General features: G+C 47.3%; 2 long non-coding RNA genes across 3 annotated transcripts; one reads left to right on the top strand and one right to left on the bottom strand.

Moving 5' to 3' along the window:
* Window positions 1–11,945: 11,945 nt before the first annotated feature.
* LOC144148108 (uncharacterized) lies at window positions 11,946–16,237 on the bottom strand. Of its 2 annotated transcripts, XR_013317976.1 has the most exons (5): window positions 16,101–16,237; window positions 14,653–14,794; window positions 14,304–14,463; window positions 14,094–14,216; window positions 11,947–13,604 (listed from the first exon to the last, which is right to left on the bottom strand). It is a non-coding gene; the product is annotated as an uncharacterized LOC144148108 (long non-coding RNA). The 2 variants fall into 2 exon arrangements; XR_013317975.1 differs by lacking the exon at window positions 16,101–16,237 and having other exon boundaries at window positions 11,946–13,604; window positions 14,653–15,482.
* An 8,060-nt stretch (window positions 16,238–24,297) lies between these two features.
* LOC144148113 (uncharacterized) lies at window positions 24,298–51,520 on the top strand. The gene is made up of 4 exons (XR_013317977.1): window positions 24,298–24,444; window positions 30,649–30,707; window positions 34,184–34,285; window positions 44,863–51,520. It is a non-coding gene; the product is annotated as an uncharacterized LOC144148113 (long non-coding RNA).
* The last annotated feature ends 9,428 nt before the right edge of the window (window positions 51,521–60,948 follow it).

Here is a 60,948-nt window from a genome sequence, read left to right as displayed (position 1 = left end):
AAACCCTACAATCCATCAATTTGCAAATGTTTTGCCTATATAGACCGCTCGCTGGAGAATTGTTATAACTTGTGGATGAGCGGCTCAATTGAGGACAGATCGACAAAAGACAGACCAGAATTTCTGTGTTTAAGAAGCCCAAGATATGCCAACGTCTTTAAAAAGCATACATGGTCACCGTGTGCTCAATATTGCTTTCTTTAAGATAAAAGCCACTGTGCACAATCCCGTTCTCTTGTGCACTCGTTTAACGCTAACAGACCACTCATTTACGCTTTAGCGCTTTGCCCCTGGTACTCAGCGAACATGTGCGTTTGTTGACAAGTTGGCCTAAGTAACGCTTCTGCAGGCCAGTAAAGGTATGCGCACACGTTTGAGAGTATTGATTTAACTGTTCTTGAAACAGCGCGCACACTTGCATGAATCACATGTAGTGATTGTACTGGCGCTCTCGCAAGGCGGAAAATGCTCGCGCGGGCAGTGTGGGTGCAGGACCTACTAAGAGTCGAAAGAGTAAAAGTGACCTCCAGGATATGTGCCTAGAAAACGCGCGCTGCCAGCTTTCCGCACGAGGCAAGTGCCTGGCGCAGCCGTTATGGAGGAAATAGCGCTCTTGTGGATACATCAGTCATTCCCTAACAAGCTGAAGAATGATAAATGGCCGCGCATTTGCTTGCGTCACTCCGAATGACCTCCAAAGATGATGATGATGATTTTAGGGTTTAACGCGCCGACGCAACGCAGGCGAGGAGGCGCGCCGTAGTGGAGGGCTCCGGATTAATTTGACCACCAGAGGATCTTTATCGTGCGCCGAAATCTCGTACACACGGGCGTTTTTGCTTTTCGCCTCCATCAGAAAAGCGGCCGCCGTGGCCGGGAATCGAACCCGCGACCTCGTGCTCAGCAGCGCAACGCCTTAGCCACTGGGCCACCGCGGCGGGTGACCTCCAAAGATGAGTCTTTTAATGGCGAATTCCATTGAGAGTACAGGAGCAGTGACATCGTGCAGTGAGGAGTAGGGGAAGAACACTTGGAAGCAGGCGAGAGCAGGGCCACTGCACCTGCCATGGGAATACGGCATGCACCCGGAGAGCAGGTCAGGTGGGAGAGGGGAAAACGACGAGGAAAAACGCGGTCCTGACCCGACTGCCTAGGCTTGTGTCACCGAAATGGGCATGCACGACAGCTTTTATCAGGCTAAATATAGGCGATCCGGCTACATTGTAGTAATATCAATATGGGGCCCGTCTGCAAGACCGGCGAGTGAGAAACAGGCGGCATCACTAGGACGGCCTCTCAAATTCAACAAGCAGCACCCCGCCCAATGTATTGAGAACCCAGTTAAGAGGTTGCATTTTGCAAATATGCGCCATCTGTCGGGGTAAGGTAGAGGTTTAAATGCCGACTTCATGTTCTTGTGGTCCCTGGTTCAAATCTTAGCGGGCCGTTCTTTTTTTCTTCTTCTGTATAACGTTTTTGAGCACTGAAAACTAATATTTCAGTGAAAGAAACGCCCGCGCCGCACGCAGAATCGTCAAACGACGTACAGTCATGGACAATTCAAATACAAACCGCGGAACGCATGGCCGAAGAAACCATTGCCGTCACCTGGAAGCGGCCTGGAAAAACTCACACACATGCGCAGTTGAGATGTCGGGAGCGAGGCTGCGTGTCCCACTGCGATATGTTGCCCCCTGCTCGCTCGCCTGCTTGCCTTGTCGCCATGCCGCAAGAGCGCTGAAAATAGTTGTTGGCGATGCGGCACGAGATGGTATCTGCGGCCACTGCGTGCTCGACTCACAAGAGCGCCTTCTCACTGTGTATGCCGGCATGATATTGCAGACATATCTTTGCATGTGGAATGCAGTACTTTGAGCAAATAACGATGAGCACCTGCGTCGCGCCCAAACCATGCTCAGTGGTGCCTGCTGCACAGATTTCTAGAAGCACTGAGGTGCCTGCCAAAAAAAAGTCAGGCCACCAAAATATTTGTGGAAGGCCAACTGGCCTATAGAATGGTTGTACCTGCCTATCGTCTCAATCTTTGTGAAGATTAAAATTCTGCCAGTAATTTGCGCAGCCCATACAATGCTTGCAGTTAAGGCATATCATTAGAGACAAATTCCGGTGGTATATCTATCATTTCCTACAAGCACCGAATCCGCGAATTGCCTAAGGCTTCGTCCAACACAGGCGCATTCTTGGCGGCCTGCAAGCAATTACGCACCGCATTGCTCTCAACTCGGCCAACACATTCACCTGCAGTGGCGGTAGTACTTGTAGTGCTTGCAACGCTCTTGGGGCATGGCAACAAGGCAAGCATGCGAGCGAGGAAAGGGCGAATAAGCGCAGTGGAACATGCACCCTCGCCCCCAACATCTCAACTGTGCATGTCCGCGCGTTTTCGACAGCCGCTGCCAGGTGACAGCACCAGTATCTTCGGCTGCGCGCTCCGCGGTTCGTATTTGTATTGTCTATGGCTGTACAACCCAAGTGGGAAGTTCCTTCAGTGGGCCTGTTTACTGAACGTCGCTGTTGATTCTGGGCATGGAAGTCACTGCGAGCAACCCAGCGGCGACGCGGTGACGCGACGGCGCACGCCGTGTCTTCGCCCCATGTAGTTCAGCCCGACGAACCCACCGCGCCCTGCCGCGGGAGATTTTCCGCCGCGCGAATCCTAAGCATCCCAGCACTCTCTGCGGAAAAGCACGTGTGAACAAAGCCGGCCAAAGCACATGTGGCGGTAGGAAGTACTCGCTGCCCATTCCGCAAAGTTGCAAATGCACGATGGGTACCGCCGCGCTCACCGGGCCGCCCCCGAAGTTCCGCAAGCGCCCCGCCCGCCGAGCCGCGGCACATCACGGGAGGAAAAAAAGCGCAAAAAAAGTGAAGATATGACGTTAAACGTCACGTGACTTCCCTGGTAGTGCTTGGGTAGTGTGCTTACTCCGCTTTTCAAACGTGAGCAGATCGGTCTGCTTCCCCCTGCTCTCGGAACCGCAAAAGTGATCTCGCTCTACTAATGGATGACAGTGCTCCTGCTCCTGCTCGACCAGTGAAACACGCCAGCTCAGAAGAGAGCAGTTTCAGAGTGCTTTTAGTGCTCCTGCTCTCCGAATCGAATTCGCCATAAGTCTACCGCTTAATAAATCTTCATACGCACTCCGTTCTCGCCCATCTCGCCTCTGTCCTTTCCTCTGGCTTTCCTCGTTATAAATTCAATGCAATTGAATATCCCCGCCTTCGCACTGCTCGTAGATAATGTATTGTGACAGCGCGAGGCTTTTGCGGTATTTCTTATTCTTTTATTCTTGTCCCGCTTGGAGCAGCGCACGCTTGGCCTTTTTAGTGGGGCCTATGTTTTCTTGTTCTCTTCTGTGATGCGCACGATGTCCACGGTGGTTTGGTACCCCACATCAGTTGAAAACCTCCTTTCTGCAGGCACTTCTTCGCGGAAGTCAGGAGCGAGCGCTCCTACATCATTGGGATCAGGCAGGGAACCTTCGCTGAGGCTCTCTCTTAGGCATCTACATGCATCAACATCACAGTTACATTTACGACGCTTTCTAGAATTTGCAGTTCCCTAATGTTTGTACTCTGGGTAGTTTGGAAACACGGTGGATACGGCGGTCGGAAGTAAAATTCTTACCTTCGCGTTTATCCTGTATTCGCTTTCTGTAAAATGTCTAGAGCATACCAGGGACCAGTCATTTGGCAGCCATTTGCTTTCTTTTCCCGCTGGTACTTCGCGAGAAACTTTCTTAAGCCCCTCATCACGACGTTCCGAGTTGCTAGGCAACTCGTGATACCGCACTCCGGGGTCTTTTTTAGCATGGAGGAAGAAAAAGTTAGGAGACGGCGCCGCCGGAGAAACGTGAAGCCTATACATAAAAAGTGAAATCGAAGTCGGCCCAGGCGTCACTGCATCACGTGACCCAACCGCACCGCCTCTGTATGGGCCGCCGCGCTCTTCAATTTCGTCTGCTCGAAACTGCTCTGCGGCCCGTTGTCGCGAAGCCTGCTATATGTTGGTTTTTTAAGTGCGAATGCACTTTATAAGCGACCCCAAACCATCCACCGCCGGCGGCGGCGGCGGCGTCCGCAGTGCTCCTCTATGTTTAAAAAAGAAACAGCATCCGGCGCCAGGTTTCGATCCGAGGACTTTGCGGCCGCAGCGCGACGCTCTACCGACCAAGCCACGGACGCGACGCTGATATCAGTGTTAGTGACGCGCCTTATATCTTTAACGCATTCAAACTACGTCGTCAGCGGCGTGCGTTGGCGACTCAGCGGCGTTATAGCGGCTTGATAACTGCGTGGTGTACACGTGATACTACAAACCCGATGGAAGAGATGGAAGAGAAGGCGGCGAGGCGGTGGGCTGCGGGGGCCGAGCGCAAGCGCCGCAAGCGGGCCGACAACCGTGCATTCGCACTTTCACATTCTCCCCCTCAAGGAAATGCGGGGGCATTTTTTCGTGTAAAAATCGCTGATAATGCTATTAATGTATCAGGGTTTTTATGGGAAAGGTAGCTACGTCGTGTATTTACTGTTTGCTCATTTCTTCATCCCATTTAGCCAACCGAGCAGACCGCGCCGTGCTTTAGCGATCGAGCTCGTTATCATGCCGATATTTTTTCGTCGTTGTTTGATGATTTCGCTATCGTATTGTGTCAACTGAGGAAATAGTGGCGTGCTTTAGGCTGGCCAGCATACGTCACTTCTGATTTTTTTCTTAATTTTCTTGCTGGTTTTTCTATCAAGATCTGCATACCGAGCAAACTGCGTCGTGCGTACGCTAACGTTTCCCGTTTTCTTTTTTCAAATTTGACCCATGCAGCACACATGACAGATGTCTTAAAACTTCAGTCAAGTCAACGAAAAGAGCGCGAATACAGGATTCGCAACCGCAATTCTCAGAAAAGCACCAAGTCACACGGCATAATTTTATTGCGTGATCGTTTTATTTATTAAATAAACATAATTTTATTGCGCGTGCGTGTGCGCGCGCGTGTGTGCGTCCGTACGTGCATGCGTGCGTGTATGTGTGTTCGCGCGTGTGCGCGCGTGTGTGCGTGCGTGTGTGTGCGTGCGCGTGTGTGTTCGCACGTGCGTGCGTGCCTGCGTGTGTGTGTGTGCAAGTGTGCCTGCACACACACACACACACACACACACACATATATCTATCTATATATATATATATATATATATATATATATATATAGAGAGAGAGAGAGAGAGAGAGAGAGAAAGAGAGAGAGAGAGAGAGAAAATAAAGGTTCAAGAAAACCTCGGAAAGCAAAGGGGAGGTTGTGGTAGGTCATAGAAAAAGATGAAGAATTTTTTGAGTCAGAAAGAAAGGTCGTGGATCTTGGGTTCGGATCCCACCCGGCGGGCATTTTTTCACCACTTTCTTTCTGACTCAAAAAATTCTTCATCTGTTTCTATGACCCACCACAACCTCCCCTTTGCTTTCCGAGGTTTTCTTGACTGCCAACCCTTATTTTCCGTCTTATTTCACATTGCCCCTCATTTCCCATATTCGGATTTGCTATATATATATGTACGTATATATATATATATATATATATATATATATATATATATATATATATATATATATATATATATATATATATATATATATATTTTGATATAGAAAATATTTTTTGAGTATTTTTGCGAAAAGACCAGAGTCCAGAACCCGTCGAACAGTCCCATCGAGCATGAGGTGTTTATTGACACATACCCCAAAGAAGAGAAGAAGTTTGTGCGTGCGTTCATACTAATTTGGTAGGGAACCTGCTGTCCAATCTCTGCGTAGGTATGTGCCTGATTTCAAGCTACGAACCAGAATAAATTTTCTAACATCCTCCCGCCGGCGAAAAGAGGAGCATTAACTCGAAGCTTCCAGGCGATACAGATGTTGCACTGCACGTCGAATACGAGATCCGTCCGACTTCTTGAGAAGGCAAAGACGAACTCTGTTGTCAGAGCCCGGAAAAGTTTTTTCGATCACCGCCAGATCCCAAAGCAACCTAGGTGTTTTCTCGTTCACAATGAGGACGACATCGCCAACTTTAGCGTCGCTTGAAGATGCATTATGTACAGTGTGGGCGGATGGCAGCTGCAGTATGTATTCTCTACGCCACCTACTCCAAAAGGCATCTAGTAACTCTTTCCGTCGTCGCCAGCGTCCCCGAAATTCTTCTTCTGATGACTTCTTCTGGATGTCTAAGATTCCACCTTCCGGTACCGACAGCAGTCTTCTGCCGATCAAAAAATGTGCGGGAGTTAAGGGTTCCTCCTCTAGGGACGCTGAAAGGGTAGTCAGTGGCCGCGAGTTTACAATGGCTTCAACTTCTATAAGTAAAGTGTACAGTTCATCATAGTCAAAACAATTACCTTTTAGAACTTTTCTCAGTGATTCCTTGATCGTTCTTGTAAGTCTTTCCCAAAATCCGCCCCACCAGGCGGCTCGTTCGGCTATGAATTTCCAGTGGATTTGGTTTTCCCTAAAGTACTTCAATGTTCCCTCGTCTCGTATCGTCCTCCAAATAGTTTTCAAATCTTTCGAAGCTCTTTTGAAAGTGAGGCTGTTGTCTGAATACACTGTCTTGCATTTTCCTCTCCTGGCTGTAAAACGACGGAATGCATCTAAAAAGTCTTGCGTACTGAGGCTTCGCACAAGCTCGAGGTGTACTGCTCGCACTACGGCACAAGTGAAGATGACAATGTAACATTTCTTGGCTCCGTCTCCTTCTCGATGGTACAATGGTCCAGTAAAGTCAACTCCAATGATACTGAACGGTTCGCATTTGGTGACTCTATCCCTTGGGAGAGGGGCGAATGGCTCGCTCATTGCCTTCGCTGAATGTCTCTTGCATGTACTGCACTGACTGATCACTTTTTTAACCATTTGACGACCTCTGATGATCCAATATTGCTCACGTAACTGCACCAACGTATCTCGAACGCCGGCGTGAAAAAGCCGTCTGTGCTCGTTTTCAATTATTAATCTTGTAAATTCGTCGTCTGGAGGAAGTACGATTGGGTGTTGCTCGCTGGTCGTGAAGTCGGAATTCTGTAGCCGTCCTCCCACTCTAATCAAACGATCCTCATCACGGTAGGGCAAAAATTTGCTGATCACTGGATGGGTCAAATATTGAGGGCAAAACGCCCGTTCTTGAGCTTTGTAAATCCAAAATTTCTTGGCGTTTTCAGTTTCGCAAGTGATTAGGGGTCCAGTTATTTTTCCGCGAGGGTTACGAGAATTGTGGACAAACCGCATTATCCAAGCCGTGATGTTCAAGACCTTTGTCATGTTGTTGATCCTTGCGAGGTCAAAAAGCTCAGAAATATTCCTTTCAGTTACGGGTAAAACCTGTGTCCGTTCTTCTGTGGTTTCCGCATACGGTTCGCCGCGAAATGTTCTATTTGGCCATTTGTCACTTCCTTTGAGCAGCCAGTCAGGTCCTTCCCACCAAAGTTTGCTTTCTTGCAATTTCTTAGCCGATATTCCCCGCGTTAGTAAATCTGCAGGGTTCTGATCTGTCGGGCAGTAACGCCACTGTTCAATATCGGTTAGGGAATGGATCTCACTCACTCTGTTTGCCACGAACGTATTCCACTTTCCTGGGCTCGAGTTCAACCATCTTAGAACCGCAGATGAGTCTGTCCAGAACGAAACTTGGCCGCGGGTACCATACTCCTTCTGTACGGTTGACATCAGCCGAACTGCTGTTACAGCCCCAAGAAGTTTCAACCTTGGTAGGGTCTGCGTTTTCACGGGGACGACTCTTGTCTTGGCGATGAGCAGTCTAGTCATTATGCCACTGGTAGTTTTGACTCGCACGTAGACCGCAGATCCCTAAGCTGAGGTGCTTGCATCAGAGAACACGTGGAAGGTTGTTTTGCTGGGTTCATTTGACAGCACAAAGCGTGGTACCTGTATCACGTTAAGAAGACGAAGGTCTTCGCACCACTTCTCCCATTCAGTTTTTAAGTCATCCGGCAAATTTCCGTCCCAGTTCACCTTCCTCTTCCAAGCCCTCTGAAAGAGTACCTTGGCCTTCACTGTGTACGGAGTAATAAAGCCGTATGGATCGTATATTTTGGCTGTGATTTTCAGCATATTCCTCTTCGTGCTTGGAATTGAGGCTACCAGTTGCATAATTTCAGACGTGTCGAACCCGTAGGTATCCTCGTCCGGGTGCCATTACACGCCTAGAACTTTCTTCTTTTGAGGGATCGGGAACTCAACATCAGAGTTAACGTTGTTGTCCCCTTCAGTAGCGGCCTTCAGTTGCGGTTCATTAGTCATCCATTTTCTGAGGTGCATGCCTGCTTTGCTAATGACTTTGGCTGCATTGTCACATAACAACAAGGCATTCTCGGTAGAGTCGGCGCCTGTCACAAAATCGTCAACGTAAAATTGATTTTTCATGGCCTTTGTAAGTTCATCATGCGGACCTGTCGAAGTTTCAAAATGGTAGTGCAGCGTGGCGCTCAGTAGAAAGGGACTTGAGGTAGCACCAAAGGGAACACGGTTCATTCTCCACACAAGTTGTTTCGGCAAGGTCTGTCCAGGAGTCGGCGGGTGTTCATACCAAAAGTACCGAAGTGCGTCACGGTCGTTCTCCGACAACAAAATTTGCAAGAATGCTTTCTCTATGTCGGCTGTTACGGCGACTCTGTACATCCTGAACTTCAGAAGCAGGGAAAGTACCGATGGATTCAGATTCGGACCAGAGTGTAACACGTCATTCAGTGACAGTTTTCCAGGTGAACTAGATGACGCGTCAAAGACAATTCGAGTCTTGGTTGTTTCCCTGTCGTTGCGGATGACTGCACGGTGCGGCAGGTAGTAGACTGGACCGGCTGCTTCTTGTGTCGTTGCGGGTTCGGCGAAGTTGTTCTCAACATATTCGCGTATCGTCGCATCGTACCGAATGAGAAGATCTTCGTTTTTCTGAAGACGTCGCGTGAGCTTGGCAAGCCGATCTTTCGCTTCCTTTAGATTGCAATCAAGCTCCGGAGCGTTATCCTTCCAGGGAAGACAAACTTCGTACTTTTCATCCTTTCTCCTTATTTTTCTTCTGAATTCAGTGAGAACTGGATCCTCCACAGATTCTTCATCCTCGTAGTTAAGGATACCCATGTGCTCAACCTCCCAAAAGGCTTGCAGCTGTTGAGACAGTTTTTCGTTGTCGTCACTGAACTTCTGGGCCAATATCTTCATGACGCTAGTGGAAAACGTTCCTCGGATATTCTCCGTGCTTTTTACCGGGCCCCGTAGCGTCCACCCGAAAGACGTCTCAACGACAGTTAAGCCATTTGTAAGCCGCCGAATTTTTCCAGTTGTGACTTTCCAGTAATAGTCGGATCCTATAAGTACCTGAATAGTGTCATCTGTTGGAGCATCAGCATCATCAGCGAGGCGATGATCCCGAACGTCCTCTCCCACGCAAGAAGTACGAACTGAAAACGGAGTTCCACCGCATATTGTTGGCACCTCGAGGGCTTCGATCAGAATGGCCTCGGTGTCGTGACGGCTTGTAATCGACAGTTCCACGCGTCGTAGAGTCTGCTTAGAAGGGCCCATTGCTCCGAACGTTTGCACATTCAGAGTCTCCTTTCCGACTTCCTTGCAGCTAAGGTTCTTGGCTGTGTCTTCCGTGACGAACGTTCGTTGACTACCACCGTCCAGAAGGCAGCGGACAAGTCGCGGCTGAGTGGAGCCACGTGCCCAAACTTTAGCTGTTTGTAGAAAATAGTATCTTGGGCCTGAGTCACAGCACTGGTCACTTGAATTCCTTTCGTGACGAACTGCCTCTGAGTGTCAATTGCCGAAGGAGCAGCGTATTTGGAGTCGCAGAGGAACGTGAAGTGTCGGCCTTGGCAGTTCTGACAACGCAGAAATCTCGAGTTCCGACAGTCCTTGGCTCGGTGGAATTTTTTGCAACACTTAAAGCATCGGCCGCTTCGCTTGAGTATGTTCTTCTTTTCCTCAAGGGTTAACGTTTTATCACACGCAGTAAAGGAGTGTTCTTCAGAACTGCAGAAATAACACGGTTCTTTGTCCGATCCCGAAGTGGTGGTAAAGGTGGCTGCTGAAGGTACATAGTGGCGTCGCGCTTTGTCGTGGAGTTTTTTCTGGACTGTTGACCCGTACGATGCGATTTCTATGGCCTCCTCCCTGCTGCGAACTTCCTTCTTCAGGAAGTCTAGAAGCGCTGAAAATGTGCTATGAGTGTCAGCTTCCTCAGGCTTCTGTTGACAGTACCGAAGTACAAGCTCGTGATGTAGCCGCTTCTCGATAGCCACCCTGAGCAGAGCACTGTACTGCTCCTGCTTCACCCCTAGTGCTTCAAGACTCCTGACGTTCTTTACCACTTCGTCGTAAAGGCGTCGCAGTGCCCCAACGTCTTGCGCTGAATCAACAGCCTGCAGTTGTAGAAGGCGAGTCATGTGGTCGTTGATCGCAAGGTCCTTCCGTCCAAAGCGTTCCTCAAGTAGATCTATCGCTATCTGGTAGTTGCTTTCAGTCAGGGAAAGTCCACTGATCGTATCTTGCGCCGTACCAACAAGGTAGCCTTTGAGATATTTAAACTTGTCGATGGTCGACAGCTGCGAGTTCCGGTGTATGGTAGCCTCATACTGGTCCCAAAAGGAACGCCAGCCTTGAATGGTTCCATCAAATTTTCCTAGTTCCATTCGAGGGAGCTTAATAGAGGCGCTTGAGTGCACACGAACTACGCTCGATGGCTCTACGTTGTTCATTGAGCCGTTTGATGCTTGTGGGCGCTGAATTTCTTCGATTCTTCGGGAGAGCTTGGATTTTGCCACACATATCGAAACGTAATACCCTTCTGCAGCTTCCCACTCTTGTTCTAAATTCTGCTCATCAACGGTGTCTTCAATTTGTTTGTCTATGTCTCGAAGTGCTGCTTCTTTCATCACGAGAACATTCAAAATGTCCTGCAGCTCACCGATAGACGCAGTCTCGGAGTCCAACAAAGCGTTGCTGTCACTAATGGTCTTCCTCACGCCAGCTCGAAGGGTGGCCCTCTTGCGCTTGTGTCGATCCATTCTGTGGAGGGCTTTGGCGTGGAATCGACTCCGCGTAATCAGGAACGGCGTAGCACACCACTGCGTTGAGGCGGAGGCGGCGTGAGGCTCGAGGGCAGCTACACTCTTAATCTGGATCCACATAAGATCCACTTAGTAACTGGAACTTTTTTGCAAAAAAGTTCCACTTATATATTTGGAACCGTGTTCCACATACTTTGAAAATGTAAGTGGAACAATGCACCACATATTTTTGCAGCTAAATTATCTGGATCGGCGTTCCAAATAAAAGTATACGGATCACTGTTCCAAATAAACGGGTAGTGTAAGTTACTGGAACACTGATCCACGTAAAATGATTATGGATTTATCCGCTGCGCCGTTCCAGGTACCTTCAGACCAGCTGTTTATATAAAACGGTGTTCCGATAGACGTTGAGAAGCTGTCTATGGGACTCCACTTTTCCAATATATCTGCTTTCCTGTTGGTATAAACTGAGGTCATTTGCCAGGCTGGCGGATGCTTTGGTATCAGAAGGAAAGCGCAAGCACCATTCTAACGCAGCCTTGACATATGTCCCACAGTGATACCAACAATTGGAAAACAGAAACCGCCGAAGCAGTGTGGTCCCTGACAGTTCCCAACAGTTGCCTATCGGAGCACAGTTCTACATAAAAGTTGGTCTGAGATACCTGGAGCGGCACACAGAGACTTTGGCTTCATCCGCCGCATCCTGTTCTGGGTTTTGGCTGCATGTAAAAGAAACAAGACTCGCATTAAAATACATACCAAACCAACTATTAGCACTTATACAATGCTTTTCAAAACACTAAGCAAATTTTATTCGCTCGTATTATTGCGTACATTTGAGATACGGAGACATATTTGTTTCCACTGGGGCAGAAAATGACCAGCGTACAGGATCAAATACCGCAACGATATCAAGTGGCCAAAACGATCTAAGTGGCATTTTCCTATTTTCGCTATTATTTACCATTCTTTTTTGCTAAAAAAACATGGGTAATAAAGATGGCTTTAAGCGCAACCGCGTCACAGACAGACTTGTACATCTACCCTCGCACTAACTCAAAAAGCATTACACAACAGTGAGCATAAAATATGCTGTTTTATCACATGAAATCAGGTACCGCAAATGCGGAAGTACCCACAGCGCTTGCCATACCATGTTTACGCATCCCGGTTCCAAAATATGCAGTTTGCTATTAAATTGTAGGGAAAAGCCAAAAATACAAGCCATACACGGTTGGATTATCACAAGACCTACAAGAGTGTAGGAAAAGAACACCGGAGCCAATACTAACAATATAACATTTGCACAGAAAAACCTACCCGAAGCATGTGGCACTATTGCACAACTAAAACATACACCATATATCAATATCAAGCTAACTGTAGCCAAAACCGACTTTATACGCGCCCTGAAAAAGCCTTTCACTGAAGCCGCGTTGCTTCCCCGACAATTTGTAGCTATTTAAAATAACTTATCAAAAAAAAAAAGCTCATAGCACCCAGTGTGAATCTTACAAAATTTTACAAACCAGATAGCTCGGAGCATGTTACGCATTTTAAAATTTAACAAGCTGCCTAACTCTAAAGACGTTATTAATTCCCTCAAGAACAATTCAGACATCCCAAATAACCAAGTCAGGTAGCTTTGAAACATACAGCTGACCAATTTTACCAAGCCAACTTGGAAGCATTTTTCCAGCCGGAACATTTATCTGAGGTAAAATTCCCAGTTGCGTGCTATACAAGCCCTACTATCATGACGACAGTATGCTTGTGACCAAAGCACTGCCTCTAACAAGCAAGAAATGCAACTTAGTCCAAAGTAAACAACTTTTTCAAGCCAAATATGTATATTTCGCATTCTTCTAGGGCTTAGGTGTCAGCTAAGATACAGTACAAAAATTGATTAATAAAGCCCCAAACCGTCTGTGTAAATAATTACTCTTACGTTTGCATCCATCAATAGCAGCACTGCCATGGAAAAAAATTACGAGCTGCACTTGAATAATAAAAACGTTACAGTGCAGTGCCATTAACTACATTAACAGAGTAACAGAGTAGCTGCAAAGGCAGCCTGCGCTTTGTGCCAATAATGAAAAATTGCAAGGGAAAGCACGACTTCACTTTTGCAATTGACATGCCGCTTGCATCTACCAATCATTTGAACCACGACATATCTTTCCGAATAGGCTTCAACGTCTAACAATAATTTAAAACCCCAAGTAGAGTGACCACATCAAGTCTTTCAACAGAGCTTTCAACTTAAATGACACCAGGCCACTGTTAAATGGCCAATAACTCTCTGCAAAAGTCCCAAGAACTCTCCAAAGTCGCATAAGTTTCAGGATATTAAGATGAAATATACGGCTAGGAGGATGACCACATCTTGATGTGACAACGCAGGCGGAAAATGCATGACTTGTTTCTTGCAGACAATATTTACGCTGCCATTTTCTTCTCTCAAAATAACTGGACCTCGAGAATAACTGGACCACGTCATGTACCTTTAAAGAAGGAACAAGAAAATTTTGTTAGACGATGGCTTTAAATGAGTGAGTTGCTTAGTATACCCCTTTTATAGCACAGTAATTGATTGAAATATCAGTGATTTCTTGCTTTCTTTTCTGGGAATGCTGCTAACAATGTACAAAAAATATTAGCACAGACTGTCAATGGCCGTTCTCTAATTCTGGAAAGCGACCGCACTGGGCGTGGCCGTGGTGCCGTATTATCACAGCAGCAACTCTCAATGTGAAAGCAAAATGTTTGCAAAACTTGAATGCAAAATAATAGTTTTTTTGTCCACATGCTGAAGCATCCGAAATAGGCTGAATGTGAAGGTATTTCGCAATATTGGAGTTCACGATTTATTTTTAACAGTAAGATTTTGCTACAAAGAAAACTACCACTAATTCAGTCCCGCAAAAATAAAATGCCAGCTTCAATAAACACTACCATAAATTGAGTCCCACAAAAATAAAATGCCAACTTACCCAACTAAAATTAAGATGCAGGCGTTCCTGGCAGGGCCTCCTCGGAGTGCATTTCCAGGAAAGTTTTGCCAACGTGTTCCCAAAAGCTCTTACTGTCGTTTTCACCTACAGGTGAAGTTGTCACTGAAATGGTGTTCCGAAGCCATTACGTATATTGCAACAACCTAAAAAGGGACCATCAAAGTTTCAGAACTGGGAGTGCGTACTTACTTGTAGAATGTAATGATTTCATCCCGTACAACGGCTTTCATGTGTTTCCTTTTTGTGAACATACCCCTTCAAGAACGGTGAACACACGCCCTCAAGAACCAGGAAAATGGCAGTATGCATTCCTTGTTCCATTGTTTTAAGTCCCGGTCCGCCCTATTTCCTAGAAAATAAAAACAGTATAAAAATATCGAAGCATAAATTTACGCTTCCTTCTAAGAAGGGAGTACTACACGATCTCGTACAATGCCAGATTAGTTGTGCTAAAGTTTATTTTGCAGCACGAGCACTGGTAACGTTTTCAGGCGAAACAATTTTAAATATAAAAATATTTGAACATTTTTAGGCTCACCTGTCATTGCTCCATGCGGAGTGGTGAACGTCTGTATAATACGCAACACTCAAGAGGCACTCTTTCGTGGCTTTATGACTTCCACAATGCATTCATAATCTGCCACACTTGTCACGACGACGCCTCGGCGTGCCGAAGATGTCTTCAGCCACAGTGAATGCCACAGCCATGATTTCAGAGGTGTATGTAAGGAATGGAAATAATTCGTTTTAATTTCTGTTCTTCAGACAAAGGAAAACAATTGTCGCAAACTACCAGTGTAGAGACAAATGTCTCCACAGTCAGCCATAGTCTGCATCTGGACAGGTTGTACAGATCGAATACAGAATGTAGCAGTCTGCTTTCGCAGTATATTTTCTAAGTTCAAGGAAGCACAGAAATGGGTTAATGTTGGGTGCACATAGTGATGCAAGAACTTATCACCTGAGCGTTGTCGGAAATTATTTCGACTCTCGGGTTACCACCGACATTGACGGCATAAAAATGCAAGAGTGGCTTATTTCTAACGCGGTTCGTGAAGTAGCAACCACTAATTATGGATATTAGATAATTATCCTGAAGTCTCAAGTTACCACTGACATTAACAGCATAGAAACGGCAGCACACTTTCTTTATACCCGCTGCGTGTTGTGTTTCCACATTTCTTCCCCTCTACAAAAGAAACGTTTGTTACTGCGGTACTGCTAAGACAACTGTCCCTTCCATTTCTCTACACTTGAGGCAATGTTATTTAAAATAGATCATCTCAATTGGTCAAAGGAATTGAAAGAAACATGGAACGTAAACATGAAACATGGAAACATGGAACAGATAAACGTAAGATCACGCCTTGAAAGCACATCAACACAACTCGAAATAGCGTCTACCTTGCGAACACAACTCGAAATAGCGTCTACCTTGCGCGCAACGGGCAAGGTCGAAGACTCCCGGCACTCCCGGTCTGGTAAGCACAGTAAATGCATTCTACTCAGCAGACTAACACAACGACGCAATTACCACGCAAGTTTTAAAAATACCAATAAATATAAGGACGGACGCTCCGACAAACTTGCTTGGAAGTTGTACACGTGTGCACGCGCGATTATCGCGAGCGACTAACCCGAGAAGATTCGCTACCGCAGAGATACACAGCAACCGTCAATATACAACTAAGCAAGGCCACACAGTAAGGGAACATCCAATCATGAAACGCGCAAAGCAGCAACTTCCTTATAGCAATGGCTAACGAACGCAGTAAGAAATGTCCAGCCGACTCTGACCCACGAACACGGAAGTTTTGGTAAATTACGGCTGCAAACGTTTCTCCAACACAAAATGTTACACGCCGCGACCACAAGCATGGACGACACACGAACAACGGGCAGAGAGGCGGTATGTTTATCGGACGCAGTTAACAAGGATGTCACTGAACAACAACCATTACTTGCACATAAATAAGCAGCACTGACCTTTTTTGCGCCTCCTCGCAAAACTCCACTTCGTCGAACAGGAAATACAGCCCGGGGATATGAAAAAATTCGCAGTTGCACGCCGCAATCAACCCAATCAAACTGCTAACGGCGCTAACGGTTCTCGCGAGCGTGACCGAGAATTTCTTTAGTAAATAACAGGCGCATCGCGCGAGCAATTGAGAAACCCGCTAGGGAATGCCACTGGTGGCGCTGCATGCGGAAGACCGTAAAATTAGCGGAGGGAATCCTGGAAGATGGGAGCGCTGCTGTCGTTTAAAGTGTTGACACAGTCCCGATTTTTATCCGTCGTCGTCGTACCCGTTGCAGCCCCACTGTACCGTGAATCAACGCAAAAACGGCCGTGCTTCTACTGACGCATGCGCATGGAATGCGCTACTGGAGTGGCGGTCTTTTCCTCATGGCTTCGGCAAACTTTAGGTCTCGCGGAGGCTTTGGCGATGCGCCCGCATAAGAGCTCATACAAACTCGGCACACGTGATGGCTTTTATTTGATTCGGAAAACGGGCATATGCGTCTAAGCGGACGTTTACGCCCGCTGAGGCCGAAACAAAGCTCAGATAATAGCCGCGTTAGCGCGTTAGTACTGGCTAAAGTTCTTTCTCGTGGAGGGCCATGAGTGCGTGCGATATCCGAGCTTAACTTTGGATGGCAATTTCTGCGCTACTGTTTACAATGAACGCAAAAGGGCGTGGCTTCATTTACTGCTTTTGTTGACAACAAGCCTTTCCGTAGTCAATAAAATATACTGCGACGCTCTTAGATACTCACGTTATGTAAAGCTACTTACAGCTAATTAGCGAGTAATAATACATCGGCCCGTTTCCCAGCACTTTTCCCTCCTGAACACCAATAGTACAGGAAAACAGCAGCTGGAGAAGGCGGGTCATTCAATGAACTTCAATTACCATGACAAGACACAACAACAGCAAGTAACTCTGCGAATTTTTGCCGTTACTGCACAGCATAATTAGGAATTACAATCTCATTTCAGCATTAATACATACAAAATAATGCAGGTATCACGTGGTATATTTAGTTGTCCAAGTTTAGTTCCGTTCACCCAGTCAACCGCTCCCTGCAAAGAGGCTTTTGTTTTTGCTTGTGGAAATTAAAAGGGACTCACCTGTTAGCATTCCTATCGGTCTTACTACGTCATGACCAACGGTCTTAAAAACCATCGTGCACCAATACGAATAGTTTTACAAATACATACCGATATTCACAACGGCCTAGTTTCCTTATTTTAGATATATGTCGCTTCTCTAATGAAACAAAGAAATAAAACTCTCGCATGGTAGACCGCTAGCGCCTTCCAGTGAAGACTGGATAAACCAAAATGCGTTTCTTGTTTTTTTTTTACCTCTGCAAAGAAATCATATACAGCAATCTCCCGTTAAGACGAACCCGAAGGGACCGTAAAAATGTATTCGTATTATCCGAAATTCGTCTTAAGCGGAGGTGTATTGCATTGTGGACGTTACAAGACAAAAATGTTGTGGTTCTTAATCAGTGTTCGTTTTAACCAAGTTCGTCTTAACGAGGGTCTATTGTATTTCTAGAAGAAGCAAACCGGGTCGTTAGTGTCATTTCTGTGAATTTGTAAAACTTCTTGTATCGGTACATGATGCTTTTGAATTAGTAAGTCTCATGAATTTGCGTCATGAATTAGTGAGTCCCATATGAATTGGATCAGGTGAGTCATCCTTAATAGCATGCACGAGACGAAAAATGCTAACGAACATCCAAGCATATATAACTGCATGCGTGACATGCTGCGTGCAGTGTAAAATGTGGCACAGTCGCTATGTATATACCGCATCAGGGCATAAATAACGTGGACTAAGTACCTATTTTACAGCAGATTGTAGCCATTTATACGTTCCTGTAAAGCACTTAAAATTGTGCACGTACTACTACACAGCAATCTGATGGCTGAGCATTGAGCAAAAAACAATGTTTCTGCGATGCTTTGTGAACCAAATGCAGAACATGCAATAGTCTCAACAACCATATATATTTCTTTATGAGGTATCCACAAAAGCCCAATGAATTCTTCAGCACTACCACGGCTCTGTCCCAAACGCAGAAGGAGAACCTGAGGACATCTGGTCCTTCTCAAATTCAAGTCATTGGTGATTTCAGACGTACTGCGCGTCTGCAATTAGCAAAATACGATATTCACTAAAGCGGTCTGAGTGCCGCAGACAACCTGAAAGGGGTTCGTGGAATTTCTATTTTCGCTAAGATACCCTTTTCTCGCACCTTTCATGCTTTGTACGGTGTTGTTATAGCAGTGGACATATTTTTTTCTGTCAAATAACGTCACTAAAAATACGTCTTAGCCGTCTTATATAAGTAAACTGCTCTAAGACAGTTCCAGAGATATCGACGAAGTTTATTAAATTTTATGTGGTGCGTGCGTGTGTGCGTGTGTGACTGCATGCATGTGTGTGTGTATGTGTGGGTGCGCGTGGTTGCATTCGTGTCTGTGTCTATGTCTGTGGGCGTGTGCGTGCAAGTGCTTGTGCGTGCGCTTGTGCGCCAAAGCGCGTCAAACATATATGTGGTTCATTGTTCCAGTTAATGCACGATTCAGTGCATACTTCACTGCAGCGCACAAGTTATGTGGAACAAGACACGAGCAAAAAATATACAAAAGCACCGTCCAAACTTTTTACTGGGACATAAGTGGAACAGTAACTGGAACGGCCGACAGCGCATCCCCTCATTTATTCGGTTCCACATAATAACCACAAACCTAAAGAAAACAAATGGACAGTTCCAGATAAGATCCACTTATATCTCTCGTTCCAGTTATTCTTCGTTTAGATCCAGATAAAGATATGTGGATCGCCCCGTTTAACTGGAACTTACATGGAACCAGATTAAGAGTGTAGAAGCGTCGGGTCGGGACTAAACACATTGTAGAAGCGCGGTTGGTTGCTTCAGTCGTGCAGGCTGCTTCTTCGGTGGTATCAGCAGTATAGTATGGTATGATCAGTATAGTATCAGCGAAAGATATTTTTAACGGCACCGCAGTGACCTCGCACTTTGATTTTTTTTACATTTAAGCTAAATGATCAATGCGGAACCTTTTTGGCATCAACCATCACGAAGACACTGCATGCATGCGCTCAGGCAAGCACGTCCCAAAATATTTTTGTTGAAGCCCGAGCCTGGCCCGAGCCCGAGAAAATACGTGCTACCTGGCCGGGCCCTTGCAGTGCACTAATTCACGCAACACACACATACGTTTTAAAAACTTCATTCAAGCCAGCGAAAAGCGTCAACATTCGCAACCGTACGTAGTTCTAAGAAAAGCACCACATGGCACACTTTATCGCGCGATCATTTTAAAAGTGCACAGTTCATTGGAACGCTGGTTACCCATTACCATAAGATAATTGGCGCTTTAGAAATGCACAAGTTCATGAAATGTACTGCCCACGTCTTGCAGACGTAAGATAATTATGAACAGTTAGGAACTCAACAAATAAAAGCAGGGTAAAACAAATCGCAAATATAAAATATTTCTAGCAATCACAAATTTATTAGGGGTGCCGTCCCACCCCCATAATACTGCCCAATCCTTTCAAACTGCATGAGCCATGGCCCTTCGCAATTAGAGACCGTCTCACGCATAACACCCTGTCCCTATTACCAATAAAAGACAGAATCAAGAACACTTAAGGATCAGTGCAGTGCCTGCAAGGCTCTTCTTGTAATTACACACACAAAAGACCATGTGCAGTGGTTAAAAAACGTCAAAACACAGCGTGAATCGCCGAACAGCAGCATAGCGGCACGTCGATCAACGCGCGCCGCTTCGGGATCTCCTCGGGCGCAGCACACCAGCGCTACGCGCGGCGGTTAACACGTTTGGCTTCAAGGGCGCCGTGGAGAGCAGCCGCCGCTTTTTCCACTACCCAAGTATTCTCTAGTTCACTCTATCAGCAGGCCGCAGCTTGCGTTCGCTTCATCGAGGGGCCGTGGTCCAGCACCCACTCCTGATGGCTGCAGAGCGCTGAGACAGCACTCACTCGCGGGTTCTCTCGACGGCAGCTAGGGTGAGGCTCTGCGTCGGCGGATCGAAGTGCGTCTCGGGAAGGGACCGCGAACTGCGTCTTAAGCGAACGCACATCATCGTCACGCGCACGCACCCCCTTCTTCCTCCATGTGTTTTCGCCTAGCGTCGCGTTGTCGAGCGCCTCTAGCGGGCACAGCATATTGCCCCCTTCTCCGCTCCCCCCCCCCTTCCCCCCACACACACACACTTTCGAAGAAGCGTCTCGCGCCGCCATAGCGAACTTTTTGAGCGAACCGCCCTCCCCTCCCAATTTCGCAACATCCTCCTCCTTTGCTTTCTTTCCCTCTACGTTGTCATCGTTCTCGAGGTGAAGGCGACGCGGCTCAGCCCAGGGACGGGTGCCAACGGGCTGTGCCCTAAAACAAACTAGGGCGACAGATTGTCGAAGCCTTCGCGATCGACGATGCGGGGGAGTCATGCGTCAGCCTTCCGGATGTGGCTCTATCATGCTGTGAAAAACAATTCTTGCGCAGTACAATAAAATATTCCATATCGTCCCGTGACTCGGAGATTGTTCTCGTAGAAATCTGTTTCTGCTTTCGTAAATATTCAGTTGTTAGTCAGCGGTGGGTCCTGATTTCTCTTGTTTATCGTTTCGTGTCAACCTTCGAGCTGCTTTCCGACCAGGTGTAGCTTCGGCGCGTTAAACCCCATATTCAATCAACCTTTTCAGAAGGTGTGAGCACGCTTTGGGACAAGCTGTATGGCAACATACCTTCAGTAGAGCAGCATAAGCGCTACCTATTACGACAGTCGAAGCCATAATGCAGACCATTTGAATGAATCACAGGTGTGGCATTCACGAAATCCGCCAGCGAACACCGCAACCACGCCGATTTACAGAAGTACCAAGAAACACTGTCCAATCGCTGAAATTTTCGCTTCATCGTGCAGAACTCTTGTGCTGAGGAAAAGAGGCCCTGCAAAGATTGGCAGATTTTTAAAGGAGGCGCAGGTAAAAGTTCAGGAGCATAGAAGTGGCATTGTGTTGTTCTGATCGTACAAAAATTAACAGGCTGTTTGTCTGCACCATTCATAAAATTTTAAGTAAAATTTCCCCCCATTTCCCCGAGGGGAAGAATGTGAAAGTGCGAATGCAGGAGTTGAATTTGCGCGGTTCGGTAATGTTCGCGAAAGAGAGATCACACACACACACACACAACTACAAAGAAAGAAAGATGCATTTATTCACAGACACCTATTTGTGTTGTCGTTGTGCTTGATTGCTAGAGCGGATCTCAGCTTTGAAATTTCGTGTCAGTACTCCTTTAAGCGGGTGCATTAGCCCTTCTCACGCCCGATTCTTGGCCAATCGCCCTAAGTGGGTATGTGCTAAAGAAATTAGGAACTCTTCTTGGCCAATATTCCTGGCCAATCCCCCACGTGGGTATGTGCCATGCACAGACACCTATTTGTGTTGTCGTTGTACTTGATTGCTAGAGCGGATCTCAGCTTTGAAATTTCGTGTCAGTACTCCTTTAAGCGGGTGCATTAGCCCTTCTCACGCCCGATTCTTGGCCAATCGCCCTAAGTGGGTATGTGCTAAAGAAATTAGGAACTCTTCTTGGCCAATCGCCCTAAGTGGGTATGTGGTGCGGAAGGACAAACGGCGGTGGACGCGTGATTCAGGGTCGCTTAAGAAGTGCATTCGCACTTAAAAGCAGCATTCAAACTTCCTGATAAAGCGTGTGAGCACGGATCACTCACGAGTATGTAACACTTGGCTAGACCGGCAGGACCCACTGTGAGGTTTGTGCCAGAGTGTAGGGTAAAAATTTCGATTCCAGGTCCTGCGCTTTCCAATACACTATACTGCGGGTATCTGCAACTCATGGGGTTATGTAAACCCTCGCTAGAAAAGCAGCAGCAACTGTGGACCTCGCAACAAAGTTTGTATCTAACGTTGCGATTTGAGTTGTTACCAATTGAACCGCCACCCTCATCCTAAAGTCAATTGGCGGAGTGGGCGCTTCTTTCAATGAGCACTGATTGAAGCCGTAACGCCTCAAAGGAAGACCCAGGCCGAACTTCCTATAGCTTCAGGCTTAACGTTGGCCAACCTTAGTGTTGACCCTAATGACATGCCTTACCACGTCGCACCCATTGTGGATCGAGCAGCGGGTACCGGTTCAGGGCGTTAGACCTTAAAGCGTGTCGGTAGGCCTCACCTGCATCGTCCCCTGCCTCTGCTGTGCATCAACCTTGGCAACAATACCAGTGGCTTCAGGAGATAGGCCTCAGCAAGTGCTTGAGTTTCTACATCCACTCCTAAGCCGGGGTAAGTCACTAGTGCCGTCGCACCGAAAACGCTCTTCAGTTGTCATGTCGTTGACTGCGCAGTCTCACCGTTGCAGAAATTCCTTTGTTCAAAACATTTTCAGGGTCCTTTTTAAGAGTCACAAACGGACGTGGAGCTTGGAAACCGGCAGTTGGTTGCCTTATAATTTCGTGCTTCTAATTTGCAATTATTCTAAAAAGTACGCATAGCATTCAGCTAGACAAAAAGCGAAAAGCGAACACGCCCGTGTCTTTGAGATTTCGGCGAACGTTAAAGATCCCCTAGTGGCCAAAATTAATCTGGAGCCCTCCAGTATGGCCTGTCTCATCGCCTGTGAAGCGTCGGCGAGTTAAACATCATGATCAATCATTCAGTCACTCAATCAATCAATCAGCTAAAGCACGCGGTCGTGCTCCTTAATATAGCGTTGGCCTTGTAGACTGCGGTGTGCTTGGAGGGTTACGCCTAAGTGTGGCCTTAAACCTAAACATTTTCCCTGCGTGCCCTTGACGGACGTTGATGGCTTCGCTCGGAAATGACTCAAAAACCTGGAATAAAGGCAGGAGCTTGTATGGCCCTCTTGAAATCACTGCAGCCCCAACCATGAGCGAAGGGACGCTCTCGCAGACAACTCGGCGGTACTATGTCCCGCTCTCCCTACCATTTTGTTTGGTTTAACTTCCCGCACAAATTATTTTCTACCCGTTACAAAGTTTGTTCCACAAGGTCAATAGCCTTAGCTAGAACTTCTTTACGGGCTATTCAACAGGAGAGGTTATCGTTTTGACTTTTACGTGACACGCCACCGGAAAAAATTAGGCAGAGTCATAAACATTTACAATACTTCCTGCGCCATGGGTACATTTTATTCCGAGTTTTTTCTTCAAGGCGTCAACCTCAGTTACAGTTCCTCGACTTGCTTTTCAATCTTAAAGACCCAAAAGCATGTCCCCAGGTGTATTATCCCACTATGTATCAGTTCCATTTCCTACTTGTTTTTGCCAAGGGATCAGTTATTCGAGCTCCATAGATTATTTCTTGACGCAGGTAAACTAGACATGCCGTAAGCAAGACAAACTATGATTTACCTCTCTTTTCACGTACATACGTATGATAACCTTCGGCGAGAAGAATGGAGTAGCTTTGCTTTTATGAATGGTCGGGCAGAACTCATTTCCTCTGGCTGTTTACATTTCCCGCTAGATGACTGCCCATACTATGCCCAGGCAATTCCCGAGATAAGTGTCCCATTTCATTTGGGTAGAAACTTTTCCAAGAAAAAGATGTTGTTTAGCACACAGAAAATAGATTTCTAGACCACTTCAGAGCGTCTGCACTGCACAGGTAATCTGCTAGTGCTAATACTGCAACTTACCGAAACTAAAATGTCTAGATATACTCGCGTATGTAACTTATTCCACACCTCCCATTCGTGCAAGTGTCCATAGCAAAATTCCTATTTTCTGTGTACAAATCTACTCGAACGGTATCCTCAAATTCAGATAACATCGTACAAGCCCTATCGCTTACATAGAGGTGAACGATTTGCGTCACACCAGTCGTAGACTTCCCAAGGTGCACCATCATCTCCTTTGACAGCGAGCGACGAAGTCTTCGACGTAGTAGCCACTGAGAACGTCCAGTTTTACAATTGCAAAGTCGGTGGACACAAAAACCTTCCAGAGCAACCTACCCCATGACGCAAGGACTAAAATGTTTCCTTCGGTCTCGTCGGCCTGAAGACAATGTTCCATCCATCTGAGAGTGACGCCATCTGTTCCAGAGCGCGTGCAGACACGGCTATCTATATCCTGCCAGTTGGCTTACATCAGGGCTGAAGGTTTTGCAGCAAACAGCTGCTATGAGCTTGGAGTGTGTTCTCGTTGGCCCTAGCAAGCTGGAAAAAAACTGAAACACCATGAACCCCAGTGCGAGAAGTGCCCTGACATTAGCAGGTAAAGGTTGCCAGTGTGCCTGAATTCATTGGGTTCTATACATTTCCTATGGACCTACTGCGCTTCCGTGATTGGGTCTTTTGCGCCATCCACCTGGGACGCCAGCTTTGCTTCAATGCTGTTCTTAGACCACAGACGTTTTTGTTCTATTTTGATGCTGAACTACCTTTTTCTTTTTCGTGATTGTCGTTGTCTTAAAGCGCTGTGATGAAAGACAAAACATGTCTAGTACTGCAAAAACACAGTTTAAGATTCTGCCAAGAATGCTTAGCCATGATATCCAAGATTACTTGAATTTCACATAGGGGAATAAAGCTAGGACTACAATATTTAGTGGCGCTTTTGCATTGCCGAAATATGCGCTCGGCGAATGCTTTTACTGCTGCTAGATACTCATTCCAGCTACCCTTTGCGCAGTTCCTGTCGTCACATGCTCAGCTCGGCAAACTTCCAAAAATGTAGCCTTTGTGCATGTCAAATTGGAGGGCAATAATTTAACTGCTTTTCCCACAACTACCTCACGGATTGCGTGGCTCTTGGAATTGAAACGTAGCGCACGCTACCAGAGCAATGAAACCTATATTAATTGGCTTTGTGGCAGTGTAAGCTGGTGGTTTCCTTTTTATCATTGTTACATTTTATAGGAGTTGTAGGTCATTACGAGTGCCGAGAATGAACAAGAACAATGCGCTCAGTAGTGTCACAAACTTATGACGATTATTTCTAGTAAAGCAAAGTTCTTAAAAAGATAACAAAAACATTTATTTGCTTCAGTTATCGGCTTTCATTTAAAAAACACATCAAGGATAAACAAAGGTTTTGAAGACCTATACAACAATGCCACATAAGAGCGCTAACTACAGCCGCGGCTGCACATGAGCCATAGCAGGGGGAGGGTTGTCCGGCCATACTTTCTGCAGCGAGGGGTAGGGTTACCAGATGTTTCGCTAGTACGCGCCAAGCTCCTCCCCCTGTACACGCCCACATTACGTTTAGCGTAGTTACTGGAAGATACAAAAATGAAGCATGTGGCAGTGCTCATGCAACCTTTTGAATAGTTGGTCTCCAATCTCAGCCCCAATGGAACGAAACATCCAGTGACATGGGAAACTAGCGCATTCACAAACAAAAAGGCCCAAAAATGCGATGGGGTATGCAATATTGTGAGATACTTATCGAAGAAGTTTTCCGCCTTCTTTTACTGCGAATAGTATAACGATAGCAACACTGTCCTGGTCCCAGCATACGCACAATTTGCCGTAATTTCTGAAATCTCGCGACGTTTGGGCTGCCGAACTTTTAGGGGCGTAGCCCTACAACCTCTTGAGTGTGGCGCGAAAATGCGAAGCCATCAGAAATCAATCCTCCGCATTTGGGCAAACCATTTTGGCCAAAGCGTCATATAGAAAAGCATACCACACTGAAGGGTGAGGTCATGCTGTGACAAAGAACTTCGTCTTTCCGCTTGGGTTTGGGAAAAAAAGACAGTCCTCGTGCTTCAACTCAGCCATTTTGAATTAAGGTATCTAAGAAAAGGGAATGCGCCGGTCAAGAAATTGTTCGAGGATAGTCACACCGCGTTTTTTTTTTTTTTTTTTGTGCAACGTCATAATGTATTTGCCGTCATAGTTCGTGCTTGAAACAGAACGCGACGTACTGTACTGAGCAGAGGAAAACCTCAATCAATGGCCGTGTAAGGCTCAATGCATTGGCCTAAAGTGTAATGTTTCAGGGAAAGAGAGAGAGTAAATCTTTATTGGTCCAGCAGAGGCTGATGTTACGAGCTGTACATTGGTTATGACTTAACTTTGTTTTTGTTTAGCTTGTACCGAGTTCGTGAAACCGTGTTGATGTGGTGGTGTGCTGTCAGGGCTTCTATGTCTGTCTTTGTTGTTGTTGTTATTTTGTCTTTTAATTTTTCACTGGCGTTAACATTAACAGTGCGTATAAAAGGTGCAAGGTTTCTCTTACTAAATTCAGTGGGAAGTCGGCGCTGGTCCCATCGTCTTTCTGTCTCCTTGTTTCTGTTCGCGCTGTAGCTATTTTTAACATTAACTACGCACTCACCCAACAGTACACTTTCTTAAGCATTCCTGCTGCTCCGCATCCGCACCAACTCAGCACGGACACAGGCGTGGCTTCATTTATCTTATCTTTCACGTTATCTTTTCACCTCTGTGCCCAACGTGTGGTGTAACAGGGGATGTCGGTTTTTGTGGACTTCCGAGAGCTTGCGACGGAGCGGTAAGCTTTGTCTAAAGAACTTCGAAGGAGAGCCACTCCGCTTGCTTTCTTGGACGATGTCATTTTCCCTAAAGGCCACTGGATCACTAGGCGAGATTTTATGCTCCTGATCCTCCAGTTTCTGATAGACACAAGCTTTAGTGACACCTGGTGATTTCCCGCGCATAGCGATAAAAAGGGGCTGATCGGTAAGCAATTGCCGGCATACCACGCAAGGCTAGGACCGCCTGTTAATGAACATCACCACCACTAACATCATCATGCAGCCTTATTCCGTACTGCACGCTTTATCGCAACATTACAGATTTGTAACGTATTGTGCGTGTGGGCGTGTGGACGCATCGCGGCGCATGCGTTTGAACGTTCATGTGCATGCCCATGCGCGTGTGTGTGGGAGTGCGTGTGCATGCGTGTGCACATGTGCGGGTGTGTCTCTTTCTGTCTATTTGTGTGTGTGTCACTGTATTATAATTTTTACTGCGCAATAGCTGTCTTATACGTCACGTTAATCAATATTACTTATTCCCAATAGATTGTTTAGTAAGTGCCTTATTGCACTTTTATACGCCTCGAGCGTCGCGATCGCTGCGCCGCCTGCCGCCGCTTCTCCGCGGTGCTTACGGGATGTCCGCTGCGCAGCTGATAGGGGCTCATGCAATGCTTTGCTTCGCTTTCACTTCTTTTTGCCTTTCTGCGCCCTAAACATCTTGTTATGGTGATGTCTGTAAGCAAATAGTACGTTTGGGGCACTTCAAAAAAAAAAAAAAAAAACAGCTGCGTCCTGATTAGAGTGCTCGGACGCCAACAAGAGCTAACCGGGGAGGCGGTACTGCGCGCTTCTTTGCCGCTCTTATGGGCGTCGGCGACGGCAGCGGCATATCCTCACTGTCATCTCCGAATATCTCAGGCGCAAACGAATTCTATTGACGCCTCGTTTAGACCTAATATTGGCACAGTGAGAGGTTGTTTTCGTTTTGCAGTGCGGACGAAGAATTCGGCCTTGTTTTGAATGTATACGTCGCATAAAAATATCATTCGGGGAGGTTATCACCTATACCTAACAATAACTTGTGCCTTTTTATAGAAATAGAGGCCACGCGAAAATGTTAGGTATATTCCTAGTCTGCGGGCCGTTAAATATGTGCCCACTCTCACCTTATAGCAAGGACCAAGGAGAGTTAATGAAACAACGGAAAAATAAATGGTCTGCCAAGTCCGGAAGCAATGTAATAGCTCATGCGGGAATGAAAAAAACACAGTGCAGCTTCTGAAATCCTAGAGACGTTCGTCTTACCTTAAGCAAGGTTGAACTCACTAGACCAACTAGATGCAAAATGCACTGATATTTTCCAAGACAGGGACGGGGAGGAGGGGGGAGCTTAATAATCGTTATGTTCAAATGCGGAGCGAAATCAAGGAATTACCGTTTTAGTAATCACACAAAAGCTGCGCGTTCACCTATATTTTGTTTTTATACTTTAACGAACAGTTGATCACTCGGCGGACACACTTTTTTAAGTATACAGTAGGGAAGCTCACAAGCGATTACAGGTGTCCTCGGAAGAGTGTGATATCTGATAAGACCCTCTGATTTCACTTTCGTGCTAAGTTCTGCAGGCTCCCTGTGTCATAGGATGATGATTCGAAGAAGCGTTTAGCCACGGCCGTGGATATAAGCGGAGGATATATGTAACCGATAAATCTTCGGGAAAGCTCACCTCGCGACGAGACGACCCAGCCGCAAATTCCTTGTGCTGACTCCCGCACGTAATTTTGCATTAGCCATCGTACTTATTGCGTAGAATGTCAGTGAAATTTATGCCACATTGGTTTGTTCAGGGTAGCGATCAATATTCGATATATGAAGCGTAACTGGAGGGATGTCAGGTACGAGTGCTCCACTAGATTATGAACGCACACGAAACTGATTTACATTGCACTGTATAGCCGTAGCATGAGCATCTGAACGAATGCTGCTTACGGAGGTACCGTTAGTAAGTTTCAGGGCAGTGGAATTACAATCAGCTCCATGCATATATGCCGGTTTCGTGACGCCGGCTTGTGACACACACCTGGCGCTCATGCGGACCGAATGTACCACAGTAAGATCGTGTCAGATGCATTTACACTCTCGTAAATACGCCACATTTGCGAAGAGAGTGACTGCTCCACATAAATATGTATTTCCAACGCATGCAAACGGAAAATATCAGTCGCGAACACGCCTCAAAAGCAACGGCGCCAGTGGTGAGCGGGCCAGCGACTCCCGCGACTGCTTTGGAAACGGGCCGCTAGGGGGATTTCAGTGGCGCCCCTACAGGCAGTGCTCGAGGCGTATAGAGCACAACTAAAAAAGCCTGGTGCTGTTCGTGGGCCCTTCCAAATAAATAAATGTTATGATGCAATTGTTTTGTAGACGATGAGCTGTAGGTTTCCAAATGTTACTTCTGTTCTGTATGCAAGAAAATATGCGCCAGGTTCTTGAATAACTTTAACAAAGCGTACTGTTGATAGGCACGGTACGCTTCGACCGAGGGTCGAAAGATGTGAAATAAGGTATCCTTGAATAGCGCCGAAGTTTCAGACTTGAAGTTAAAACACAAAACATGAATAGGTCGACGAAATAAATTTCGCACCTACAAAATATACACACACAGGTACGCCGCCTGCGACAAGCAGGGTCATTCAATTTACGAAATTATGGACATGTATCTTAATGTGCACTACCAAGCAGTCAAAATTTATTTACTGATTTGCCCCCCCAATGCCACAAGATAAACACTAAGTGAAGTATTCTTTTTGCTTGGTTGCTTCTTGTTTATTATATTTCAGCTACGCAAAATTTCTAAATTCCGCTGCGCTAAACGCTAAAAATGGTGCTCCGAAATTCCGCTTTCATTTGCCGCTAACTCTTACTAGCAGAAACGGTATCAGGGTTCACTAGTTAAACAAAATTTGAAGACAGTTTCCCTCGCCTTCTCTGCCCTAAACGCAGTCCATGCAGTTGTCACAGTGCTTACGAATGTTTTACCATTCAGAAATGCAACAACCTTTCGGAAAGGTGCAGCCAAATATTTGTTTTTCAGTGCACAGCACTTAAGCGTCCGCTACTGCGGTTTGGCAGCTTCATCCACCTCGTAACCTAGCGTACGAACGAAACGCCCAGAACAAAAGGAAAACGAAGGAGGAAGGTCTGAGGAAAGTGTGAGGGGGAAGGTGGTATGCCCAGCACGCGCTGCATGATGCACGGCCGTTGGTCATTCGGCGTCCTCCTCGTTGCTCCTTTTTATTTGAATAAAGCAACTATCTCTTTCCTCCTTGTTGCGTGGCTCCTCCGAACCACGTCAAATTTGCGCGGGAGGTTCAAACACGATTTACAACAACTTGCTCGGCGGCCAAAACACACTGCGAGATAACGGCAGATTAGCGCGCGCTGCCGTGCGTTCGCTGATCACGCGATCACTTCCCGAGACACAAAAGCTATGCGCTATGGCTGAGAAGTCTGCAGTTCGCGCTGCACACAAATTTCGGATTTCGGAGTGCTGTAATCGCCAGCCAAGTTTTTCTTTCCGTCATGTTTTCCTCAACATTTGTGGATAAGTACACTGAGATCTTATCTCCCCATTGGTCTGATGGAATTTAGCTGAAAACGTACATATACGGAGGCAAAGATGTGGGTAGCTCAATTGTCATGTAACTCAGGTAATTCGTTTTGTTCTGGACTTGAAATCCAGAACGTTATTTTTCTGCAATTGAATTAATTGCAGTTTGGGGAGATATCTGGGACAAGTTATATGCATTTTTATTGTTCGTTTTTTGTTAAGTCCATGCAGTGGATTCATTTGTATGCTGTAGCGCGCACATGTGTGTAAGATTTAATAACGAACAAAATACCTTTATTTCGATAATCTCATACTCGCTCTTGTGCAATTCTGAAAGCATTCTTTGTTCTCTCCATAGTGCTACTTGTACTGCCCCAGCTGCAAGCACTCTGTCCTCGCCTGGCTCCCGATGTCATTGTAAGTTTCCTATATCATGCTCTCTCCTGCCATGCTATAATGTAATCATGCGACTTTTTGCCACCGAGACAGACAGCTGGATACACTTGATGGTAGTCAAGCTCCGTTCATTTGCAGGCGTATTGTGCGAAGACGAAAAGTTTAGGCTTTCCTGGAGGAAGCGCAAGTTGCCACTGTGAAATATTTGCCTTTCTAGGTCAAACTGTTTCGGTACTAGCAGTAGCTCCAATGTAGAGCATTTTATGCTTTAAACGGTAATTTTATTCATATAAGCGTGCGACTATAGGCTTAAGACAGTCCAGGTGCATGTAAAAGACAATAAAATGTTTTTCAAGTCGCTTTTTATCCCGGTTTCTACTTACTCTTTTAGATGCTTTTTTTCTATTTTTTTTTTATTTTAAGCTTCCTTGTAGCTGCACAACTTAGCCGGTGCTCTCTCAGGGGTTTTGGACATTCCTCCACTGAAGATATTGTTACGAGGCGAGGATGCCGTAGAAAAATGTATTTGCAATATTCAAAACGCAAGAGGCTGGGTGCCGCTGGTACACACTGACGGAAGCACAACCATCACACCTCGTCCTCTTCTTCCAGGGGAACTCGTCGCACAAACCCCGTTCGTTTAACCTGTGGCAAAGCCCCCCATAACCACATAGTTTGTTATCGCCTGTCGGTGCCTCGTGTCATTATTCCCCGGCGGAACGAGCGCCGTCGCGGCGCTATGGGGTTACAGTGTCGGGCGAAAAATATGGCTTCAATCGTACAACATGTACAATGTCTCTAGAAGTAGCGTGACTCGACGGTGTCGATGCCGCAGGGGAGATCTCGTGCGTTACGTGGTAACTTGGCGCACGACGCGAAAGGGGCCACAGTAGCGGGGCAGGCGTTTTTCAGAAAGGCCGATACGGCGGGTAGGTTTCCACAGGAGGACAAGGGATCCCGGAGCGAAGTGCGCCACCCGATGTCTTCGGTCATAAATCGTTTTCTGATCAGCTTGGGAGGAACAAAGCCGGTTTCGGCAATATGCCTAGCATGGCCAGAGCGAGAAATAGCGTCCCAGGCGTACTCCGATCGCACTGAGGGCTGGTATGCCGACATAGGCATGAGGGTGTCCAGGGTAGGGTGGGCTCACGGCCATAAAGGAGATAGAACGGCGAATACCCAGCCGTATTATGCCGCGACGAATTATACGCAAACGTCACGTACGGCAGCGAGACATCCCAGTCGCGGTGATCAGCGGAAACGTAGCAGGAAAGCATATCGGTCAAGGACCGATTTAAGCGTTCGGTAAGTCCGTTAGTCTGGGGATGGTACGCTGTTTAGTAGAACAGGGTGTTTATGTTTAGTAGAACAGGATCGGAGGATGTCGTCAACGACTTGTGAGAGAAAGCAACGGCCATGGTTGGTGAGCAACTGACGTGGAGCCCCATGCTGGAGAATGACGTCGCGAAGAAGGAAATCTGCCCCATCAGTAGCACAGCTAGTCGGCAAAGCACGCGTGATGGCGTAGCGTGTGACGTTTTGCGGCGCTGACACTGACTGATCGCAAGAACTGACGTAGCGGCGGACGGAACGGTACAGGCCGGGCCAGAAAAAACGCCGGCGTACGCGTTCATACGTGCGAGAAATGCCGAGGTTACCAGCAGTAGGCATTTCGTGGAGCAGCTGGAGGACAGTGGAGCGCAAATGCGCAAGGACAGCGAGCAAAAGTGCCGGCCCGTAAAGGACGGGTATTGCGGCGATACAAAATGTTATCGGGTAGCACGAACATTCCCGTCGACGCGTCAGGTGACGCAGAGTTGATGTTGTCGATGATCTATCGTAATGCTGGGTCACGGCGCTGTTCTTCCTGAATGTGGAGGAGTCCAGATATAGCACACAGAACAACTGCGTCGTCATTGTCAGCAGCGTCTGGTGGGTCGACCGGATGGCGAGACATGCAATCAGCATCTTGGTGCAAGCGTCCAGATTTGTATTTTACGTCGAATGTATATATTTCTGTAGGCGCAATGCCCATCGACCTAACGTGCCTACCGGATCTTTTAGCGAACAGAGCCAGCACAGCGCGCAGTGGTCTGTTATGACTCTGAATGAGCGGCCATGCAGATAAGGGCAAAACTTGGCGACAGACCAAACGAGGGCGAGGCATTCTCGTTCCGGAGTAGTTGCGCTCTGGGGGGGACAGGAGGCAGCTGGCATAGGCAATAAACCGCTCAAGACCATCCTGTCGTTGCGCCAAGACAGCTGCGATTCCGTACCCACTGGCATCTGTGCGTACCTCTGTGGGTGCATAAGGGTCAAAGTGAGCCAGAAGCTGAGAGTGGGTGAGTACGAAGATAAGGTTGGTAAAAGCGGCGGCGTGCTCGGAGCTCCACGAAAACGGAACGTTTTTCTTCAAGAGGGTGGTGAGGGGTCTAGCAATATCAGCAAAGTTCATGATAAAGCGTCTAAAATACGAACAAAGTCCGAGAAAGCTTCGAACGTCTTTCGTCGATCGCGGCGCTGGAAAGTTCTGAACTGCGCGAACTTTATCAGGGTCGGGACGACCCCCCTTCGCGTCGACGAGATGTCCGAGGATTGTGATTTGCTGACGTCCGAAATGGCATTTGGAGGAATTCAGCTGAAGACCGGCGCGTCGGAAAAGAGTTAGAATTTCCGAGGGGTGTTCGACGTGGGTAGTAAATGAGGGAGAAAATACGATAACGTCATTCAGGTAACAGAGGCAGGCGGACTACTTGAAGCCCTGGAGCAGCGAATCCATCATGCGCTCGAATGTGGTTGGAGCGTTGCAAAGGCCGAATGGCATCACTTTGAACTGGTACAGACCATCGGGTGTTATGAAGACACGAGGCACCGACAGCTGATAACAAACTGTGTGGTTATGGGGGGATTTGCAACAGGTTCAACGAACGGGAATTGTCATGGCTGCAGTAGCCGCTGGGTCGTCCGAGCGAAGCTCGGTGAACGAAATCTGGCGACCGCTGAGAAGCTCCGTCTTCTCAGAAGACCCAGCACCTCCACCACAAGATGTTGCGAGACGAGGATGCCGTAGAAAAATGTATTTCCAATATTCAAAACGCCAGAGGCTGGATGCCGCTGGTACACACTGAGGGAAGCACAACCATCACACCTCGTCCTCTTCTTCCACGGGACCTCCTCGCACAATCCCCGTTCGTTTAACCTGGGGCAAATCCCCCCATAACGACATAGTTTGTTATCGCCTGTCGGTGCCTCGTGTCAATATATAACAATCTATTCATTGAGATCACCTTAGTATTCAAGTGACATCAGGAGATGGAAATTGTGGTCCGACAGTTAATGCGTTTGAAAGTTACACATCCGCGTCTTGTGTTTTGTCTAAAAGGCAGTCAACCATTTACTCACTGACAAAACCTGAGCAGAACACGCTTCAAATTTATCTAAACACAAATTTACATTCAGACGAGAGCGAAAATGTTTTGGTTTCTTTCGTCTTTCAGAGCGGTAAAGTGATCCCGTGCCGCTACCTGTGCATCAAGATCAACTTCCTCGAGTTGCCTTCTATCGTACTGAGCACGGAAAGAGATGGAGTTCTTTGTTCGGTAAGGCTCTAACGCGCCAAGTGCGTCACCAATCCTTGCTTAAAAAGCATCACTGGATGGTTGTATAGTATGCAATGACTCAAACGTATACGTCACGTGGTTTTCCTGGCATTGAACTATGTTGAGGGGGAAAGGGGATGGATGAAATACAAGGCTCGATAGATAAAAGGCCAGCAGAATGACGAGGATAGAAGAAAAATTTAAAACGAAAAATGGCGCAGCCTGTGCTAGTGGTGCAAGGCTGGAGAATAAACAGAGGAGCTGCGGATAGGCTTAGCTTCTCCTCTCACTCACAGCGGATCCCGCGAGAGAGGGAGCAGCCGGACGCAACAGTGCAAAGCCGTTTTGGACGGCCCTGTAAAGCAAAAACCATTAAAGTATGCGCAGTGTTTTATTCGGTACCAGTCGTCGTCATCCCTTTCGTCGTCGTGTTCCGACGGCGCAGCCGCGTTAGGCAAATCCTCTTGTAGCGCGGCATCGCCTCGGTAGGCCAACACTTCGTCAGCTGGTCTGGTGGCCGTCCCACGTATGGATTTTGAAAGAATGGCTTGACAAATTCGTCGTTATCGTCATCGGCGCAGCGGACCCCTGGCACGCTACACGACGATGACGACGAGGGTGGGAGCTCCTCAAGCGCACGTGAGCCCACGCGCAGCCGGGCGATCGCCGCGCGGCAAGCGCTCACGTGCACTTGAGGTTTTCTGCCTAGGCCGAACAAATTTATTTCGGCCTAAACAGCTCTGCGGTGAAAAACCGGAGCGTCCCATTCATGTCTGCATTTTGATGAAGCAGTCTGAAGATCACATTGTTATTTTAAATCACTTCAGTGATGCCAATCTCTTCTAGATAATCAAACAACGCAGTAAGTGTTTTGCATTGAGATCAAGAGAAGATCCATAAAGCCAGAAGTACTTTTAGGTCACTGGCCCCTGGCTTAGGAACTCCACTTCTTTCACGAAACGGCTGCTTGCTTGAAGTAAGCGGAGTACTTAAACAGTAGTTTCTTAAACTGTTTCTGGTGATCCACAGTTATCACAGTAAAGGTTCTTGTTCACACCAAGTCGAAACAGGTATGAATTTGTGAGCGCTGCGTTGATACGTAGTCGTGATAAACGCCCACCTCTGTTTTGAAATGTTATAGTTTCTTACATCTGCGTGTGCACTTGTTAGTGGACCTTTTCTTAACACAGACGCGAGAAATAAAATATATGGGGAATTTTGGAAGTTTTGGTATGGGAATCATAGCAGATGGGCTATGATCTTACGCATTGGTAGCACGAACAGTCTGCAAGAAGTCAAATCCGTTGCGACACGGTGTTCAGTACAAGAAAAGGGTTACCTATGTCACGTCTTTAACAATGCGTGAGCATCTTTCCCCTCTCTGTCGTGCAGATCAGGCTCGGCCCGTTACGGAAGCTTTGCCCCCACCTTTGAAAGCCCACAACACAGCGTTTTTCCAAGACCCTCGCATGCCACGCCAACCGTACTTTCCGTTCTAACCCGCACAGCTGTCCCGTTTTCTCGGCTTGGCAGCGACACTGTATGCGTATCGCTCCTCCCGTTGTCCACCCCTATCACAATTTCGTCCTCGTCATTCTCATGTTTACCCTATTTGTCGCCTATCAGGCCCTGCATTTCTGTCCCACTAAATTTTGCGAGGCGTACAAGCCGTGCTGTAACGAGTCGAGCATTTGGACGACGGGTGCCTCTGGAAGAGGTAGTGGTGCGAGCTCAGTGCCACCGCAACCAACGCCGCGCCCATCTTGGCGCTCGGCTTGGCGTATCCCTCTCCACGCGCTCTTCGTCGTTCTGTTTTTCTATCGCTCTGTGTCCATGGATCGACGACAGAAATTTTTGCGGGAAGCTTTAACAGCGGGTGTTCCATGGACTTCGGCTAGGTGCAGTTGTGGCAGTAAGGGTATCACGAATGTAGAACTTAGTAAGTATACGGAACATAAAACTCAGGAAGCCAAACATACCCGTCAAACGCGGGGATTCCGTGAATAGGAACATCAGATGCGGCTGCACCACTGCGACCCTATGCCCCTACCTCGTTCAACGTCGTATGAGGTGACTCCGCCATGAGGTTACTCCATATGTCTGTTATGCCGCCATTTCACCATGTGTCAAGTCCCATAACTGTAAGCCAAACGTACGGCTGCTGCTAGTCCTGTCCGATTGAAAGGGAAGAACACTAATTCTGATTCTGTGGTGGGCAATCGGCAATTATTCCTCAACTGTTCATTGCAAAACTTTCAAAAATTTCCGGCGTTACAATTGATGGCGAACAGGGCGTCGACTAGCGCGGAGTGGGGGGCATTACGGCGGACAGTGAACATGTACTCAAATCCGATGACCGCCTTCTAGAATAAAATGGTGTTGACTATTTCCTTCGGAACGTCACCAAGAGACCTTCATGGATTAGGCCGATTACAAGCGGTCAGTAACTTCTAGTGAACTGCAAAGTTATGGTGATCCATCGAAGAACGAAGGAAACTGGCGTCCTTAAATAATTATAAAAGAATTATTTACAGCCAGAGCCAGAATTCTTCTCTTTACCTACATCAAAAATCTCTCCTCGTAGTCTTCCATGAAGGGCACCATATAACACGAGCAGAAACTGCATGGATGGGCCGAATACTGACGCGAGAACAATGAATAGCCTGCCGAACAAAGAGCCGCTTGGAAACAAAGAAAATGCTGCGTTCTCGCGCTCCGGCGAAATTAAACAGCTCATGGCCTTGTCCTGTCGTTGTTTTAAGCTGCATAGATTCCGCAGCAGATGTCCCTCAGGGGTGTCTATGCCAGATTTTTGCAAGAAGCAGGCTAAAGTGCCTTTGGTTGGCCATGCCCCCTTTCTTTAAGAAAATGCTGCACGGGTTGTAGCTGATGAACCAAACCAGAACACGCTGCTTTTGTACAATTTCAATAGGGTGTCGAATGCTTCACGAGAACGACTCTGTGGTTTTCATTACCGCCTGAGCAATTGGCTTATCCATACAAAGAAAGCAATATTGTAAGCTTATGCATGTACACTACTTCATTTAAACCATCCTGGTTCCAGACACAATGAAACAGGGACTGGTGAGAATGGGCACGCATGCCTTCCGAACACCCAGTCGGCATACTCCCTTATCAAGTTGACTGATAATGTGCTTCGCTGCGTGTTGCTCGCAACACCAACCAGTGTCGTGACACACAGTATTAGCTACATTCTCATAGATCGTGGAAATAGCTATAGACTTTCTCGGGATGTGTTCGTTGCCCTTTCACTGGCACAATGGAACTGCAAAGGTGGCGAGTAATTGGCCTTTTGTAGGAGTTAGGCGCGATCAGTATTGCTCTCAAAAGTGAATTCCTAGCATTCACAACACTTGACCCTTTCCTTGTGTTAAGCAGTGCACTGCAGGGGTGGCACTACCAGAACAAGTGCTGGGTTTACTGAAACGCACTGTGTGCACATTGCAAGATACATCTTTGTGCGTAGACCATTAGACGAATGTCGACATCCAGTGGACGAGTGAGAACAATCTAACAATACTAGTTCATTCCTCTTTAGAATGAATTGGTAAAGAAACAGTGTAGTTGCACACCTATACACAAAACCGCAAGCGCAATCACACCATTCATACTCTATATAGGGCCGGGTGGAGGAGCAGCCCCCTCAAGTATTATTGCATTATCACTTGACGTCGTAATATCACAATCAAAAATGAGTGACGTATTATTGCATTTTCTTTTCCGTATTTCTCCTAAAGGACCATGGGGATTACATAAGGGAGGGAGAGGCTTTCTTTATGAGTGCGCTTCATGGGGCAACAAAAAATGTGTCAAGGCCAGCTGACAAAGACGATGCTTACATCGATTTCTTTACAGTCGACTTCACCTGCAAGCACAATTGCATTATTGTGAAGGCATGTTTCCAGGGGCACTATAAACCATTCTATATGAAAATATGAAGGCACTGGAAACGTATGCGCCTAGTGATGGTGTAAGCTCTGACGCGCAGGTGTTCTGGCTGAGGGAGACGGCGTGTGCTCGGCGGCATCACCATCCGATCTACCGATAAGATGGGTATGATGGGCGCTAGTCTAATGAAGAACACCAGTTCCGCTGTTTCCTCAGTTTTAGCATCTCAGTTGCGTGGGTGGCCAAATTATGGAATGGGCTATGAAGACGAAAGGCAGCTCTCATCAATTGGAAAGAGCTAGCCTTTGGCAACTCACTCATCTTCATTTTGGCCAGGCAAGTGGTTTATAAACCTAAAAAAACGCGAGATAAATTGCAAATCTCCAATTTCGTTCAACTGGGCCTACTAGTTAGCCTAAGGAAGAAAGACAACCTATACCGGAAAACTAAAAAGAAACGTTTTAACGGCCAACTCAAGCTACGCTACAAGAAATACTGCAACTTACTCAATACGCTACTAAAACGCGCCAGGCGTACATACTGTGAAAAAGAAATAAATGAAGCAGGTAATAATACTGGCAAACAATGGCGCATACTTAACTCGTTTTTGTACAGTAACACTGCTGACAATTCAATTTCAGAAATATTACAAAATGGAACTTTGTTAAGTAGCCCCAGTGACATTGCTAATGCCTTTAGTGACGCGTTTTTTGCTCCTCCAGTTGCGAACTTAACTAGACCTGACAATAGCCTGGGCCGTTCTTTGCACTCCTTTCATCTCTTTCTTACCACCTCGGTGGAAGTTCGATCAGTCATAACTAAACTTAAATGTTGTAGTCCCGGCCTTGATAACATTCATGCCCAACACATCAAAGCAATTTCTGATATCGTATCTGGCGTTTTCGCTCACATTGTTAACTTGGTTTTTAAAACGGCTGTTTTTCCACTCGAAATGAAAAAAACCAGAGTGACCCCAGTCTTCAAAAAGGGTAATAAAACATCCGTAGGAAATTGTCGGCCCATTTCTATTCTCCCATTTTTTAGCAAAGTGCTTGAAAAGTTGATAGAAAAACGTCTTTCAAACTATATCTGCAAGTTCAACCTACTAACTCCAAGGCAGTTTGGCTTCCGCAGCGGTTACTCCACTAATCTTGCGTTGGTTGCACTAACTGACCAGATCAAAAATCAAATTGATAGGGGTAAATTTGTTGGTGCTGTTTTTATTGACTTTACGAAAGCTTTTGACTCAATTAATCATAACATTGTTTTTCAGAAACTCGAATCTTATGGTATAAATGGCCCTCCCCTAAAGTTAATTCGCAATTATTTATTAAATCTCCAACAAACAATCATTATATCTGGCGTATCATCTACCACTAAAACAATTAACGTAGGTGTTCCCCAGGGCTCCATGCTTGGCCCACTTCTATTTTTGCTTTATATCAATGATCTTCCTAATAGCCTTACGCCAGCATCTGATTGTATTTTATATGCGGATGACACCACAATATACGCGTCGCATACGTGCATAGACGATCTAACACAAAATCTTAATCGTGACCTCGCCAGTATTAATACGTGGTGCCGCAAAAACCATCTACTGATAAATAGAAGCAAAACTAAACTCATGGTTTTTAGCTCGCGTCACAAAGAACGAAGCAATATTCCACCTTTGCGCATTAATTCCACTGCAATATTCTCAACAGAACAGTGTTCATTTCTCGGTATTCAACTTGACCCATTCTTGAAATACGATGTTCATATTAATTCACTCAGAAAAAAAAACGGCATTTGGAATTAGAGTGCTAATTAAATCACGGGAGTATTTTCCTATTTCAACACTCCTCACGCTGTACTACGCTTTTATACACAGCCATATTAATTGCTGCATAGCATCTTGGTGATTAACATACAACTCCCATATCGCTCCATTACAGCAGGTTCAAAAACAAGCTATTCGAATACTTACACACAGCACTTGCAGCGCACATGTCGCACCACTTTTGCGCCAACTTAATCTGTACTCAATCACACAGCTTATAAACCACAAACTATGCCTCATTGCCTACCGCCTGGCTCATGATCCCGGTATTCTTCACATAATTGACCGCCATACCCTCTCTAACCCCAATAAAACTAGGTTTTCAGAGTTAAAAAACTTCTTACTGCCTTCAGTGCGCACTAACTATGGGAAAAATACAGTCGGCTTTGCTGCTATAAAAGCTTGGAACAACTTGCCTTATAATGTTAAATCTGCATCATCCTTGTCATCGTTCAGGCATGCTGTCAGGACATTTCTTTTCTCAGACAATTTACGCTGATGTAGTTGCTTACTAATGTATTCCTCTCCAATGTTTCGTGTACTTGTACTTCATTTTCTGGTATTTATTATTCCTACATGTTTGTCATAATTATAGTTTCTTTCCATGTCATAGTTAATTATTATTACTGCAGCTTTCCGTTTACGCCTATTATTCGTGTTCATGACTGCTACTAAATGCTTAGTTGTGTACAATAAATAAAAAGGGGTCCCATTACAGTTTATAACTCTGGGACACCTTTCTGTATATGTATTTTTACACACGGTATTTTCAATACGAGAATAAACTGAAACTGAATATGGTCAGGAGTGACGTAACGTGGGCCAGCACTAAAATCATAGTTGTCAGTGTGTTAACTGCGCGTTAACATTCAAGTGATATTATCAGACGAGAATAGACGCCTTATTAAAATAGTCATCATGTTCATGATTGAAAAAGCGCTTATTCAAACGCGAAGACGTTTGCAAGAGACACAAGATGAACCCGAAACGGCCATCCTGTCAGCAAGCCGTCAAGGCTGATTTGCACCACCTGGTCTGGATATGCCCCAAATTTTTTCGATACCGGAATTTCACTTCTCCAAACCCAGATCCCTTAACCCATATGGATCCCCTCACTTTAGATTAACACACTATCAACCTTATCATTCAGTTTGCCATTAAGAGCGGTCTAGCGCGAGTTATATAGCGGTGGCCTACCCCAGCAAATAGACCATTCATGATGAACAACCCTCCTGTTAAAAACTTATGTCGCCTCCCGACGAGCATGAACTCATACGAACCCCTTTTGATCCATCAATCCTCCCCTCTCAACTCCCCCACGAGTCATCCGGCCTTCCCTCTTTGGATGAAAGATTTAACAAGACGAAGCACTTCATCTTGTGTCTCTTGTTTCGTCTATGTTTTTGAATAGGAAGTGTCTAGCGTTCCGTCCAGACGAAACGCTAAAAACTGCTAAAGTTCCGTCCAGACCGAACGCCAAATCAAAAGCAGCTGATTAGCCGCCGTTTTTCGTTCTGGGATTTGGTGTAGTGGTTCTGCCACTGACTACAGCCGTTGTAGTCCGTGGTTCGATTCTCGCACCGTGTTTTGTGTGTGTGTGTGTGTGTGTGTGTGTGTGTGTGTGTGTGTGTGTGTGTGTGTGTGTGTGTGTGTGTGTGTGTGTGTGTGTGTGTGTGTGTGTGGCCGCGTAGTTAGCATTTTGTAACAGCAAAACTTCACGCCCGCTTTACAATTCACGCGGTGAGAGCAGTCGGTCTTGGTTTTTTACTCCAGCGGCCGAACCGCTCCCGCTCACTGGAGCCAAGGCCGACGTAGCCATCGCCAGTTACGCCCGATCTCCTGTAATTATTACAAGTGATTAATAATTAACAGTGACTCTGGCTATTCAGTGAGCGGAAGTGGTTTGGCCGGTTAGGTAAAATCAAGACCGACTGCTCTCGCTGAAATATTGTGAAGCGGGCGTCGGGTGGCAGCTTGGAGATCTGTTGGGATAGAGCTTGGGATCTGTTGGGATAATTATTAATAATGATTAATAATTATCAGTGATTCTGGCTAGTCAGTGAGCGGTAGCGGTTTGGCCGGTTGGGTAAAAATCAAGAGAGACTGCTCTCAACGCGAGTTGTGTTTCCTCCGGGCGGAACTTTAGTGACAGCTGCCGTTCCGTCTGGAAGGAACGTTAGACACAGCCTTTTGAATAAGCGCTTTTTCAATCATGAACTTATACCAACACTCCCAAATGCAGTTCTTCGAGGAGTTATAATGTTGTTTTTTGGCGGCGGCTTAATTAAGTCAGCGGCCGCCAACCGCAGAAACAAGATTCTGTGACGTCATGGGAAAACCGCCGGAAACTGGTCGGGAGTCGACAGTGGGAGTCTGTTTTCTTTAATATCCCTCGTGTTTCTTTGGAGTTCGCGATTACATTTCGGTCGGTGTTATAGGGAAAAATCAGTCCTCTTTAAGAACCCAACTTGTATTTTGGCTTCATGTCCCCTTTAAAGGGGTAATAACGCTTCCGCCCCTGATTGTTTTGCCACGTTAGTGAGGAGCGCGATGACTCTACAGTAACTGCTGTGACCAGAGTCTCGAAACGTCTCATCACTCCCCGCAGCGTCGTAATGAGTAGCGGGCCACCCCTCGATCATTAAGTTGAAGTCGTTATGTTCCTTATGACTACGGCATTGTTCGTCGTTGTATGGTTGGGTGATACCACGTATTCACGACAACGACCGCGGCGGTGGTTGTCACAGCTGGCGAAACGAATAGAGCGCCATTGAAAAACGTTTTGCAACTAGGTCGTCCCGTCTGGCCTAGGCTGCGTGCTTATCAGAATGTCGCTGTCCTCAGCAGCAAAGACGAAGTTCTGTGCCTTGTCTGATATCAGGCGTGTGTTCTTTGAAACATTCATGAACTCATGAAGAAGTTCTCCATTATGACACCGTAGCTAATTAGGCTTCGTGTGGAAGCAAACTTGTGCCGTCGCTTTATCCTTCGTTTATTTCGCTACACTGTATTTTTTTACGAATTCATCGCCACGGATGGAATAAATCCTTCATGACACCAGAAGGATAATTATGCTGGTTATTTTAAATTAGGAGCAGCTCCAATTGCTACCGTGCTTTGGAAAGCGCTGCTGCTGACTCACTTCTGTGAAGGATAAGTGTCCTTGGCATTCGTAGAGGTAATTTCTATCGGCCCATCACAGTAACGCCTGTGCTGAGCTGACAAACTGGAGGATTAAATTTAAGGTTCCTTTCTCTCAGAATCAAAGACCCGGAGTTCCTGCCATCAATGACCACCCCAGGCGGTTGAGGTGCGTCTTATACAGTGATCTATGCAGACTAAATACCTGCTGATTTGTAGGTGTGGACCAGGACGAATTTGTGTTCAACTGCGAAGTTTCTAAGAAAGCTCTATAACTTTCCTTTGTAGCCGTACGGCTGAATGGAGGTAGCGGAGCCCGACACTTGGGACATGCTCTTGGGTCTACTGGGTAGGGTGTCCAACTCCAGGTGACAAGTCTGAGAGCCACATCAGCCCCAAGCCCCTTGAGAGAAACTTCCTTCTACGGGAGATCTTAAAGGACACAGAGAAGACACACGGGGGAATTAAAGCACGCGTGTCCCTTCTCAGAAGAGATTTCTGGCCAGAAAGACGGGAACATAGATCACAAGGAAAGCGGCTAGGGGTGAACTCAGTTGTGGAAGGAGAGTGCAAAAGATTCTCCATTAATTGGCTCACAAAATTCTGACAATGGCCCTGTACAGAATGTACCTACGCGTATCCTGTGCTGTGCGGCCTTAGCTGTGCGGCCTTGTGGAGGCTGTGAATCTGCTGGCAGATCAGAGGAGTCTTTTTCGCTTGCTTCAGGTGCTTCACAGCTCTGAGCCCGTCTGTGTATATATGCGCCTCCGTGACGTTAGGGAGTGCGCTTGCAGCTTTGAAATATATTTCACTGCTTTATGCGAAGCAATCATACCAAGCCTTTCGCGCACTTTGCCACAGCCTACGGCACTTCAAGCACAGAAGTGCCACACCCTTTAAATTATCATTTCTTCTATCATTCAGTTTACCCCTGATCCTCTCAGCAAAAAAATAACATGTGGAAAGTAGAGCTTCCCAGGAGACCATTCTATGATCAGCTCAACACTGCCGAAAAAGAAAATTAGAAGACGCCTAAGCTCTTCTTATGAGTTATGAATGCGTAACCGTTATTGTTTGATTGGGCATTTCGAGTTCTTCGAGCTTCGCGCTCCACGCAATTGCAGTTATTCCAGTTTCCTACCGGCCATCTTTTTCACTTCTGCGATTAAAATTTTTAGTTTCTGCGTTGCCCCGTAGGCTGTACAACGCAACCATTCGCACGATGTCGCTAAAAATTTTACTTCGTCGCAGAGCGACCAGACTTGCTGGTGCCTTTAACACCGCAGGGTGTGACCAGCGCAGCGCGTGCTTGATACGCTCTTCGCTTTCCACGCTGCTCTGATCATGCCCACGGGCTGTCTAGCAGCGCAGTTATTTTTTGTGTTTTAATAATCTGACAAACGTGCTATGAAACACTTCACAGTCACGTCGGTTCAGAGGCGGTTGTTCGACACCAACGCTAGCTTTTTTCCTCAATAACCGAATTTAATGCTTCCGCATTGAAAGCAACTCTTGTATCCTTATTACATCCCCGTCAAAAAGTAGTTGTGCCTTACAATACTTGCAAAACAAGAACTTCAGATTTGAGTATAGCATGCTTTGGGAATCGCTTCTTGCGTACCGCAGACGAAAATAAAATAGCTCGACTACACATTTCTGAATTTGTGCGATATTTACAAAAACACTGTTTCGCATTTATTCGCAGACGCTCCTACTTCGCCGACGAGGAGTGTGCAAGAACGGAGGCTGCATGCCGTTCGGCAGCGATGACGACATCAAGCCCAAGGGAGCTCTCGGCAAGGTCATCGCGGCCATCGACAAATTTGCATCCGGCTCGTACAGAACGAAAGCACCGAAACCCGGCACCCCATTCGGCCCTATCGTTTCAACAGCCAGCTCATTGTTCGGCGGCGGTTCCTCAAAAACGTCGGGCAGCAGCAGCAGCACATCGAGCGCAGCCAGCAGCATCGTCGCTACCGCGACTGCCGCGGCAGTTGGTTCCACTTTTAAAAAACTCCTCGCACACGGTGCATCCGTGTTGTCCGAAAAGAAGAAGCACGACGAACATCCTTTCAGCTCCATCTTAACGAGCGTTTCTAAACCAGACCACCACCCGACACATACTCCCGGCGGAGCAGTTTCGAGCAGTTCTGGAGCTGTTGCCGTCAGTTTTGGCGGGGGTCCGCCGGTGCTTCCACCATCGACAGAGGGGGGCGGCGAAAATGTAGGCACGCACGCTGCCCCTGGAATACCCTCAACGAGTTCCCCAGGCCCTTCAGAGCATCCTGTTTTGCCACCTTTTATCAGCTCATCGGAACCAAAACCTAAAGACTCGTTAAATCCAGGTTCTCCTTCTGGCGCCCCAAATTCAAATGGAAATGTCATAAAGCACGCACTCGGAATAGTACTGGGCAACCTTCACCATATTTCGGGTACACGGACATCTGGTACCCCTTCCGCAAGCATTCCTCAGAATGGCCCCGGTAGAGAAGCTAGCGGTGGAGGCGGCGCCACCCCCACGGAATTTCCGTATGGCCACGTTCCACCGATAGCCCCATCTCCATTTTCCTCAGGCACAAAACATGATGGCAGAGAAAGACTTCCAGGCATCCCAGCGTCAGCAAACGCAGTAGAGGCAGGCCATCCACCGATGCCACCAGCCGCATCCAGCGTTACCAATATCGGGTATGTGTCAAAACCTTCAACTATTCCGTCACCTTACAGTCGGTCACCTAACACCGAAAGTCGGGCTCTCAGCTCCGCATCACGGGCAGAAAATTCATCCGGAAGCCAGTTGAATGGTCCCTACGGAGCGGCCATGGCGCGATTGCGGGAAATTTCTCAGGGTTCAACCCGTGAAACGGTTCCTGGACATTCTTCGTTGGCTTCTTTCGGCGGGACGTCGGTGCCGAGTAGCGGCTCCGGAGTTACTTCGCACAAGGGTGCCAGCGGCTCGGAAGTCAACCACAATAAGGTAACAGTTACAAACGTACCCAATGCCGCTGCCGCACCAATCACCGCTGACTACGGCCATGGTCACCCATCAGTTTTACCATCGACTGCGAGGGTGTTTGAGAGTAAACTTGAAGGCGCTCCCCAATGGTCAGGGGCTCCGAAGATGGTTTCGGGGCCATTAAACACCGCGACACAAGCCGCCGGGCTTCCAACTGGTACTTTGCAGCGTGCTTCCGAGCTCACACCTAGTAACACCGTACGCATGACGTCACCTCTGATAGGAAATGGTCCTTTGAGGTCCACTTCAACCTACCTGTCAGAAATTTTATCTGAAACCCCAGTGAAAACATCGCTTGCAAAAACCTTAGGAACAGCGAAACAAGTGCCGGCCGGCGCAGCACCTGTGATCCCTGTTGGGAAACCGTTATCGCCTGTTCCAGGGGATACTTCGATACTACCTCACAACCCAATGGTTGAATTTTCGCCCCAAGGCGCGAATAAGCCCGACGCAATACGCAGAGAACTAGGTATGAGACCTCTTAGCGCCAAGCCTGCTCCTGCCGCAGTGGAGTTGGGTCGCAGAGTGCCACCAATCGCGCTGTCAAGCATGGCGGTACCTGGGAATAAGGGCGCAGAAGGCTCGCAACCACTAACCGCCCCGAGTACAATAGTGGGGTCTACCGTTATTGCGGCCGAAACTTCCCCATCCAACCTTAACCATGTTCGAAGCACATTAGCAATTTCCTCCATGCCCAGTGGCAGGCCATCCCCTTCAATAGGACGTTCAGGTCTAAAACTCTTGGCTGCATCAGGGTCAAGAAGGGAAGCCCCAATACAAGCTGAAAGAACGTTCGACAAAGCCTTGAACATTTTAAGGCAAGGTTCGGGCACCACGGAATCTAAATTATCTTTTAAAGAAACATTACCTATTACAGCTAATCTTTCGAAAGCACGTAAAACCTCAGCAATTCAAAGTTTGCCTGCAGGCGCGAACCAGCATGTAGTCAAGGCCCCGAAAGAAGCGGCTGTAGGAGCACTCGGCGCAAGGAATACTAATGGTGCACTCCTGTTGGGCGGCGGACTACCATCCGTCACGCCTTCAGCCACAGCGCAAGCAGTAAGAGAGGGTGCAGAAGCTTCCAGATTGTCAGCTGCTCCAAGTAGGATATTGCGACTAGGGCTTTTAAAACCTGCAGATGCCGACATTAACACTGCCCGGAAGCCTCCAACGATCTCCACCAACAGACACAAAAACCAACCCTCAACTGTTATTGGAAGTGCCGGCCTCGGAATAGTTTCCGCTTTCAAGTCAGCAACTGCGGTCAGAAGCCCAATGACCAACACATTTGGAGTAACGTTTAGTACATTGCGACGAGCTTCAAACAACGTGGCGCTTACTCCTGCTTTGGGACAGTTATCGGCACTTCCTGCAGTTGTGAGACCTAAACCGAGTGGCAGCACGTCAATTCAAGACATACATAAAGGGTCAAGCAGCCTTGAATCAAATAAAGGACAGAACGCAGTTTCGGGAGTCCTTCTCGGCATCTCCAAACGGAGAAACGAGCAGTTAGGCAGCGGCGCGCCCACACTTCCGTCGCCAATTATCGGTGAAACTGCTAACGCAGCAAGAACGTCCCAAGGTTCAACAACCCAGAACAATGCATTGCAGCCCAGAAACGAGGCGGCAGCAGCGTCTGGGGTATTACCAGCCCCAAGTACTACCCCTTCTACAAGAGAACAGCGATCCGAAGCTGACGAAGAAAAGAAAAAACAAGGTGTCGGCTCATTAGCTGGCACTAAAAACGCGGTACTGCCTTCGCTGCAAGGAAAAACTGCTCATTCAAGCCACACGAAATCCCCAGCGCTACCCGTGAAATCTGGCGGCTCTTCCGTGTTACCGAATTCGCCTGCGACCAAAAAAGGTAGCGCCGGCAAGACCTCCGGCTCAGGCTCTGGTGCTTCGCACGTCCGAACTAAGAAGCGTTTCTTTAGAGGCTTTTTCCGCCGTTTCAAGCATAAGCGGAAACAAAACCGCGGCAAAAGTCAGTCGACGCCCAACAAAGCTGTAAAAGGAGGCGCTGCACCCCCATCCAGAGATTTGGACTCCACAAAACCAAAAATCGGAATCTTGTTGAACAGTGGTGTAAAAGGCTCAACGCTTCCAAGCCCGCCAGCTGCTGTGCCCCACATCGTGCCTAACCCATTGTCGACACCATCACAAAGAAAGGAACACTCTAATTCACCCAGAAGAATAGAGAGCCAACCAACGAAATCAACTGGTGTAGAATCTATAATCTCTAACAAGAAAATTACAAACAGACTTGGTAAGACCGAAGATACACTCCAATTGAAGCGCCAAAGAGCACCCAGTAAGCTTCACACAAAAGGATCACCTGAAAATAACGTTTCTCCCGTAAGAAGTTCTTCACATGGTGGAGTCGAGACAAAAGTAATCGTTGGCAGAAAGGACCTCTCTGGCAAGGCGGGCCACATAAATTTGCCCAACCATGTGCCACCTAAATTAAACTTCGGAGCAGCTGTCCGTCCAATTGCAAACACACAATCTACCAGCCGGATTACTCCAACACTCTCCGCACTACCCACAACTGCATTGCAAGGCAACAAACAAGGTTCATCTCTTGGTCAGCGTAATGAAAAGAAAGCACCACTGACCGTACCATCGCACACAGGAACGACAGAGCGTAACCCAAATAATAGAGCCAACATCGAAAGCGTAAACAACCCTAGTAGCAGCAGTCTGTCGAACACAACACCGAGCACTAAAGAGGAAACCAGTAATGCAGAATCACCTGCCACTGAGCTTCCTTCCAGGCATGGCTCAACCGTCACGGGGTCGAAAATTATCTCCCCAGGCCCCTCCTCAATCTCGCCCAGAAATACCGTTTCTGCTTCCTCAAAGCCCCCCGCTACAATCGGAACACCTTACAGCACTCCTCCCGGCAACCAGTTAGCGCCTAAACCAATAGCACCACAACAGAACCGAGTTCCTGCTGTAGCTGTGGCATCGAAGGACGGGAATGCATCATATGGCAGCAACCAAGGCTCCCAAACAAGCCTGCCGAGAATACTCGGATCTAGAGTGGCAGCTCCAAATGCCGTACCGCCAAACATTGGGGCTCCTTCCCCGCGTGGCTCGGCGACCTCTACAACAGTTACGGCGGCGAAAAATGCCCCACCAAGCGTCTCCTCAATATCGCGAGACAATACTATTACTATTCCCTCAAAGCCAACCACTTCAACTGGGACACTTTCAAGCGGTCCCTCCGGCAACCAGATATCCCCTAAGCCAATAGCAGCACAACAGCACCCAGCTTCTTTTGTGGCCGCAGCACCGAGAGGCACGAACCCATCATATGGCGTCAACCAAGGCTCACGAACAAGCTTGCCAAGAACAGCCAGCACTAGAGACGAAACCAAAAATGCCGCATCGCCAAGCATTGTAGTTCCTTCCCCGCATGGCTCGGCGACCCCTGCAACCGTCCCGGTGGTGAAAAATCCTTCACCAGGCATCTCCTCAACCTTACGTGGTAATACCGTTGCTACTCCCTTTAGGCCCACCAGTACATCTGGGGCGCCTTCAAGCGCTCATTCCGGCCGCCAGTTAACGCCTAAACCAGTGGCAGCACAGCAGAACCCCGCTCCTGCTGTAGCTGCAGCATCATATACCGGCAGCCAAGGCTCCCAAACAAGCGGCCCGATGGAAAAGACGGCTAACGCCCCCAGTACTGGCGGAAATCTCAGCATCAAAAGCGGTACATCGTCTCAAAGCCCACCAAGTACCAGCGGGCGCCTGGAGAGTAAAATATCGCCTGGCAGGGATAACTCATCCAATGCAAGATATGTGTCAACCACGCAGACCATAGATGGCGTGTCAAAAGCTTCCGAAAAACCTACCGCAGCTTCCGCTGCTCTCCATGTATCCAAGTCTACATCGGTATCAGCAACATCAGGTGGTCAAACAGCTCCTTCAGTACCAAGCGTTAATGCAGCTAGCAGAATAGGAGGCACTTTAGCAACTATGGGAGCAAGTGAAACACCTCTCTCAACGGCTGGATCACTTCCCACCTCAAAAGGAAGCGTTTCCTTAGGACCAAGTGCTCACCTTGTACGAATTCCTGCATTCGCCCCTCCAGCATCAGGCATTCCGTTAGCTTCTTCAGTACGAAATGTTATGGCAGCTAACCGACTGGCAGGTACTTCAGGAACTGCGGGAACTAGCGAAAAATATACACCAACTGCCAGCTCACCTTCCGGCATAAAAGGAAGTGCTTCGTTGATAGGAGCAGTAAATGGTGTTAAAACTCCTCGGCAATCGTCACTAAAACCACCAAATACAATAGCTAACGTACACAGGAGCTCTACATCAATCGCACGGGCAGCTTTAGTCGCCAAGGCTGCCTTACGACTTGCCGCGCCAATCAAACGAGCCCCTAGCGTCCCTTCGAGCTCAATTGCGAACATTCCATCAACGCTTGCGACCTTGAAAACTAATCCCAGTAGCCGGTCACCACAGACATCACGCAATCAATCAATGGAAGCGAAAAATGTGATTGCGCCTGGCTCAGCTTCGAACTTGGCAGCGAACGCACCAAGAACTTCAGCGCCTCAGAATGTTCAATCGCCTAAATTACTAGCAGAGACAACAACCATGGCGAGTGTTAAGAATATACAGAAATCGGAGCCACGTCTGCGCTCACTCCCACTACTACCGGAAGTAAATGCGACAAACAACGCTAAAGCACCTGGGGGATCGGCAAGTAGTTTACAGAAAGTAGGAACTAATTCTAAGAATATTGGTGCACCTGCCTCGCCTGCCTTAACTCTTCCCGGGAAAAACATCGCTTCGTCGGGCCCGGTTCAGCCGGGGAAAACTCTCCAACCACCCGAAAAACCTTCAGGGCTAGTTGGCAGACTGGGTGGTTTTTTGTCTAACCGAAGAGATGCTTTAAAGTCGGCAGTACAGTCAGGTAGCTCCGCAGTGTCAAACGTCTTATCAAAGATTGCGACAAATAATGTGAAAAACACAGTAACAGAAGCCAGACCGACAACGGTCGCTAACGGCCCTACACAGCTCACAGCGCCTGAAAAACAGCCACCTCCTCCCACATATGTGCCTCCTGGGAATACACCGACAAACCCGATTAACAACGCCGAACAACAGAACCCACCCATGTATCCGGGAATGCAGCAGCCGGGCGGGATGGTATTTGGGAGGCATCCCATGCAAGGTGGTTACTGGGGGCCGCCGCAAGGAATGCCAGGGATGTTTCGTCCATTCTAAAGGCCTGAAAAATTCGAAACGTTTAAGGAGGACACGCAGACATGAGGCATGATTGAAGTGTGTTTTGTTGTTCTTTTGCAATAAAGACAGCCAGCTGATCACTTGACTCGTGTGGCATTTCACCACTTAGCTGTTTTGCGTACAACTCAGAGAAGAAAAACACAATAGAGCTATGTCACAAAGAAAGGGAGCCTAAGCCAACATCTAACTCGCAACTAAAGCTTTTTTGAAGATCACGAATATGCGCACCACAACGAGCTGTTATGTCTTCAACGTTCAATTGACCTAAAAAAACTACGGCAAGAAAAATACAGGAAAAATCCGATGAAACCCACAGGATGTGGAAAGTGCATTTAGCATTGAAAATAATTCTTAAGAAATCCCCAAAAGCTTGGAAAAGTTTATAAGTTATAAGTACGAAAATAGACTCAACGTCCTACAAAAATAAAGCCGTTCCACTCAACGTGAAAGTTTCCAAGCGCGGAGCGTACGCTAAGGGGCTATGGCGCCTTCTCCTGAGTAGTTTCAGTATGAGCATGGCGCTGATAGCGAAAGTAGTCACAGGAGAGCACCTCAGCCCCCGAAACGGCCTATAAACAGACACGGGATGAAGTATTTAGTTGTAGTAGTTAATGCGTTAATTTATCATTTTTTCGTGATTTTATAATATTGTGTACTTATTCGCGGCCTAGCAACGGCAGCCTCCGTGGAAACGGCTTATAGCGCGAAGATCACGCCAAAAATTTTGCATATGAGGAACGTGTGTCCTCCGTGCCGCAGTAGGATTGACGTCTGCTCCATACCCTGAGGTACCCAGGCTCGCATTACTGTAACGGTAGCTAGATACCGTGACCCCGGACGAGCTACGGCGACAAGCCTGGCCCCTGAAGTGCTTTGCGCTTAGAATAGAAAGAATTGTATTAAGTGTGTCGAAGAATTGTCATTGAGTGTGTATACTTTGACAGTTGAACCATTTTCGTCGCGCTTGTAAAGCGAAGCGTCAGTGTTCTCACTGATGGCGTCTGCAACGCGAAAACGGGTTAGGTTGAAGAAGAAACGCTTCCGGTGGCCGTAATTTAACCTGGGTCCCTCACGTTATGAAGCCCGCGTCTATCCGATCGCTCCATTTCGACGTGGTCGAACCGGTGTGGATTTGGAGAGGGGTGCATGGCCGTCCAAAATTAAAAAGAAAAAAAAATCCCGGGCCATCTCCGCTAACGTGAAACCTGGGGAGGGGCGAAGCATGCAGAGTATCAGTGTATTCATGGCGCCTTGGCGTTTTTGCCAACGGAGATGAAACCGTTGGGAGCAGAGGCATGCAGCTTGGCTGTAAAAGTCTATTGTCTTTGAAGCACGAAGCTCTGTAGCGCGAGGCGTAAACGAGTGTCCCGGTGTTTCTTTAGTACGCGTCACGAAGCGCTCCAGCGCGAGGCGTAAACGAGTGTCCCGGTGTTCTTTTTTTAGCCCGCGTTACAATTCAGCGCGAGGCGTAAACGAATTATCCGGTAAACGAATTATACAGTTAGTACTGTGATTACATGACACGAACGATGCTTACGACGACGACGATGAAGACAGGAGACTCCACCCGCCCCAGCCCCTAAGGGGCTTCGCCCCTAAAATTCCGCACCCCACCTTGTAACACGAACGATGAGTCGTCACGAGAAAGCTTCGCGTTCTACCACCGTCGTCGTTAGACGGAGCGGTGCCTGATTTTTTTTCAGGCTGTTCTTTTTCTTCTAGCGTTATTCGTTCCTTGAGAGATGCATGCGATATATTCGTGCGCTTTCAAACAGATGACGTGATTTCTATCAAAGACTTGTGTTCGAAACCCATCGCGACAGGGACGTGGCGTTGTCTTCACAACATGCGGTGCCGTGCCTGCTGCGATGGTGCTGGCGTGTTTTAATAAGGATACATGAGGCGTTTTTTTATTTCGAAATCAGCCACATCCAGAAACCGAAACTCAGTCGGATAAAACTGCAGTGACAAGAAAAACTCGCCAACTTTACCCTAAAAAATTAAGGAATTCTTAAGCTCACACAAACGCATAAGACTTGAAGGAAGCGAAGCTGGACGCAACACTAGCGTTTTTCCTCTTTTTCGCCTCACGCCGTTGTTTAAGCGTCGCCCCTGTACGAGCGACTGCAGCTAGACGTTCATCCGATTTCATCGCACACGGCTTCGCGCGCAAGTCGCCTTTCGTCCTCGCCTTCGTCTTCCAGGTGGCGGCACGGGTCCCTCACGCTTCTCCGTTCACGCCTCACCTATCTCTCCCCGCCATCGGGCGCTGCTCCAATCCGGGCGCTAGCGGAAGAGGGTGTGGTTTGACCTCTAGCTCTTAAGGTCAAAATCGGTCACCCCGCGAAGAGCGAAGACTGCCCGAGGTGCGTAGTGTAGCTTTCGCTACAATAAGGGGTGGCAAGAAAATAGTTAAAATTAACTCCCTGAAAACGTGTACATATATCGTAGTTCATATCGAAAATGAGCCAGATCCTGCTGATTCACGGATCAAAATGAGTGAAATACATTTGCCAAATGGGAGTTTGCTTCTGGCTTAGCTGTTCAGACTGTTTCGTGGGTGTGTTCGGAAGTTTTTTTTTTGCTTTTTCGACCTGGCTTATTACGAATTCAGACGGCAAGTAGGAGATTGACGAAAATCTGTCGCCAGATGTCAACGACGAAGTGAAGAGAAAAAGTGAAAGAAATGAAACTGAGAGATGTGAAACAATGATTTCATTTCGTCTCGCCCGTCCCAACAAAACTGTGGTTATATTTATTTTTTACTCCCATATTTATCATTTTTGTACTTCACTTAATAGCCGCTGTTTGCGAGCCCTGGCGAATGCCCCCCCACGCCCCCCCACTCTGATAGTACGAGCCACGTCATTAAGGTGAAGAAGAAGATATGAGCAGCCTCCTTGTGAAGCGTTTTGTAAATTCATGACAAAGCAATGAAGAGCGTGCCTACTTTGTTTGTGCCTTGGGCGTGCCAAAGAAAATTATCGTATTGAAGAATTCGAAAAGAGCGGCTAATGGTGCCAAGATGACTCCATGAATAGCTGTACTGTTCTTGAAGTCCTGTTGCATATTTTAACGCCTTTTCTACCAGAGCTCAATCGCACCATGCTTTTAAACGTCAATTTAAATAAAGTTTTCACGAGAATGTCGTATAAACTTGAGTGTTTCAATTCAATATGAGCCAAATCCAAATTTATCACCCCAATATTGCTCGAATTCACGGCCTAATTTTTAATTACTTGCGGCCAAAAGCTTCCCCTAGCTGACATGCAGAATATATCATATAATGACTTTTAGGGCGTTGCATTTAGGTCCGGTAACAAACTTACGCTGGTTGGTCAAAGTCGCGTTAAGTCGTTCTGGCTCATTTTGAAGAAAATGCTTCACTTATTCTTCGGCTACTTATAGAGACTCTGCAACATTCCCGATAAACGCTTTCACTCTTTTCTTCGCGTCTCGACGCATTGTCGAAGCTATTGTTATCAACAGCACGGAGAAGCACTGCGTGATTTGCTCGTAGCAGCAGAACTACCCGCCTTTCGTTTCTGTTTTGCTGCTGCGGCTTTTTTTCTGAAGTGGCTATCGAATGCGTTTATTTTAGAACATGTAATACATAATCACATTTGTAATTTTCTGGATATGAATAACGTCCTCACAAAATTTCAGCATGCCTTTCGGCGCAGACATTCTACCTGTACGCAGTTAGTTGAGACCGTTCACGACTTTGCTAGTGCAATTACTGATGGAATTCAAACTGACATCATTTTTATGGATTTTAATAAACCTTTTGATATAGTTTCTCAAAGTGAAATTTTGCACAAATTAGGCACCACATTAAAGCGAGAAACTAGTCGCATGGATTGCAGCATACCTATCTAACCGACAACAATTTGTTTCAATCGTATGTCATCCACATATGTTCGTGTTGATTCTGGCGTCCCCCAGGGATCGCTGCTTGGGCCCTTATTGTTCTTGATTTTTATAAATGACATTTTTACCAGACTGTCCACTGGTGTCAAACTGTACGCCGACGATTGTATTGTAACGAAGCCAGAGACGACACAGTTGTCTTGAAGGAAATCACGTTTATTGCAGCGAACTTGTGCTCCCCTAACAACTCAAAGAATACACAGGCGGCGAAGCAGCAGTCAACGAAGTCACGTGTGCGCGCTAGCGTCGACGATCGGAATGCCGTGACGTGTGCTCTGCAAGCTTTTATTAGCTGCGACTGCATCTCATTCACTCGCCTTGTCCATGCAGCGTCGGCGTCGTTGTCGCCCGCCCCTCCCCCATTCTCCTCGCTGCGTGAGCTGCGCTCTCCGCCGCTCACCCCCTCTCATCTCCGATAGCGAACGCTGTCTAGCTCCTATTCTAGCCACTGTACTCTCGCGAGGGGCATTGGATTGGATTCGATTGGGTTGGCTTGGCTTGGCTTGGCTTGGCTTGGATTAGATTGGATTGGATTGGGTTGGATTAAATTGGATTGGATTGGATTGGATTTAGATCGGATTGGATTAAAGTGGATTGTGTTGGAATTTTTTGCGTCATAGCCGCGCCATGTTGCGTCATAGCCGCGGTCGTTCCAGCACCGGCGTTCCGATTTCCATCGATGCGTTGAATGGAGCCTAACAATTCTGCTATCGCCCGCGCAACCGTAACAAGCACCGATCTTTGTGATAACAGGAATGCTAGCACCACTGAAGACAAGGCTGCGAAGCGGCGTGAACGTGATGCTGAACGCAAACGATTGAAGCGAGCAGCCGATTCCGAACTTCGTAAACATGATACCGCACGCAAACGGTTGAAGCGAGCAGCTGATGCTCGCTGTGGCGTCGCATCTCCACAGGGTTCCCCTCGCGGGAAGGTGGGGTAATTTTCTTTCTGCGCGAGTGTTTCTAGAACCGTCGATTTACATCCAGAACATTGTAGATCAGAGAATATTATTCTGGGCTAGTGACATTAAGACGAAACATTCTGCTTATCTGAATGAGATAGCCCGTGCGGCATAAAAATAAAGAACGCGCTTCGCTTGACACAGGTAACAGGGCCTGGCGTGGCCGACGTACGAATGGCCTCGAGTACAGACGGCAACCTTGTTTCAATGCTGGTATTCCTCGCTGAAATTAGTGACCAAAACTTGGGATTGGCGTTGCGTAAAGCGCGCAATGCCTCTTGCGACAGAGACACCGCGTCCGAGAAGCAACCTTTGGTCACTCTATACGATAGCGTCGACATCAGGAACCGCATCTTCACAATAGACGCTGATCATCAAGCTTGCGCGGGGTGGCAGGGTGACATGATCGTCGGTGATCCTTACAGCTGCACGGTGTTCGGGGTTCGGTTCCGGAGTCATGGAGTGATCGGAGGAAAAAGCTATCGACTTGGTCTGCAGATCAATTATTGCGCCATTGTCCGTCAAAAAGTCACTTCCTAGAATTACGTCGTGGGAGCAGTTAGGCAAAATGACGAACGCCGCTGGGTACGTCCTGCCGTCTATGGTGACGCGCGATGTGCACGTTCCACTTGGCGTCACGAGGTGGCCTCCTGCTGTGCGTATGTGCGGACCGTCCAATCTGGTCATAACGTTCTTCACCTTAGACGCAAATGGTCCGCTCATGACTGAGTAGTCGGCTCCCGTGTCTATGAGGGCGACTACTTCAAAGCCGTCGATGGACAGCTGAACGTCGGAAGCCGCTTTCCTCGAGTTTCGGGTGCGTCGGGACGTCGCATCTCGACTTGTACGTGTTGACGGTCGGGCACTATGCGTCGTCGTTGTCGTCGTCTTCTCAGCGGCAGTCTCGGTCATGTCGGGTACGCGTCGCGCCGTGTAGCTGTCGCCGTGCTCGGGAGTCTTGTCAGGGTTAGATCGGGTCGTCGGGATGAGGGCATGTCGTGAATCACTGTCTTCGGCGCGTCCTCGCGTCATTGGAGGGTTTCCGGTTTTTCGCCGTAGAGCAACTTCACCTCCAGAGGTTGCTGCTTTTAGTTTCCACCGCGTGGGCTGGGAGACCTTCCACGTGCGAAATCAGCATTGCTACGGCGGTTGGGCGACTGGTATGGGTACGGCGACGGCGTCTTCTGCGGGGGCTCCTCGGAATGATGACGGTTCCCGTGGCTGCTGCAGGACGGTTGGTGATGTTGCTTCTTGCACCATGGTGTTGGTTGCAGCGTGCGGTCTTTTGGGCCCTTCTGGCAGAAGACCGAACTCGGGTAGTAATCCTTGCAGTCGGCGGCTTTCCCTGGTTGGGTTGGCTTGGCGGCTTCCAGATGTCGTAGAGAGCATGAAGGGTGCGTACCCAGCATTTCCACCAGATGTCACGAAGCCAGAGACGACGCAGTTGTCTTGAAGGAAAACACGTTTATTCGAGCGAACTTGTGCTCCATTAACAACTCAAAGAATACACAGGCGGCGAAGCAGCAGTCAACGAAGTCACGTGTGCGAGCGAGCATCGACGATCGGAATGCCGTGGCGTGTGCTCTGCAGGCTTTTATCTTTCGGCGCGAGTGTTTCTCGAACCGTCGATTTACATCCACAACATTGTAGATTAGAGAAGATTATTCTGGGCTAGTGCCGTTAAGACGAAACAGTCTGCGTGTCTGAATGAGATAGCCCGTGCGGCATAAAAATAAATCTACCCGTCTATGTCCGGTGTAATGTTCATACTTGTCAACATTGTTGAAGACGAACAAGACATTACGCAACTATGAGACAACAAATCAATACAGAAGTGATATTTGCAGTGTTCCTTTATAAAAAATCAAACATGCTTGACTTTTGCGAAATGAAATACTTCATCAACTGCAGAAAAAGAATTCACTCCGACGTCGTCTGCTGTCGCCCGCGCCACTATAGCTTCTGGCGCCCTTTTTAAGAAATCAACCGGCAACAGCTACACAACGTTCAACTAGATAGGTTTCACGTTCTGCTTGCAACGCATGTGGAGTACGGAAACGCGGTTCTATAAACGTTGAAGTAGGGCGCATCGATTAACGCTCGTCTTCACCGTACGGCAGCGTTCGCATCGAGACACCCGGTTTGGAGCAGTGGAACGCGGGAAATTTAAAATGATTTAAGCAAACCTTTGGCGTCTTTACCTTGGGAGGAGCGCGACGCAAGAGGAACAACATGAGAGGTGAGCGGGAAAGCGAAGGGAAGCATTTACTTCGCGAAAGGAGCAGATACGCGGCCAATTTGGCCGCGTATCTGCTTCTTTTGTTGCAAATGACGACAAAAGACGATAGTCTTTATCGAGTTCTGCCAAGTAAATGTATCCCTTCGCTTTCCCGCTCACCTATCATGTTGTTCCTCTTGCGTCGCGCTCCTCCCAAGGTAAAGACGCCAAAGGTTTACTTAAATCATTTTAAATTTCCCGCGTTCCACTGCTCCAAACCGGGTGTCTCGATGCCAACGCTGCCGTACTGCGAAGACGCACGTGAATCGAGGCGCCCTACTTCCACGTTTATAGAACCGCGTTTCCCTATTCCACGTGCGTTCCGAGCAGAACATGGAATCTATCTAGTGGAACCTTTCGTAACTGTTGCCACTTGATTTCTTCAAATGCCGCCTGAAGCTATATTGCGCGGGCGACAGCAGGCGACGGCGGAGTGATATTTTTTTCTGCAGTTGATGAAGTATTTAATCTCGCCAAAATCAAACAAGTACGATTTTTTATAAAGGAACGCTGTAAATATCACTTCTGTATTCATTTGTTGTCGTGTATATGCGTAATGTCTTGTTGTTCTTCAACAATATTGACAAGTATGAACATTACACCTGAATTAGACGGGCACATTTAGCTGTGACTATATAAGACTATTGCGCAGGCATTGTTTTACTTTGGCCGGGTGGCTGGGGGAAATGTTTGGGATTCTGGCATAGGGACTGGTCTTTGACACCGGAATTTTTTGCCAAAGTGAGCTGGGAAACCAGTCCCGTTAAGTATCTAAGGACTCCGCTGGAGTGCTACCAGGACAGCGAACCGTATTGGCGTGCCCGAACGCAGGACATACGCGACAGGGCAGAAAAGTGGGAAGGGGTTTTTCTTTCAATGTTTGCTAAAGCGACTGTTTGTAATTTATTTTTTATTGCCAAAGTGTGGTACGTTATGCAAGTTTTGCACTGCTCGCGTTTGAATGTACAGAAAGTGCATCGTGCATTTGCTTTGTTTATCTGGTAATCTACATGGGAAAGGTGCAGTAGAGATAACCTTTTTCGACGCGTCAAGGAGGGCGGTCTTGGGTTGTCGCACCTGTTTGTCCGCCAGTTGGTGAATAGGTTCCTTTTTCTTCGCGATACAAGCGATCCTTTTTTGCGAACAGTTTGCCAGGCGCGGCTGTCTCAAGCACTGCTGGAATTTGTCGTATCCAGTTTCCACATACAGGGAAGGATTTCAGGATATTTTAAAGAAGTTGTCATGTCACTCAGGTTTCTGTCAACTCGTTTTTCGATGGAATATTTGAGTACAGTGTCACGTAGAAAATTATATAAAGATGTTTGCGACAGTCTGTTCCCGATACCACGATATAGAGAACTGTACAAAGAAGGCCCAGGGCAGGATGTACTGAAAAGAGTTAAGCGTATGGCTGTAAAACCGGGGGTGAAGTCCTTTTTTTTCAAGCTTCATTAGGGGACACTTACTGTGCAAACATCGTTAAAAGAAAAGGGGTTAGATACACCGTGGGGTACTGACTGTACAATTTGTAAACAACCGGATAACATAGACCACGTTTTTATACACTGCTGGATGGCGGTTCACTTTTGGGATGTTATGCAGCGAACTTTACACAAGGACTTCCCACTTACCCCGCATGGTATACGGTATTTACCCACAGAGAATAACGAAGGAGTCCCCTACGATTTAATAATGCTCCTGGGCCTTCACAGCATATGGAGGGCGCGCATGGCGTGGCTCCATGGCGACGTGGATGCCCGACCGGCCCGGCAGTTTCTGCGGGAGAGTGTCACGACAGTCGTTGAGGGGCTGAGAGTCCAGCAGCCAGTACCAGATTCGCTGGAGTTTCTAGAGCCGTTAATTTCTCTAAAGTGATGATTAAATGACAAAGCTTAGCCGGAGGCACGGCTGGTATGTTAATGGCGGTGTGTGTTGTACCAAATGCAGTGTGGTTATTTTTGTGTTGTAAGTGTGTGTTGAAGACTGGTAATAAAAAAAAGAATCGAGTCACAGACAGACAGACGAACAGACAGACATACAGACAGACCAAAATTTCTGGGTTTAAGTAGCCCAAGAAAGACTATCGTCTTTAATAAAGAATGCAAGCCGCGCTTCGCTTGACACAGATAACAGGGCCGGGCATGGCCGGGCAGTAAAAAAAACAATAAATAAACAAACAAACGCATACATGGTTTGCGGCAGTATATTGTACAACAAAATTGTGCGTGCTGATGATCAAACTAGGTTAAATCGTGACTGTGAAAAAGTTGTGGATTAGTGTCGGCAGTCACAAAGGAGCGTTAATTTTTACAAAACCGTTTTCATGACAAAAACACACGCG

Source organism: Haemaphysalis longicornis, unplaced genomic scaffold (assembly GCF_048455015.1).
Source record: "Haemaphysalis longicornis isolate Haplotype H1 unplaced genomic scaffold, Haemaphysalis longicornis Haplotype H1 scaffold_77, whole genome shotgun sequence".
NCBI lineage: Eukaryota > Metazoa > Arthropoda > Arachnida > Ixodida > Ixodidae > Haemaphysalis > Haemaphysalis longicornis.
Note: the sequence above shows the minus strand (reverse complement) of the source record. Positions and strands in the feature narration are given on the sequence as shown.